Source organism: Malus sylvestris, chromosome 7 (genome assembly GCF_916048215.2).
Source record: "Malus sylvestris chromosome 7, drMalSylv7.2, whole genome shotgun sequence".
NCBI classification, from domain to species: Eukaryota; Viridiplantae; Streptophyta; class Magnoliopsida; order Rosales; family Rosaceae; genus Malus; species Malus sylvestris.
This window is the reverse complement of record NC_062266.1, coordinates 20,559,464-20,631,552: the sequence shown is the minus strand read 5'-3', so window position 1 is coordinate 20,631,552 and position 72,089 is coordinate 20,559,464. Positions and strand designations below refer to the sequence as shown.

General features: G+C 39.4%; 4 protein-coding genes and 1 pseudogene across 4 annotated transcripts; 2 read left to right on the top strand and 3 right to left on the bottom strand.

Moving 5' to 3' along the window:
- Positions 1 to 4,451: 4,451 nt before the first annotated feature.
- On the bottom strand, positions 4,452 to 5,836 carry LOC126630168 (uncharacterized). The gene is made up of 3 exons (XM_050300293.1): positions 5,762 to 5,836; positions 4,649 to 5,099; positions 4,452 to 4,585 (listed from the first exon to the last, which is right to left on the bottom strand). Exons 1-3 carry the CDS (start codon positions 5,834 to 5,836, stop codon positions 4,452 to 4,454), a joined length of 660 nt encoding a protein of 219 aa, XP_050156250.1.
- A 1,533-nt stretch (positions 5,837 to 7,369) lies between these two features.
- LOC126630167 (uncharacterized) lies at positions 7,370 to 8,301 on the bottom strand. Its single transcript, XM_050300292.1, has 2 exons — positions 8,073 to 8,301; positions 7,370 to 7,923 (listed from the first exon to the last, which is right to left on the bottom strand). The coding sequence occupies exons 1-2, from the start codon at positions 8,299 to 8,301 to the stop codon at positions 7,370 to 7,372; spliced, it is 783 nt and encodes a 260-aa protein (XP_050156249.1).
- Positions 8,302 to 37,522: 29,221 nt separating this feature from the next.
- LOC126630165 (uncharacterized) lies at positions 37,523 to 38,218 on the bottom strand. Its single transcript, XM_050300291.1, has 2 exons — positions 37,955 to 38,218; positions 37,523 to 37,750 (listed from the first exon to the last, which is right to left on the bottom strand). The coding sequence occupies exons 1-2, from the start codon at positions 38,216 to 38,218 to the stop codon at positions 37,523 to 37,525; spliced, it is 492 nt and encodes a 163-aa protein (XP_050156248.1).
- A 1,428-nt stretch (positions 38,219 to 39,646) lies between these two features.
- LOC126630164 (uncharacterized) lies at positions 39,647 to 40,213 on the top strand. The gene has a single exon (XM_050300290.1). The coding sequence runs from the start codon at positions 39,647 to 39,649 to the stop codon at positions 40,211 to 40,213; it is 567 nt and encodes a 188-aa protein (XP_050156247.1).
- Positions 40,214 to 53,531: 13,318 nt separating this feature from the next.
- On the top strand, positions 53,532 to 62,862 carry LOC126630163 ((+)-neomenthol dehydrogenase-like; annotated as a pseudogene).
- The last annotated feature ends 9,227 nt before the right edge of the window (positions 62,863 to 72,089 follow it).

The window sequence follows — 72,089 nt, the reverse complement described above, 5'->3', positions numbered from 1 at the left end:
AAAAAAGTATTTAATTATAAAATATATGAAAATGTATATACAAGATGTCCGAACATAAAAGAAAAAACTACAACAAGTAGTCATCTAGGTTTGATGCATCGGGCTACTGAGTATCGACTGGGTGATATGGCTGTGAGGTCGAAGGTGGAGCAAGATCAGGTGCTGGCATTGGGATTTCAAGGCCGGACATCTGTAAGTCCCATAAGATCATACTCATCTTCTCGTCCTAGACGATAACTGAGCTACAATCTGGGCTTCTTGGGCCACAATCTGATAGGAAAGTAAATGCTAATATCGTAGCTATTAGGGATGTGATATCCACACACTCCATTTTACTTCTCACACACCTTTGTAATTTTTGACCGTCGGATTGGAGGAATTGAAAATCAACGGACATAAATTATTAAGGGAGTGTGAGAAGTAAAATGGGGTGTGTGGATAGCACACCCTAGACACACCCCAGATATTATTGTACATCATCTGAGACCAGAGAAAAAAAGATAGTATTGGATATTTACACAAGGATTCATCCTGAATGGCAAGCATACCAGTTTTACACTAATGCTGTGTGAATACAGTTCAAAAGATAAGCTCTTATTAACCACCGAAATCCTACTAAACAACAAGCACGTGTGCATGAGCTTCCTTGTATAAATATTCTCACAAGGAACAAAATGGGTTCCAACCATTCCAAAATACCAAAACAAAGATGAACAAATTCAGCCTCTAGACTTGAGCAGCTTAATAAAGAAATAGCTAGCGCCCATTTTGCAACAAGTTAGACAGCACTGGTAACAATCTAAACGAACTGTACAGACACAACCAACTCTCTTATGAGAACAGAACAAGGATCAAATCGAATGCCCACACCCTATCAATTGCACCACTGAATAGTCCTGGATCTATGCTTGGATGGACTGAGACTTGCCCAAGTCAAATATATTTATAAGGGCCAGCTCAGCCCATCTGAATCTTAGCCTGACCTGACAACAGTCAGTAACACCAAAAGAAAACCTCATCTCAATCAGCTTTAGGCTAAACCAACAAGGTCGTTTGAGCTACCATCCAACTAATAGTCCTAAAACCTACAAATCATCACAGCCATATATGTCCGAACCTTTAGGAATAATGAGCAACCACCTTGACTATAAAGTGTAAATGAATATCAGATAATATGGGCATACATACACTGATAGTAAGGTCGTATGTAAATAACAACTCTTTCATACACAATAAATAAAGGATCGATGATTCTCCAAAACAATGTCAGGGTAGATTTCTAAAGGGAAATTAAAAAAAAAAAAAAAAAAAAAAAAAAAAGCATAACATGCGAAGAAAACGAACTTTAGGAGCCCCTCATTCTCACCTCTCTGTTGGCACTTTCCAGGAGGTAATAAACTATTTAATCTGTAAACATAAAATTTACTGAAAATGTTACTTTACTTCTTTCAAATTTAATTTTTTATTTTTTTACATAAAACCCACAATATTCTATTTTTCTAATAAAAAGTTGATATGAACTACAATAATAAATTTAAAACTACCTAATAAATATACATACCATTCAATTTCTACAAAATAAAGAAATTTAAAGCTACTTAATAAATATATATACCATTCAACTTGATGGGATACGCATTCTACGAAATTAGTTTCAATAATCCAACCGTCAAACTTGTTTGCATATACTTGGAGATCGCATAGGCCGAAAATTGCAAAAAAATAAACATTCAGAGAGTAAGTAATGGGACAGAACTTTTCAACGGTTATAAACGAGCCACACTCCTTGAACCCATATGAATACAATGAACAAATTCAATCTTCAATTTAAAATATTTACACTAGTAGATACCACAAAATCTTATGTTGTACTTAATGAAAGTATAAATAAACTCCAAGTGTTAGTGAATCTGTTGTTTTGATGGGATACACATTCTATGAAAACTACTTTAAATGATCTGATGCGAAAATAAAGTAACACACAAATTAAACCCTCTTGTTGACAATTGCAGTATGGATAAGTAGGGATCGTTCTGGACCGGGGATTAGGAAGGATTGCTAATCTACTCTAAAGTGACTCAAAAACTCAAAAACAAACTTAAAAACACTTAACTAGACTCTAATGACTCAAAACAAACTCAAAAGACTCAAAACAGCTTAAAACAACTAAATAGACTCAAAGTAGACACCAGGAATGACTTTGGACGAAAATTGATTTTAACTTGACTCAAAACACTTAAAAACACAAACTAAGACAGATTCTAACTAATTTGACACACTAAAGTAAAGGGGATTGGGTTTTGGATGAATTTAAAGTAAAACTAGTAACTAAAGACTTAAGACAGATTTTGGACGAATTTGGGAAAAAGTATGGGTGATTGGCTAGCTAGAGGGTCATTCTCCACACATGACACACTTGCATACATAATGATTTCTAGCTGCTTTTCAATAAACCATGAACCTCAAAACCCCAGATTAATTAGGTACGCTTAAATTAACCCTCAGATTATCCTTAAATCATTGAATTGGACGGATAACGCATCGGCAATCCAAATTATTCTTCAAAAGTTCCCTACATGAACAGCATAATAGAGATACAATTAAAGATCATGAAGATTTATGAAAATCATAAGCATTGACAAAGCATTCGTAACTATGATGAGCATGATACTCCTACTAGGAATCCACTTAACACGATTGTGACTAGCAACCTTCACTACTTATGAATATAAGTTCATAACGATTAGGTGAAACTCCCTTATATTCTAGCATCAAATTCATGCATGCAAACTAAGTATCCATCCTTAATCCACAAACAAGAATAAGTTTTGAATCAAATGGTTAAGTAAATTGCATTCACAATTTATAGAATCACAACTGGAAGTAATCAATTCATATTGCAAGTATATTCATGGCTTTGAATTTCCCCCTAGCTAAAACGAGTTTAGCTCCTCATGTTCGCAAAACAAAGATACATAAATTTAATCATTGAAAACAAAAGATTGAAAACACCTAGAAACGTTCCAGCAATCCAACTTGAATGGCAAGCACGTCCAAAGGTCCTCCTTCTTCTCTTTGTTGCGGCATAAGGGTTGGGTGAAGGTTTGAGTGGTGGTTTGTATGGGAGAATAGCTGAAAGTATGTATGGTGGTGAATGGGTGTGTTGATGGCTGTGGCAAAGGTGTTTCTGAGTGTATTTGTGATGTTGAATGGTAGATAGTATCCCCCTCCCCCAAAGCTACAACAAGGACTTAAATCTCTCCAATGTATGTCAAAACCCTAGGTAATTAAGGCTAGGGTGCGGCAGACATAAGGAAGAAAGGGAAAGAAAGTTTTTATTAATGTTTTAGGATTTATTACTCTAAATCTATTAGGAAAGGCTAAGTCAAAGTCAAAATCCAAAGGGAAATAGAAATAGGGTGCGGCAAAGGACTTAGGAAAAGGGAAAGAAACCTAAAAAGAAAGGGAAAGTGGTTTATGGCAGAAAATAGGAAAGGGGATGGACTCCTTTGTGCGGCAAGGAAGAGGAATGGTCTAGGGTGGTGTGGCAAGGACTCAAGGGTTTCTAGGAGTCTTTGTTGAGTGTCCTAATGTAACTTGGAGCCTTCTTTGTTGCCGGAACTTAGGGATTTTTAAGGATTAGGATAGTCAAAACCAAAGTAGGAAACCTTGGCTAACATTCCTTCTTTTAGTAGGAATCCTCATTCTTCTAGGAATCCTTCTTTAACCAGGAATCCTTGCATCTTTAGGTCTTCAATTTCGTCCTTCCCTTTTGCTCCAAGCATATGCTATTCATTCCATGCCCAAAACTGCTCCAAAAGGCTCCAAAATGCACTTCTTTGCCTCATTAACCCTTTGTACCTACAAACACACGAAAATGGCTTGAAATACTAAATTAACTAAGAAATAACAACATAAATGCACAAGAACAAGCTAACTAAGTCGCATAAATATGCTCCTATCAAATTCCCCCACACTTAGCTTTTGCTAGCCCTCGAGCAAAACAAAACAAACAAAACAAACAAAACATAACCCAGACCTTCCAACACTTGCCTCAGGGATTTCCAATGAAACATGACATGCCAAAGATCACTACTCCCACAGATTTTAGTCATCCTTACCCTTGAGCACACACTTAATGATAGTCACCACTTACTAGCTCGCATTTAATCAATTAAAACACATTTTGAATGTAGTGACATGCCTTAGAGAATTCCCTCAATTCCTCACCGGATATACTCTCTATTTTCACACAGACTTTCTAACTACACTCCCTATACTAGGTATATGTGAGAAGATTGATGTAAACATGAAAACTAGTACTCACATATGCTTTTAAACAAAGAAGGCAATTTCTGGAATTATTAATGCATGTATATAAATATGATCTCATGAATGAAATGCTACTACTTAGAAGTGAGAACCAGGGATTCCATATGCTTATACCAACTTCAAACTTCATTGGAGCCCATGGCATGGAGGGGGATGTCCTCCACAACATGCTCCTCAAACAGGTCGTAATAAGGCTTCAAACGGTGCCCATTCACTTTGAATTCTTGGCTGGTCTTGAAAATTTGGATTTGGACTGCACCATAGGGAAAGAAATTAGTAATAACAAACCGTCCAATCCATTTAGAACGTAACTTACCGGGAAACAACCGAAGGCGGGAATTAAAAAGTAACACTTTCTGCCCTATGGAGAATGTCTTGCTACGAATCATCTTGTCATGTAATGCTTTGGTATTTTCTTTATAAATTCGAGCATTCTCATAAGCCTCGTGTCTAATCTCTTCAAGTTCATTCAATTGAAGCGTCCTATGAATTCCAGCCACATCTATGTCCATGTTGAATGTTTTGACAGCCCAATGCCTCTTGTGCTCTAATTCTACGAGAAGATGGCATGGTTTGCCATAGATGAGCCGAAATGGGGACATGACAATGGATGTCTTGTAGGCCGTACGATACGCCCACAGTGCATCATCCAAATGCAAGCTCCGATCTTTCCTCGTTGGTCCCACAGTCTTATCCAAAATCTGCTTGATTTCCCTATTCGAAACCTCGGCTTGGCCACTTATTTGGGGATGATAAGGTGTTGCAACCTTAGGTGTGACATTATATTTCTTAAGTAGCGCCTCGATGGTTCAATTGCAAAAATGAGACCCTCTATCACTTATGAGAACTCTTGGCATTCCAAACCTTGCAAATATGTTAGTTTTAATGAAATGTGCAACCACCTCAGAATCATTAGTACGGGTGGCTTTTGCTTCCACCCATTTTGACACATAATCCACAACAAGCAAAATATAAAGGAAACCATGTGAGGAAGGAAAATGACCCATAAAATCAATGCCCCAAACATAAAAAATTTCAACAACAAGAATGGAGGTTTGCGTCATTTGGTCTCTTTAACCTATACTTCCTGTTCTTTGGCAACGATCACAGGACATACAAAAAGTCTAGCATCCTTAAAGATATTAGGCCAATAAAATCCACATTCTAAAACCTTGTGTGATGTGCGTTGTGTGCCAAAATGACCACCGCATGCATATGTGTGACAAAAGGTTAAGATTGAATGAAATTCGGACTCATGCACGCACCTACGCACAATCTGATTAGGGTAAAATTTCCACAAATATGGGTCATCCCAAACATAAAACCGTGCATCATGTGTAAGTTTATCACGTTGGTGCTTGTTTAGGTTGCTTGGAACTTGTTTAGACACCAAATAATTCACCAAATCAGCATACCAAGGTTCACTTACCTCAATGGACAGCAATTGCTCATCAGGGAATGTGTCTTGGATAGGCACGACATTGGCATCCTCTTCATGTACCATTTAGCTCAAATGGTCAGCCACCACGCTTTCACTTCCTTTCTTGTCCCTAATTTCAATATTGAACTCTTGGAGAAGAAGCATCCAACGAATGAGCCTTGGTTTAGCTTTTTTCTTTGTAAGCAAATACTTCAAAGCTACATGACTAGTGAAAACAACAACTTTAGTGCCAATTAAATAAGAAGGAAACTTATCTAATGCAAACACAACAGCAAAAAGTTCTTTTTCAGTGGTGGAGTAATTCAATTGGGCATCATTCAAGGTTCGGGATGCATAATAGATGACATGTGGCTGCTTGTTATTCTTTTGGCCTAAAACAGCTCCAATTGCATAATCTGATGCATCACACATTAGCTCAAAAAGAAGGCTCCAATCTAGTGGAATGATGATGGGGGCCGAAGTAAGCATGTTCTTGAGGTGTTTTAAGGCCTTTTCACATTCCTCATTGAACTCAAATGCCACTTTTTTTTGGAAGAGACGGCATAGGGACTGTGCAATCTTTGAAAAATCCTTGATAAATCACCTATAGAATCCTGCATGACTAAGAAAAGAACGAACCTCTCTCACCGAAGTAGAAGAGGGTAAGTAGTGTACAATATCTATTTTTGACTTATCAACCTCAATTCCTTTTTCAAAGATTATGTGACCTAAAACTATGCCTTGTTTCACCATAAAGTGACATTTCTCTCAATTTTAATCAAGGTTAGTTTCAATGCATCTTTTCAATATTAAGGTCAGATTATCCAAGCAATCATCAAATGACTTACCAAACACACTAAAATCATCCATAAAGACCTCAATGATCTTTTCAACATAATCTAAAAATATACTTACCATTCATCTTTGGAATGTGGCTGGTGCATTACATAAACCAAATGGCATGCGATGTTAAGCAAAGGTACCAAAGGGACACGTGAAAGTGGTATTTTCTTGATCCTCCGGGGCCATTACAATCTAATTATAACTAGAATAACCATCAAGAAAACAATAAAATGCATAACCAGCTAACCTTTCAAGCATTTGGTCAATGAACGACGAAGGGAAGTGATCCTTTCTTGTGGTGGCGTTGAGCTTCCTATAATCAATGCAAACTTGCCAATCGGTTTGAATACGTGTAGGCACAAGCTCATTCTCTTCATTCTTCACCACAGTGACTCCAGACTTCTTTAGAACCACTTGGACCGGCGAAACCCATTGACTATCAGAGATTGGATAGATTACTCCACAATCAAGTAGCTTGATTATCTCATTTTTCACAACTTCCATCATTAGAGGGTTGAGTCGGCGTTGAGCTTCCTGTGATGGTTTAGCTCCTTCCTCCAAGAGTATACGATGCATGCAAGTTGTAGGACTTATACCCTTGATGTCGGCCAAGGTTCACCCAATGGCTGTTTTGTATTCATTCAACACTCTCACCAACTTTTCTTCCTCTTGTGCCGTGAGTGTGGAAGACACTATGACATGCAAAGTCTCTTGTTCTCCTAAGAAGACATACTTCAAATGGCTTGGTAATGGTTTAAGTTCAAAGGAAGGTGGCTACAGAACTGAGGGTAACATCTTATTAGTAGAAACTGAACTTGAAATTGGGAGCAAAAGCTTATCATTTTGTAGTGGCAATGACTCTAGGGTAGCCACCATCTCAATCACATCTTCACTAGGGTGCACGACATGGGAGTTGTCATGCATGTCGTGGGTAGGCATTGCTGCATTACCTTGGTTTTTAAATCCCATCCCCTTTGTAATGACCATTTCAAGTGCATCTTCATTCAATTGTTCAAGATATCCCTGGGCCAATGAATCAATTACATCAATAGAAAAACAAGAATGATCATCACTAGGATACTTTATAGTTTCAGAAAGATTGAAATCAATAACTTCCCCATAAAATTCCATGGATAACATCATTTTGAACACATCTATCTTGGTACAGGCTGTTTTCATGAATGGCCTTCTAAGTAGAATCGGCAATGAAGAAGCATGGGCTGAATCTTCCATCTCGAGCACATAAAAATCAGCCAGAAAGATTACGTGATTAACCTGCACTAAAACATCCTTTAAAACTCTTTTTGGATAAGCATTAGATTGATCGGCTAATTGAATAATCACACCATCATTTTTTAGCTCACCTAAGTTCATAAAGCATAAATTGAATAGGGCATGACATTTATTGATGCACCTAAGTCTAACATGGCATGTTCAAAGCGAGTATTACCAATAGCACAAGGAATTGTAAAACTACCTGGATCTTTGCATTTCGGGGGCAGTTTACGTTGCAAGATGGCTGAAACATTCTCACCTACCTTTACCACCTCTTTGTTCGAAATCTTCTTTCTTGTTGTGCAAAGTTCTTTCAAGAATTTGGCATACTTAGGGACTTGTTTGATTGCATCCAAGAGTGGGATATTGACTTGAACCCTTCTAAATGTCTCAAGAATGTCTTTGTAACCTTCTTCCTTCTTTGTTTGCATGAATCTATGAGGGAAGGGTACATTGGGTGGAATAGGGTTAGAATTAATTGAAATTGGACCTGCCTTACCTGTGGTGGATGGATTGGATGGATTAGGGAGTATATGAGGCTGCGGTAAGGGTGCTTCCTTCCTTGCCGTGGGCTTGTCTTGCTCATCCTCCTCGAATTGCAACCTCTCATCCTATTTTTGTGCTGATTTGGATGTTTGTGGATCAGTTCTTACCTCTTTTCCACTTCTTAACATGATTGCTTTGGCAGATTCAAAGCCTCATTTTGGATTAAGAATAGTGGAGCTAGGTAGTTTTCATTCTTCTCTAAACTGCCCCATAAACTCTGAAATATGCCTAATTTGCTTCTTGACTTCATTAATCTCTTTGGCTTGATTTTGTTGGCCCTGCGTTAATGAAGTTAGTAACTTAAGAAGTGTATCATTATCCAAAGACGTACCTGAGTTGGTTTAGGCAGATTGTGATGAAGGTTGTGGTGGTGTGTATGGCCTTGGAAACATCCCAGGGGGTGGTTGTCGAAATCCTCCTTGTTGGGCAGGTTGTTGTGGTTCTTTCCACTTGAAATTTGGATGATCTCTCCACCCTGGATTGTAAGTGTTGGAGTAGGGGTCATTGCGTGGCTGGTTTGGTCCTTGATACCCTACGACATTGAGGGTTTCCCATCCTCCATTTTCAATCAATTGCGGGCATTCGTCATTGAGATGTCCTTGCATCGAACATACTCCATATATGGTTGCATTTTGCATTTTAGATCCATCTACAACCTGTGACACAAGGGTAGTGAGGTTAGCTAATTGAGATTGAATTTCAGAAATTGCACTTACCTCATTAACTTGGGGTTGTTGCCGTGGGGGCTCCCTTTGTCCAACACCTTCATATTGTTGTGCATTCAAGGCTCGGTTGGTAATTAGGGTCTTGGCAGCCACGGGTGTTTTTTCCACCACAGCACCACCCGCTGAGGCATCTAGCATTTTTCATTTAATGGGAAGAAGTCCTTCGTAGAAGTATTGAAGGAAAAGCTCTTCTTTCATTTAATGTTGAGGACATGATGCAACAAGAGCCTTGAAACGTTCGTAGTATGCCGGAAAGGATTCTCCTTGATTTTGTTGAATGCCACTAATCTGTTTCCTCAAAAGAATGATTCTTGATGTGGGAAAAAACTGATCTAAGAACGCTCTTTTCATGCTCTCCCAAGATGTAACGACATTGACTGGGGTCATGCTTGAACAAACCACTTCAAATTCTTTCAAGTGCTTGTTTGGATCCTCCATAGACAGCCCATGGTACTTGGGAATGTGGTGCAATAAACTGGACTTCAACTCGAACTCTTTAGCTTTCCCTGGAGTTGCCGTGGGGTATTGGATGCATAGGGGCATGGCATTGTCCAATCCCGAAGCGGAAAGCTCTTTGATTATTCGATTGTCGGCTGCCATGACTTGTTCTTCTTCTAAAGCCCTTACCGTGACCTCTTCCTCCTCTTCTACTTCTTGTTCTTCAAGCTCAGGTTTAGGGCTAGATGGATTAGGATCTTGCTAGTTTCTCTTCCTTCTCAAAGTCCGCTCAAAATTGTCGTCAAAGTCAAAGATGTGCTCACGAACCGATTGAGAACTCTGAGTCATAAACTAGTACCTAAAAACAAGTAACCAAAACAAGGTCAGAAACCAGAAACAAAAACACACGAAAATAAAAAGAAATAACGAGGGATTAGCAAAGTTGCTAATCCCCGGCAATGGCGCCAAACTTTGATGCGAAAATAAAGTAACACACAAATTAAACCCTCTTGTTGACAATTGTAGTATAGATAAGTATGGATCATTCTGGACCGGGGATTAGGAGGGATTGCTAATCTACTCTAAAGTGACTCTAAAACTCAAAAACAAACTTAAAAACACTTAACTAGACTCTAATGACTCAAAACAAACTCAAAAGACTCAAAACAGCTTAAAACAACTAAATAGACTCAAAGTAGACACCAAGAATGACTTTGGACGAAAATTGATTTTAACTTGACTCAAAACACTTAAAAACACAAACTAAGACAGATTCTAACTAATTTGACACACTAAAGTAAAGGGGATTGGGTTTTGGATGAATTTAAATTAAAACTAGTAACTAAAGACTTAAGACAGATTTTGGACGAATTTGGGAAAAAGTATGGGTGATTGGCTAGCTAGAGGGTCATTCTCCACACATGACACACTTGCATACATAATGATTTCTAGCTGCTTTTCAATAAACCATGAACCTCAAAACCCCAGATTAATTAGGTACGCTTAAATTAACCCTCAGATTATCCTTAAATCATTGAATTGGATGGATAACGCATCGGCAATCCAAATTATTCTTCAAAAGTTCCCTACATGAACAACATAATATAGATACAATTAAAGATCATGAAGCTTTATGAAAATCATAAGCATTGACAAAGCATTCGTAACTATGATGAGCATGATACTCCTACTAGGAATCCACTTAACACGATTGTGACTAGCAACCTTCACTACTTATGAATATAAGTTCATAATGATTAGGTGAAACTCCCTTATATTCTAGCATCAAATTCATGCATGCAAACTAAGTATCCATCCTTAATCCACAAACAAGAATAAGTTTTAAATCAAATGGTTAAGTAAATTGCATTCACAATTTATAGAATCACAACTGGAAGTAATCAATTCATATTGCAAATATATTCATGGCTTTGAATTTCCCCCTAGCTAAAACGAGTTTAGCTCCTCATGTTCGCAAAACAAAGATACATAAACTTAATCATTGAAAACAAAAGATTGAAAACACCTAGAAACATTCCAGCAATCCAACTTGAATAGCAAGCACGTCCAAGGGTCCTCCTTCATCTCTTTGTTGCTGCACAAGGGTTGGGTGAAGGTTTGAATGGTGGTTTGTATGGGAGAATGGCTGAAAGTATGTATGGTGGTGAATGGGTGTGTTGATGGCTGCGGCAAAGGTTTTTCTGAGTGTATTTGTGATGCTGAATGGTAGATAGTATCCCCCTCCCCCAAAGCTGCGACAATGACTTAAATATCTCTCCAAAGTTTGTCAAAACCCTAGGTAATTAAGGCTAGGTGTGGCAGACACAAAGAAGAAAGGGAAAGAAATTTTTTATTAATGTTTTAGGATTTATTACTCTAAATCTATTAGGAAAGGCTAAGTCAAAGTCAAAATCCAGAGGGAAATAGAAATAAGGTGCGGCAAAGGACTTAGGAAAAAGGAATGAAACCTAAACAGAAGGGAAAGTGGTTTATGGTAGAAAATAGGAAAAGGGATGGACTCCCTTGTGCGGCAAGGAAGAGGAATGGTCCAAGGTGGTGCGTCAAGGACTCAAGGGTTTCTAGGAGTCTTTGTTGAGTGTCTTAATGTAACTTGGAGCCTTCTTTGTTGCCGGAACTTAGGGATTTTTAAGGATTAGGAAATGTTAAAACCAAAGTAAGAAACCTTGGCTAACATTCCTTCTTTGAGTAGGAATCCTCATTCTTCTAGGAATCCTTCTTTAACTAGGAATCCTTGCATCTTTAGGTCTTCAATTTCATCCTTACCCTTTGCTCCAAGCATATGCTATTCATTCCATGCCCAAAACTGCTCCAAAAGGCTCCAAAATGCACTTCTTTGCCTCATTAACCTTTTGTACCTACAAACACACGAAAATGGCTTGAAATACTAAATTAACTAAGAAATAACAACATAAATGCACAAGAACAAGCTAACTAAGTCGCAGAAATATGCTCCTATCACGATCCAACTGTCAAATGTGGATGCAAATTTCTTCCTCCTTGATCTTGGTCAAAATTGCACCTACAAAACAAATAACACCTTAGATCAAGTCCAAGAGCCTCATGTGCCCAGGATGAATGGAGGGGCTTTGGCTGAAGAACCTCCGATGCCAAAGTTAGAATTTAGAGAGAAAAATGTTTGAGAGTTTTTGAGAATTTTAGCACGAGTGAAGACCTCCATTTTTAGAGAAAATGAGGTTGAATCTGTAGTGCATGGCCGGTCCTCTTGGTAGAGAGGGTGGCCGGCCTTTTGTGTATTTTTTGGGTGCAATTGGTGATTTAATTGGCAATTAATGGATTAATTAGGTAATAAATCAATTAATTAGCCAATTAACATAATTTAAAAGGAATGTTTTGGAGGTTATGGAATAATTACCTTGTGGAGAATATAGGGTGAGGATGGATGAAATAATTTTGAATTTGTTACCTATTTTGGGCATTCTTGACTTGGTTGAGGGATGATTGCCTGCTGCTCGTGGGTAGGAATCCCAATATGCCTAAATCTTGATATGCCTCAAGAGTATTTTTGTCCTCTTTTATCCAAAATCCATGTGTCGCCTCTCGATTATTTTTGGTTCCACAAATGCCTTCACACCTGTAGGGTTGCTTGCAAAAAAGGGCAACAAGTGTAGAGATTTTCTTGCTTTAGGAAACTTTGGATTGTTTCCTACTTTGATGTAGATTCTCTCTTTAATAGGAAATTAGATCATTCTAAGAAAGGGAAATAAGTTTCTCTCAAAGCCTATTTAAGTCCACCTTAAGTGGGTTATTAAATCAACTTTAGAGATCGATTTATTCTACCCTACAAAAGAGAAAGCTTAGAGGATATTTGTTCCCCTTCCTCTAGCAATCTTTTACATCTTGCTCGTGCAAATGATTGTCTTTCTTTGCTTTCTTCGTCTTCTCCGTGCCTCACCGAGGTAAGAAAAAATTAATTTTCCTTGTCTTCTTCTTGGATAGTGTTGTTGCAGGGTAGCTGTTGGGGTGGTACGGCATGTCAGTTGGCAGGGGCCAGAAATCGACTCGGTATGGGCCAAGAAGGTGTTGTGGCAGGGACCACTGCTTGGGCTACTGGGCTTGGCTAGAGCCAAGGGCAGCTTGCTGATAGGAGCATATTTATGCGACTTAGTTGGCTTGTTCTTGTGCATTTATGTCATGTCTCTTTAGTTATTTTAGTGTTTAAAGTCATTTTCGTGTGTTTTCAGATTTTAAGGACAAAGTAGGCAAGAAGATGCATTTTGGAGCATTTTGGAGCAAAATGGAGCTTGGAATGCATGTCACATATTTGGAACCAAGGTTTGGACGAAATTGAAGAATTAAAGAGGCTAAGAATGTGAAGAATTAATGTACAAAGGATCAAGAATTCAGCCACAAAAGAACACCCACTCCTTGCCGTGTAACCACATAGCATTCCCTTTGGATTCCCATGCATGCTTAATCATCCTTGTCCCCTAAAATATTTCTGATTTCATGCCTCAATTCACTCAATTATCACACTCAATTGCTGCATACCTCTTATTCTCTTCACCCATCAGATTTCACACAACTTTCACAACCATTCCATGCACCAATTGATGCTCCATCATCCACATTTGGGATCCAATTCTGTGTGCAACACATGTTGCTGCACCTTTGACTAATTTCTGAAACATTTCACCTCCCCTTTTCATTTCCATGCAATGAACACAATCATTCATGCTCCCTAGCTGAAATACCACTCCATTTTACCCTCCATACTTTGCATCATTGCTCCATTTTCATCCTTGGACCATTGCACACCACAAATTCACCCTCCTTGCTGTGCATTTTCCCCACTGCCCAATCTGATTCTCTAGGGTTTTTAGGGCCTATATATACATGTTTACACCCCTTGGCAAAGGGTTCACACTCTCATATTCACCATTCATCACAGAAATTCGTCCATACTTACCCTAGGTAGCAAAACACCCCAAAAACACCATTCTAGTGCCCATAAAATATCACAGCCACTCCACCTTCTTCCACCCTCTTTGCCGAAGTTCTCCACCACCCTTCCACCATCAAACACTCCTCTACACTCACCATAAACCTTTCTGCACCATAGAACTACCCAAAACCTGTCCACAAACCAATCTGCCACAAGCAAGGGAAAGGAGGAATCTTGGATGCACTTGCTGCCAAGTTGGAGCATTCTAGGTGTTTTCTTTCTTTGGATTTTAATGTCTAATTCATGTAATCTTTGTTTTGCTTTAAGTATGATTGGCTAATTTCGTTTTGGCTAAGGGTGGATTCAAAACCATGATTATATATGTGAAATAAGTTGATTACTTTCAGTTATCGTTGTATAAGTCGTGAATACAATTTGCTTAACCGTTTGATTTAGAACTTATTCTTGTATGTTGGTTGAGAGTGCACGCTTAATTTGCATGCTTGAATTTGATGCTAGGATATAAGTTTGTTTCACCTAATCGTTATGAATTTATATTCGTAAGTAGTGAAGGTCGCTAGTCACGATCGTGTTAAGTAGATTCCTGGCAAGAGTATCATGCTTTTCATAGTTACGAATGCCTTGTCGATGCTTATGATTTCCAAAGAACGTAATGATTCTAACTTGTGTCTTTATCACGCTGTTCATATAAAGAACTTGTTGGGAATAATTTGTTTGCGATGCATATTCATCCAATTCAATGATTCTAGGGAAATCTGAAGGTTAATTTAAAATTTAAGCGGACCTAATTAACTTGGAGTGTCGAGATTCATAACTTATTAAATTGATAACTGAAAATTGATTTAGGTTGCATATATTTCATGTGTGGAGAAGAACCCCTTAGCCATTCCATCATCCATTGATTATTCATAACTTTGTGTTACAATCTGTTTCTATTACAATCTGTTTTCCTTGCAATCTGTCCATTTAGTTCATTTTCGTCCAAATCAATTCCCCATTTATTTTGAAGTCCTAGATTAGTTAGAAAGTGTGTTGGTTTATGTTTTAAGTGTTTTGGTACAAGTTAAAACCCAAATTCGTCCAAATTGGTGCTTTGTGTTCAAAACTGCCCAGAAAGTGTTTTTTAAGGCAGTTTTGAGTCTTTTAGTTGCTGTTTTGAGTTATTGGTTTATTTTAGTATTTTAAACGTGAGTTTTGCATTCTTTGAGTCTAATCTAGTGTTTTAAACTTTGTTTTTACATTTCTAAGTCAGTTTTCAAGTGTTTAGCAATCCCTCATAATCCCCGGTTTAGAACGATCCCTACTTACATACTTTGCTACAATTGATAAAAAGAGGGTTTAATTTTGTGTGTTAACTTATTTTTCACATCAAATTTTTGGCGCCGTTGCTGGGGATTTGCAACTTTGCTAATCTCTTGGATTGTTTTCTTTCGAATTATTGTATTTTGTTTTAGTTTCTGTTTAAGTTGCTGATTTGTTTTGTTTTCTTTGTTTTTAGGTACTAGTGCATGACTCGAAGTTCCCGACCTGTTCATGAGCATATCTTAGACTTTGACGACGACTTCGAGAGAACTTTGAGAAGAAGGAGGAAACAACAGCACAATGAGGATCCCACGGCACAAGTGGGTGGAGAAGAGCAAGGTGTAGCCATGGACAACCGTACACTCAAGGAGCTTGCCGCCTCGGGTTTGGATAATGCCGCACCATTGTGTATCCAATATCCCATGGCTGCTCAAGGTAAAACCGAAGAGTTCGAGTTAAAGTCAAGTTTGCTCCACCACATTCCAAAGTTCCATGGGCTGTCCATGGAGGATCCGAACAAACATTTGAAAGAATTTGAAGTGGTGTGCTCAAGTATGACTCCGGTTACTGTTGACGGAAGTATTTTAAAGATGAAGGCTTTTCCATTCTCTTTAATGGACAAAGCCAAGGATTGGTTATACGAGTTGGCTCCCGGTACAGTTACATCTTAGGAGAGTATGAAGAGGGCGTTTCTGGAGAAGTTTTTCCCAACTTCTCGCATCATTCTTCTTCGTAAAAAAATAAGTGGAATTCAACAAGATGAAGGTGAGTCTTTTTCTACATATTATGAACGATTTAAATCACTTGTTGCTTCTTGTCCACAGCACCAGATGAAGGAGGAATTACTTTTGCAATACTTCTACGAAGGGCTCTTACCACTAGAACGTCAAATGCTCGATGCCTCGGCGGGTGGAGCATTGGTAGACAAAACGCCCATGGCTGCAAAAATCTTGATTGCTAATCAACCATTGAACGCTCAACAATACGAGGGTGTAGGCCAAAGAGGACCCCCACGGCAACAAGTGCATGAGGTAAGTTCCATTTCCAATATTCAATCTTAGTTAGCTAATCTTACTTCTCTTGTTTCACAGATGGCCGAGGGAATGAAGATTCAAGGACCCATGGTGTGTGGCGTATGTTCTATCCAAGGACATGCATCCGAAAAGTGTCCTCAACTCATTGAGAATGGTGGATGGGAGAGCGCTAATTCCATTGGGTTTCAAAGCCAAAATCAGCCAAGACATGATCCATATTCCAACACGTATAATCCGGGGTGGAGAGACCGTTCAAACTTCAAATGGAGAGAGCCACAACAAGCCCAACCACAAGGAGGCTTTAGGCAATAACCCCCGGGCTTCTACAACAAACCATACGCACCCCCTCAAGTCCAACCACAATCTGCCCCAAATAATTCAGGTAATGCTTTGGATAATGATACACTTGTTAAGTTACTAACCACTTTGACTAATGGGTAGGAAAATCAAAACAAAAGAGTGGACCAACTAGAGAAACAAATGGGGCAGATTGCCGAGGTTGTTGGGCAGATTAGAGACCAAGGAAGGCTTCCTAGTTCTACCATTCCAAACCCGAAGGGAGGCTTTGAAAGTGCAAAGGCCATACTCTTGAGAAGTGGAAAAGAGATTGGGGCAGGTTCTTCATAAAAAACAGGTCACAAAGAGGATGAAAAACTTCAATTTGAGGAGGAGGAAGCATGCCCACCCACGGCAAAGGTGGACACACCTATGCCGCAAGCCCCCATGGCTCCAAATCTGTCCAATTCATCCAATAAAGGTAAGAATGTGTCAAATTCGGTTTCTACTAATGTTGTGCCTTCGAATGCTCCTTTTCCTAGCAGGTTTGTGCAAACAAAGAAGGAAGAAGCTGAAAAGGACATCCTTGAGACACTTAGGAAAGTTCAAGTCAACATACCCTTGTTGGATGCCATTAAGCAAGTCCCGAGATACGCTAAATTTTTAAAGGAGCTATGCACCACTAGGAAGAGGATTTCAACCAAGGAGGTTGTGAAGGTAGGTGAAAATGTCTCCGCCATCTTGCAACGTAAACTACCCCCCAAATGCAAAGATCTGGGTAGCTTTACAATTCCGTGCGTCATTGGTAACACTCGTTTCAAATCTGCTATGCTAGATTTAGGAGCCTCTATAAATGTTATGCCATACTCCATTTATGTATCTATGAACTTAGGTGAGTTGAAACATGATGGTGTAATCATACAATTGGCCGATAGATCTAACGCTTATCCAAAGGGAGTGTTGGAAGATGTTTTGGTGCAGGTTGATCATTTAGTCTTCCCAGCAGATTTTTATGTGCTCGAAATGGATGAATCAGATCATGCTTCTTCATTGCCCATCCTCCTTGGAAGGCCATTCATGAAGACGGCCCGAACGAAGATTGACGTGTATAGTGGAACGTTGTCCATGGAATTTGATGGGGAAGTTGTTAATTTTAATCTTTCTGATTCCATTAAGTACCTTAGTGAGGACCATTCATGTTTCTCTATTGATATAATTGACTCTTTGGCGCAGGGATATCTTGAAGATTTGAATAACGATGCGCTTGAAAAAGTCATTACACGAGGAATGGAACTCACAACCAAGGGGGCAGATTCTAGTGTAACCCACGGCATACATGGACTAGGCCATGTCGTGCCTCCTAGTGATGAAATTTTTGAGTTGGTTGCTGCCCTTGAGTCATTACCTAAGCATGGTGGTAAGTCTCCTAACTTTAATTCCATTCCAATTTCGACTAACAAGTTGCTTCCATCCATCGTTCAGGCACCCATACTTGATCTCAAACCCCTACCAAGCCATTTGAAGTACATCTTTTTGGGGGAAAATGAGACACTACCTGCCATCATCTCCTCATCCCTCACGGCACAAGAGGAGGAGAAGCTAGTGCGTGTGTTGAAGGAATTCAAATCTGCCCTAGGATGGACATTGGCCGATATTAAAGGTATAAGCCCTACGACTTGTATGCATCACATATTTCTTGAGGAGGGGGCCAAACCAACTAGAGAGGCTCAACGCCGTCTTAACCCTCCGATGATGGAAGTTGTGAAAAAGGAGATAATCAAACTTCTAGATTGTGGGGTGATTTATCCCATCTCCGATAGCCGTTGGGTTTCACCTATCCAATGTGTGCCCAAGAAATCTGGAGTGACGGTTGTCGAGAATGCGGAGAATGAGCTTGTGCCCACCCGAATTCAAACCGGTTGGCGAGTGTGCATTGATTATAGGAAGCTAAATGCAACCACAAGGAAAGATCACTTCCCATTGCCGTTCCTAGATCAAATGCTAGAAAGGTTAGCAGGTCATTCCTTTTATTGCTTTCTTGATGGATACTCCGGTTATAATCAAATTGTTATTGCCCCGGATGATCAAGAAAATACCACTTTTACTTGTCCCTTTGGAACGTTTGCATATCGACGCATGCCATTCGGTTTGTGCAATGCTCCTGCCACATTTCAAAGGTGTATGGTTAGCATCTTTTCTGATTATGTTGAGAGAATTATTGAGATATTCATGGATGATTTTAGTGTATTTGGTAATTCATTTGATAATTGCTTGGATAATCTCACTTTAATCTTGAAACGTTGTGTTGAAACAAACCTTGTGTTAAATTGGGAGAAATGCCATTTTATGGTTAAACAAGGTATTGTTTTGGGTCATATTATCTCTGAACGTGGAATTGAAGTTGATAAGTCTAAAATAGATCTTGTACGCTACTTACCCTCTCCCACTTCGGTGAGAGAGGTTCGTTCTTTCCTTGGTCATGCAGGATTCTACCGACGATTTATCAAGGACTTTGCCAAGATTGCACAACCCCTATGCCGTCTCCTACAAAAGGAAGTGCCTTTCGAGTTCAACGAGGCATGCGAGCAAGCATTCAAGCATCTCAAGGACCTCCTCACCACGGCACCCATCATAACTCCCCCGGATTGGTCCATTCCCTTTGAATTGATGTGTGATGCATCAGATTATGCACTTGGCGCTATTTTGGGTCAAAGAAAAAATAAACAGCCACATGTTATTTATTATGCTTCACGCACTTTGAATGATGCTCAGTTGAATTATTCTACAACCGAAAAAGAACTCTTGGCGGTTGTATTTGCTTTAGATAAATTTAGATCATATCTAATTGGTACTAAAGTTATTGTTTTCACTGACCATGCAGCCTTGAAGTACTTGTTCACCAAGAAAGAAGCTAAACCTAGACTCATTTGTTGGATGCTTCTACTTCAAGAGTTTGACATCGAAATCAAGGACAAGAAGGGGAGTGATAATGTTGTTGCCGACCACCTAAGCAGGTTGGTGCGTGAAGAAGAGGATCTTCCCATCTCTGAAACATTTCCGGATGAACAACTCTTGTCCGTTCAGGTAAGTGCTCCTTGGTACGCAGATTTGGTGAATTATTTGGTGACTAAACAAGTTCCTAGCACCCTAAACAAATTCCAACGTGATAAACTTAAAAAGGATGCTAGATTTTATGTTTGCGATGACCCATACTTGTGGAAATATTGTTCAGATCAGGTTATAAGAAGATGTGTGCATGAATCAGATTTTCACTCAATTTTAAGTTTTTGTCACACATATGCATGTGGGGGTCACTTTGGCACCCAAAGGACAGCTTTTAAGGTTCTTGAATGTGGTTTTTATTGGCCTACTTTGTTTAAAGATGCTAGAACCTTTTGTTTAACATGTGATCGATGCCAAAGGACAGGTAATATTGGCCAAAAAGATCAAATGCCGCAGGTACCCATCTTTGTTGTTGAAATCTTTGATGTTTGGGGTATCGATTTTATGGGTCCTTTTCCTTCATCTTTTGGTTTCACTTACATATTACTTGCCGTTGATTATGTTTCCAAGTGGGTGGAAGCGAAAGCCACTCGAACTAACGATTCTAAAGTTGTGGCAGATTTTGTCAAAACTAATATCTTTTCTAGGTTTGGGATGCCTAGGGTGCTAATCAGTGATGGCGGGTCTCATTTTTGCAATCGTACCATTGAGGCATTACTCAAGAAGTACCATGTGACGCATAAGGTCTCCACACCTTACCACCCCCAAACCAATGGCCAAGCTGAGGTGTCGAATCGTGAGATCAAACAGATTTTGGAGAAGACCGTTGAGCCTAATAGAAAAGATTGGAGCTTACGGTTGGATGATGCATTATGGGCGTATCGAACGGCTTACAAAACCCCTATTGGTATGTCTCCTTTTCGGCTTGTGTATGGCAAGCCATGTCATCTTCCCGTGGAATTAGAACATAGAGCACATTGGGCCATCAAGACCTTCAATTTGAATGTGGACCAAGCCGGAATTCATCGAAAGCTTCAATTGAGTGAACTTGATGAGATAAGGCATGAAGCTTATGAGAATGCTAGAATTTACAAAGAGAAGACCACGGCATTCCATGATAAGATGCTCCAAGGCAAGACTTTCGAAATTGGGCAGAAAGTGTTGTTGTTCAACTCCCGCCTTCGTCTATTCCCTGGTAAGTTACGTTCCAAGTGGGTTGGCCCGTTTGTTGTTACTAATCTTTTTGTGCATGGTGCAGTCCAAATTAAGAGCTTGAGAACCGGGCAAGAATTCAAGGTGAATGGACATCGCTTGAAGCCATACTACGAGCACTTTGTGGAGCATGTTGTGGAGGAGATCCCATTGCATGCCGTGGGTTCCAAGGAGAAGTGAAGGTGTTCATCGTCCGGCTGGAAGACGTTAAAGCAAGCGCTTTAAGGGAGGCAACCCATTTATTCTGCTTGATTGTCAATTTTATTACTTGTTTAATTATTTTTGGTTGTGACTTTCTATTTTGAAACATTAACAAATATGCAAAGGATTTTAACATTAAACTTCATGGAAATGAACAGGAAACTGGGAAATAAAGAAACATAGCATAATACAAGAGGGAGCCTTCACAAAGGCTGCTTGGGAGAGGTCGCAGTAGTCGGCGGAGTTGCAGTAGTCGGCGGAGTCTCAGCAGTCGGTGGGGCCACGGAAGGAAGAGGTATCGGAGGTTGATCAGTTGGAGCTTCACTACGCGGTGCCGCCCCAGAAGACGAAGGCAGATGCTGTTGGAACAAACCCACAAACCTCCGGTGATCAAGTAAAATCTGACCATCATTTTCCTGCAGCTGGTCAATTTTCCTCTTCATGTTTGTGGCATAATTGTGTGCAAGCTTGTGCAATTGTTTATTTTCATGCTTGAGTCCTCTAATCTCCTATTTGAGACTCTGTATTTCAGCCGCCAACGATTCAACGTGACGGGTTCAAGCAAATAGGCGTTGGGCCATGTTGGACACAGAACCCGCACACTGCACGCTAAGAGCCAGAGACTCCTTAACCGCCAATTCATCAGACCGTCTAGCGAGCAGTCTGTTATCTCTGGAGGTGACAAGGTTTCGGGCCACCACCGCAGCGGTCATGTCATTTTTCATCACCGAATCCCCAACGGTGAGAGGACTAGTAGGGGATATGAAGGACGGACGCCATATGTTGTCTGGAGAATGAGGGGCTGCTCCTTCACCAAGGTTCAAGTCAAAACGACGGTCGGAAGGGCCAGACATTTTTCAGAGGTGTTAAAGAAAGAGGAGATCGGACAAGTCAAGATCGTAAAAGTGCAAAACGGGAGTTTTTAAAGACAGAAATTCAAGAGTGCTTTGAACGTCCTGCATACCTCTATAAGAATCAGCATGCGATGGGATTTCAGAGATTGAAGAAGTGAGCTCAGAAATCGAAGAAGCCATTCAGAGATCGAAGAGGCGCCAGCTTTCTTAAAAGTTGGGCTTGCTCACAAACCACCAATTCCAGATACCGAAGAGTGTCAACTGTCTCAACCTCGTCAGCACCCATCACACGCAACTCAGCTTTGCAAAAATCACGGGCAGTCTGTCGAAGCACCGATTCCAACCATCTGTCTCTCTCAGCCTCGTCAGCACTTGTCACATGCAATCTCTGCCCTCAACGAAGCTCAGAACTCGAAGCGTAAATTCCGGATATTAAAGAGGCATCTGCTTTATCGAGACGTGTCAGCATCTGTCAATTTGCACATCTGCGTTGCGTAAATCACGCGCAATCTGTCAAAATTTTTTAGAGAAGCGGAATGCACGTGAAAACTACTGTTAAATTATCCCAGGCTTGCCGACACGAGTAATGGAACAATGCATTCCCAGCCATTAAGAAAATTCTATAAATGTTGAACTTCAAAGTGAAGCAGTCTCACCCAACTTTCAGCCTCACTTAACCCTTCATCCTCTCTGAAATGGCTTTCCAACAAACCCTCTCGAGTCACTCTGTATTTTTCATCCCCTGGGATACCTCTGCAAACAACCCATCTAGAGCACAAGTATTTCATATCATAAGGGTTGAGAGCAAGAGTATCTCATATCATGCTTTCTCTCTGTCATTTCTCCAGCCAGCTCTTGCTCTCGAGTACTCATCATCTTATGCTTCGCTTTGTCTCTCACTTATAAGGGAAGTGAAGATGATACCTCGAAGCATGTGGAGACAACGTGCTGATTCATCCTCAACTAAGGACAAGGAGAAAGAGAGCAAGAGGTGGGCACTTGGAAAGATTGAAGAAAGAAACAGACCAACACATTTACCTCGTGCCTGCCCGCCGTGCAGAAGAAACAAGCAGAGAAGAATGCAGACTGCACTCTGATATTCCCTGCTCAGAATTCCAAACCAGTTCAAGATCAAAGCTGTGGAAAGTCACCAAGATCATCTATCTCAAAAACCAGATTTGCGTTCTTAACCTCTACTCTGTCTAATTTTTTTTGTTTACTTTGCTCTATTTGTTCTGTTATTCGTTGCTTGTTTTTGTGTGAGTATATGCTTGAAACATTGAGAACAATGTTTGATTTAAGTGTGGGGGGGGGTAACTAGTGTTTTGCATAAAATTCGTAGAAAATTATCACCCATTATTTCTAGTGTTGTTCCTTGCTGTTTTAAGTATTTTTAAGCTGTTTTGGAGTGTTTCAGTGTGTTTTGACATAAAAATCCGAAAATTCATAAAAATTTGAAAAATTGTTTTGAAAATCCCAAAAAGAGTTGTTTTTGTGTGCTTATTTGTGTCTTAGGGTACCTTCCAACACAATGATGAGGATTCGGTTTGTAATTGCATGACTGTTAAAGAGAGTTATAAACATGGATGAAAGTTTGATTTACTCTTTATTTATGCTTGGTTGTGGTTATAACTTATGAAATCACATGTAATCATAAAAGAAGAAAAAAAATTAGATTTTGTAACATGCTTGAAGGAAGGAAATCAAACTAACGCTACAACCTTGTGAGACTTGAGCCTAAATGTTTATTTGGAGAGTTAAAATCTGTGCATTATTGTTTTCTAAAGTCGTTGCATGATCTCATTATTCTTTGCTTGGTTATTACTTAGAAGGCGTTTCATCATTTAGTTCCAAATGCTAGAACTCATGCCTATTTCATTCAAAGCATGCTATTGATTTGCATAACACATATTCAAGATGAAGTTGTGTAGTTACCACCACCAAAGCCAAACTGCCATGTATCCCATATCGTTATATGTTTAAGTTAACCCCATTGAGCCTTGATAGCCTACATTCTTTGTTAAACCACATTATCCTTACCTAGCCTAGTTTAGGACCATCCATACCCTTGTTCTTGAAGCATAGTAAAGCATGATTCAAATTGAATTTCTTTTGATTAATGTATGGCAGAAAACAAGTGTGGGGGAAGTGTGAGTTATTATGCTTGTTGAAAAGAAAAGAAGAGTTGAAAAAAAAAAAAAAGGGAGTTGAAAAATATGTGAAAAAGAGTTTTAAAGTGCTGCTTGTTGAAGAAAGGGTCCAAAACATAGAATTCGGCCCTAAATATTGCTTGAATTTTCCCTTCGTGTCTAAAAGCTGATTTCTACAATCTAAGTGAATTCTAAGTTTCAATTTCATTACTTTGCTTGCTATTGCTTTAAGAACGATTGTTATCCTTATCCTTCATTTGTTAGCCATCACCCCAAGCCCCGTTACAACCCTTAACTTCATCTTGAGTGTCATGCGGTTCAATATGTGGAGTTTGAAATTGATATGAGCATATGGTGTCACTGGTTCTCGCATCTAAGTAGTAGCATTCCATTCATGAGATCATATCTAAACATGCTCCAGAAATCGCTTTCTTTGTAATACATATATGTGAGCGTTCGTTTTCATGTTTACATCAATCTTCTCACATATGACTAGTATAGTGTGTGTAGTTAGAACATCTGAGTGAAAATTGAGCGCATACTTTGTAAGGACTTGAGTAAATTCTCTAAGGCATGTTACTACATCAAAAACATTGTTTTAATCGATTAATTGCGAACAAGTAAGTGGTGACTATGATTAAGTATGTGCTTAAGTGTGAAGACAACTAAAATCTGTGGGGATGACAATTTTTAACATGACATGTGCATTGGAAATCCATGAGGCAAACGTTGGAAGGCTTAGGTTGGATTTTGTTCATTTTGTTGGTTTGGTTTTGTTTAGTTATTTTGTTTTGCTCGAGGACTAGCAAAAGCTAAGTGTGGGGGAATTTGATAGGAGCATATTTATGCGACTTAGTTAGCTTGTTCTTGTGCATTTATGTCGTGTCTTTTTAGTTATTTTAGTGTTTAAAGTCATTTTCGTGTGTTTTCAGATTTTAAGGACAAAGTAGGCAAGAAGATGCATTTTGGAGCATTTTGGAGCAAAATGGAGCTTGGAATGCATGTCACATATTTGGAACCAAGGTTTGGACGAAATTGAAGAATTAAAGAGGCTAAGAATGTGAAGAATTAATGTACAAAGGATCAAGAATTCAACCACAAAAGAACACCCACTCCTTGCCGTGTAACCACATAACATTCCCTTTGGATTCCCATGCATGCTTAATCATCCTTGTCCCCTAAAATATTTCTGATTTCATGCCTCAATTCACTCAATTATCACACTCAATTGCTGCATACCTCTTATTCTCTTCACCCATCAGATTTCACACAACTTTCACAACCATTCCATGCACCAATTGATGCTCCATCATCCACATTTGGGATCCAATGCTGTGTGCAACACATGTTGCTGCACCTTTGACTAATTTCTGAAACATTTCACCTCCCCTTTTCATTTCCATGCAATGAACACAATCATTCATGCTCCCTAGCTGAAATACCACTCCATTTTACCCTCCATACTTTGCATCATTGCTCCATTTTCATCCTTGGACCATTGCACACCACAAATTCACCCTCCTTGCTGTGCATTTTCCCCACTGCCCAATCTGATTCTCTAGGGTTTTTAGGGCCTATATATACATGTTTACACCCCTTGGCAAAGGGTTCACACTCTCATATTCACCATTCATCACAGAAATTCGTCCATACTCACCCTAGGTAGCAAAACACCCCAAAAACACCATTCTAGTGCCCATAAAATATCACAGCCACTCCACCTTCTTCCACCCTCTTTGCCGAAGTTCTCCACCACCCTTCCACCATCAAACACTCCTCTACACTCACCATAAACCTTTCTGCACCATAGAACTACCCAAAACCTGTCCACAAACCAATCTGCCACAAGCAAGGGAAAGGAGGAATCTTGGATGCACTTGCTGCCAAGTTGGAGCATTCTAGGTGTTTTCTTTCTTTGGATTTTAATGTCTAATTCATGTAATCTTTGTTTTGCTTTAAGTATGATTGGCTAATTTCGTTTTGGCTAAGGGTGGATTCAAAACCATGATTATATATGTGAAATAAGTGGATTACTTTCAGTTATCGTTGTATAAGTCGTGAATACAATTTGCTTAACCGTTTGATTTAGAACTTATTCTTGTATGTTGGTTGAGAGTGCACGCTTAATTTGCATGCTTGAATTTGATGCTAGGATATCAGTTTGTTTCACCTAATCGTTATGAATTTATATTCGTAAGTAGTGAAGGTCGCTAGTCACGATCTTGTTAAGTAGATTCCTGGCAAGAGTATCATGCTTTTCATAGTTACGAATGCCTTGTCGATGCTTATGATTTCCAAAGAACGTAATGATTCTAACTTGTGTCTTTATCACGCTGTTCATATAAAGAACTTGTTGGGAATAATTTGTTTGCGATGCATATTCATCCAATTCAATGATTCTAGGGAAATCTGAAGGTTAATTTAAGCGGACCTAATTAACTTGGAGTGTCGAGATTCATAACTTATTAAATTGATAACTGAAAATTGATTTAGGTTGCATATATTTCATGTGTGGAGAAGAACCCCTTAGCCATTCCATCATCCATTGATTATTCATAACTTTGTGTTACAATCTGTTTCTATTACAATCTGTTTTCCTTGCAATCTGTCCATTTAGTTCATTTTCGTCCAAATCAATTCCCCATTTATTTTGAAGTCCTAGATTAGTTAGAAAGTGTGTTGGTTTATGTTTTAAGTGTTTTGGTACAAGTTAAAACCCAAATTCGTCCAAATTGGTGCTTTGTGTTCAAAACTGCCCAGAAAGTGTTTTTAAGGCAGTTTTGAGTCTTTTAGTTGTTGTTTTGAGTTATTGGTTTATTTTAGTATTTTAAACGTGAGTTTTGCATTCTTTGAGTCTAATCTAGTGTTTTAAACTTTGCTTTTACATTTCTAAGTCAGTTTTCAAGTGTTTAGCAATCCCTCATAATCCCCGGTTTAGAACGATCCCTACTTACATACTTTGCTACAATTGATAAAAAGAGGGTTTAATTTTGTGTGTTAACTTATTTTTCACATCACTTGCGCTGCTGGGGCCGCAGATTGAGACGCTGGGAAGCAGTGTCAGGTGAGCCATATGGCTTATGTCTTTTGAGTTCTTGAACCTGACGGGGGCCAGGCCAGTGATTGAGAAAGATGTGGAGGTCACGGGCCTCATGAGTTGCTGGAATGCTGGGCATGCAAGCCTTCTGCCTGCTGGTCTTAGAGAAAAAATGAGGAAAAACCCAACATGGGTTGAGTTCCTTTGCTAAGTATCGTGAATAGCATTGGCTGCTTAGTTCTTTTCGCCAGGAGAAATATGGGTTACTCCCGAGAGAGAAAGTAAAGAGGATCAAGGAAGATACTTTGGCTTGTCTGATCGCTATCATGGAGCCTACTGTGAATGAAGTTGGAAAGAAGAAATATTCCCTGTCTACTCAAGAGATGTTGGTTAAGAAAAAACTGAAGACTGCATCCGCTGTTTATGAGGGTCTGCTTGCTGCCGAGAGGCCTATGATTGACATGACTTCTTTTAATGGGAAGAAAAATAAGGCTGCTAGATTTGAGCCTGTGGTGCTTACCATGTGGAGAATAGCTAGTGTGATTGTTGATAGGATTGCTCAGCGTAGAGGTCATGTCATGTCCCCAATGACGAAGTTTGTACCAAGATGTTCATTGGGAGCTAAGTCTAGTTCACCTTTGGAGAGACTTGCTATTATGAAGAGCGATAAGGTGGACTCTGCTGCTAAAGTGGTGCTAAAGCCCACTCTTTCTGCTGTTGAGATTGATTTGCTTACTGGGAAGGAGGAGACTGCTCACGTGAGCAGTTGTGAGAAATCCACTAAGCCTGCTTCTAGGAAGGCTGTTGAGATCTGTGTGCTTTTGAAACTAGATCTGCTTGAAGACATGGACACTTGTACCAAGTTTGTTGATGGCGTTTAGAAATGTTTGTTTGCCAAAGTTCCTTTGCAAAGCATATGACCCAACATAGAATGACTGCTCTGCTTGCTATGCTGTAGATATAGCAAGGTTGCCAAAGAGGTGGCAAGGACTATGGTAGCTGAAGCTTATTCCTTGGCTGATGAGATCAAGAGGTTGAGGTTGGATTCTGAGCTCGTTTCTTTGAAAGGGTCTAATATTTCTGCCCCCACTTCTCTACAGCTTAAGACCGCTCACCAAGATATTGTTGACTTGAAGACTAAGCTGGACGCGATCCAAGTTTAGTATGAAAGTGTAGAGAAGGAGATTGGATGTTACATACCTTAGATTCAAGATCTTGAGTTTGCAGTTTCTAAGCTTCGTTTCACTGTTTATGCAAATGATGAAGAGTTGATTGTTCTTATAATCAAGTGATCCACTTCAAGAGAATCGTCAATAGGCTTGAAGCCCAAGTGTTGGAACTTCAAGGTGTACTAAAGATCAACGAAAGTCTAAAGAATGAAGTGGATGAGTTGCAGCGCGTATGTGTTAGTCTGCTCGAGGAAGATGAGTAGCTGAAGGGTGAAAAGGATGGGCTCGAGGTTTCGAGACCTTATCTATTTCTTCGGAATACTTGCTTACTTTTACTTTTGAGGCTTCCATTGGTGAAGTAGTTGGAGAAGTTGGTGCCCAAGTTGAGGCAGTCGGGGGTGAAGCACTGGATGATGCCACTGCTAAGAGCGTCACAGCTGCTGAAGGTGTGGCAACCGAGTAGTCGTGGGATGGCCAAGCTGCTGAAGTGTAGTTTTCTAGGTAGCCTTTAGAATTTTCTTTGTTTTTCCTTGTAGCTCTTATTTTGCTTGAACTCCTTCGACCTTTGCTAGTTATTTATAAACATGCTTCCTTCGTTTTTCTTTATCTTCACTTCTTTTGTTCATGCTTTAACCTTTAGACTTTATAGACCAATGGTAGGCGTTCTACTTTTTTATAAGCAGACCGGCCCGGTTAGCCTATGCAGTCATAGGTGTTGGTGTAGAACTTTGCAAAGTTGTTAGCCATATAGTTGGCAGCCGGATGCCTTACTTACAGAAGTAGACAAGTTTGTGTAACCACTAGGCTGTTAACCTTGGCTTTCTCCAATTCTGTAGGTTGCATAGCAAGTATCACAACACTTTAGGCCTTGGTGTAGGTTGCGTTTGGCAAAGATGAAGCTTATCGACTATGTAGCATGTTGATAGCGGATAAAGCTTCGTATATTCACGTTAGCTTGTTTAACCTTTCATAAGAATGTGTGGTTGTATAAGTCTAGCGTGGTTTTACTGCTTGAAGGGCAAGCCGTAGGCAGTTTTTCGAAAACCGTAGGCTACCTTAGTGCATTCGGTAGCAGCTTTAGGGTTCCAGGGAAGCCATCTGTAGGGCGTACTGTGTAATGTACCCTTTCTGTCTCTACGGCCCGGTTCCTTGCGGATTAGGCCAAGAGACCCAAAATCCTTCAGTTAGCTAAGACTTGAAAAAGACCATTGTGGATACTTCTAGGAATCCCGACACAAGCCATCGTGCATCTAGTTATACTAGGGCAGCCAGGCTCATCCATGTCTGGATATTCGGAGTGTAGAGTGTGGATGCAAATTTCCGCCTTCTTCTTGACAAAATTGCACCTACAAAACAATTAACACCTTAGGTCAAGGCTAAGAGCCTCACGCGCCCACGATGAATGAGAGGGCTTTGGCCGAAGAACCTCCGATGCCAAAGTTAGAATTTAGAGAGAAAAGTATTTAGAGAGTTTTTTGGAGTTTTGCAAGAGTGTGGACCTAGCTTTTTAGAAGAAATAGGGTCATATATAGGGAATGGGGTGTGGCCGGCCTTTAAGTGTGATTTGGGGATTCAATTAACAATTAATATATTAATTAGGTATAAATATATTAATTGGCTAATTATCATAATAAAATAAACGTTTTAGGAGGTTTTTGGAGGTTATGGAATGAGGATGGATGAGACAAATTTGAACTTGTTACCTATTTTGGGTACTCCTGATTTGGTTGATGGATGATTCTCCACTGCTCGCGTGTAGGAGACCCGGTATGCCTCGCGGTAAATTTGTCATCTTCACCCAAAAATCCTTGTGTCGCTTTGTGATTATTTTTGGCTCCACAAATGCCCCCACACCTGCTGGGCTGCTCGTAGGAAAGTGCAGCAGGTGTAGAGATCTTCTTGCTCTAGGAAACTTAGGACTGCTTCTTGTTTTGATGTAGATTCCCTCTTTAATATGAAATTAGATCCTTTTAGGAAAAGGAAATAAATTTCTCTCAAAGCCTATTTATGTCCACCTTAAGTGGGTTTTTAAATCAAGTTTGGAGAGTGATTTATTCTACCCTATAAGAGAGATAGAGCTTAGCGGATATTTGTTCCCCCTCATCTAGCAATCTTCTACATCTTGCCCGTGCAAAGGACTGTCTTTCGTAGCTTTCTTCATCTTCTCCGTGCCGCACCAATGTAATAAAAATTTAATTTCTTCTTGTCTTCTTCTTAGGTGGTACTGCCATGGGGCAGTCATCAGGGTGGTGCGGCACGTCAGCTAGTAGGGGCCAGTAGTCGGCTTGGCATGGGCCAATGAGGTGATGTGGCAGTACCATTGCTTGAGCAGCTCGGCTTGATTGTAGCAAAGGATTGGTTCGGCATAGGGCGAGGAAGTGGCGTGGGATAGGCAATTGTTTGGGCTGCCACGTCTGGGCTGCCTGCTGAAAATGAGGAAACTGCTTGAGTTTGATTTTCAACATTTGTTGCTTAGTTGATCTTCAAGCATTCAATCTTTTCAACTATGTGGCATTCTTACACTGGAGAGCTTACACAGATGGGTGTCAGGGATTTAGTTTACCCTATCGCACTGGAGAGCAATTAGTTTACCTTCTCGCACTGGAGAGTAAACCCATATGGGTGTTGGGGAATTGGTTTACCCTCTCGCACTGGAGAGCAATTAGTTTACCCTCTCCCACTGCAGAGCAATTAGTTTATCCTCTCGCATTAGAGAGCAAACCCTTTTGGGTTTCAGGGAATTGGTTTACCCTCTCGCACTGGAGAGCAATTAGTTTATCCTTTTACACTGGAGAGCAAACCCATATGGGTGTCGGGGAATTGGTTTACCCTATTGTACCAGAGAGCAATTAGTTTATCCTCTCACATTGCAGAGCAAACCCATCTGGGTGTCGGCAATTGGTTCACCCTCTCGCACTGGAGAACAATTAGTTTATCCTCTTGCACAGGAGAATAGACCCTTTTGAGGCTTAGTTGGCGCGAGAAATTACGCAATCGCTTGGTCAGAAGCCTTTCTACTTCTTCCTGAATTTTCCTTTGTTAGGGTGGCAAAGCTCTTGACTGCCCCCAATCGTGATGTGCTGGTCTAAGCTGTTCTTCCATATGTTCGGCTCGTCTATGCCGTGGCTGCGGTGGGTGTGGTATGTTCCTAATAGGCGAGCGTGTAACTCACAAGCTTCTGGTTGAACTTAAACTGGATTGAGTGACTGCTTCTTTCCGTCTGTTGTACTACCTACTCCGATGTAATGTGGAGGATACTCCTTGCGGACTTAGCCGTGAATGAATACTTTGCTTGGAAGGCTGCTCATGTTGATTATCAGAGTGCGTCCTCAACCAAGTGTGTATGCTCATCGGTGGGCCTAGTCGATAGTGCACGCTCCTCCGTGCTCTAAGATGAAAGTATATGCTATCTCGGGGGCCCGATCAGGAGTGTACTCTACCCAAACACTCGGTTCGTGGATGGTCGAGTGGCTACTTGCTAGGATGCTGCTGGAGAGGTTCTTCATCTGCCCTTGTCCTACTTTGGGACACCTCGTTTGGGGTACGTCGCAAGAGCTCGTTCACCACGGTTGTTTGCTGCGTTAGGGCACTTGTCAACTCTATGACTTGTTGACAAGTGTTGTCCACCATTTGGATTGGAAGAGCTTGGAAGGAATGTGCCTCCTTAAGCAGTGGAAAGGTGGTAGACTCCGGGCGTGAGATTTGAGTTGGGAAATGTCAAATTAGCGGAGAAATGTGGTGAGAATGCCCCCGGTTTGATCGTAAGCCCAAAAGTTTGAAACCGAGATGGTTGAACTAATCTTGGACCGATTTGGGCTACGAGAGTGGGCTGCTCGTCGGGAGCAGGTTGGGTTACGGGAGTGGGCTGCTCGGTAGGAGCAGGCTGGGTCACGGGAGTGGGCTGCTCATCGGAAGCAGGCTGGGTCACGGGAGTGGGCTGCTCATCAGGAGCAGGCTAGGCCACGAGAGTGGGCTGATCGTCGGGAGCAGGCTAGGCCACGAAAGTGGGCTGTTCGGTGGGAGCAGGCTAGGCCATGAGAGCCAGCTGCTCGTCGGGAATAGGCTGGGAGCAGGCAAGGTTGCGGAAGTAGGCTGTTCGGCATGTGATGCTCGCGAATGCGAGGCTTGAGCTCGGCTTGGCAACGCACAAGGCTCACGTTAGGCATGGAGTGACATGGCTCGAGCCGTGGTGGCGGTGCCGCTCCTGTGGATCGCCGCGGTCCCATTTCTTAAATATTAGAATTTTAACTTGTGAAATTTTCTAAATTTCTAGCCATTGTATTTCTCTTTCACGTTTTATCAAAGAATCTTTGCAAATAAAAATTTCTAATAATAAGAACGTACAAAAAATACAAACAGACTAGTAAATAGAGAAAATAGAGAAAAAACCTTTTTGTGCGATAGTTTTCTACGAGTGTGAATCTCAACTCTCAATGAAAGCACCAATTTGTGGATGCAAATTTCTGCGTTCTTCGTCTTGGACAAAATTGCACCTACAAAACAATTAACACCTTAGGTCAAGGCCAAGAGCCTCATGCGCCCATGATGAATTGGGGGGGGCTTTGGCTGAAGAATCTCCGATGCCAAAGTTATAATCTAGAGAGAAAAGTATTTGGAGAGTTTTTGGGAGTTTTGCAACAGTGTGGACCTAGCTTTTTAGAAGAAATAGGGTCATATATATAGGGAATGGGGTGTGGCTGGCCTTTAAGTGTGTTTTGGGGTGTTATTTGGTGATTCAATTAGCAATTAATATATTAATTAGGTATAAATATATTAATTGGCTAATTATCATAATAAAAGAAATGTTTTGGGAGGTTTTTGGAGGTTATGAAATGAGGATGGACGAGACAAATTTGAACTTGTTACCTATTTTGAGTACTCCTGATTTGGTTGATGGATGATTCTCCACTGCTCGCGTGTAGGAGACCCGGTATGCCTCGAGGGTAAATTTGTCATCTTCACCCAAAAATCCACGTGTCGCTTTGTGATTATTTTTGGCTCCATATAAAGTTTATCCTCTCGTCTTGGAGAGCTGACCCATGTGGGTGTCGGGGAATTGGTTTACCCTCTTGCATTGGAGAGCATGGTTGGTCCCTTGAGGGGCGCAATTCCTGCAATGAGTCCCTAAGAAGGGCGCGATCTTCTTTTGAAGTGCATGAGTGATCAATTGTTGTAAGCATGCAGTCGAGCCAAGTTGTGATTACTTCTAAATTCCTCATTGAAAAACGAGTGAAACCAACGAGAACTTAGTTGTAAGGTAGGAACTGTATAACAACTAGATAGTCATCGGCTTGTGAAGTGGTGCCTGTCGGGCTGCTTGAGTCTTCAAGCTTTGATGTAGCCAGAGGTCACACATGGTACTTTCTCAGATTGTAGGCGCTCCACTGCTTTTTGATCTTTTTATCGTTTAATGGTGGCAAGGGTGTAATTACTCTTGCTGCCTACTCTGCTGATCTTGTACTGACCTTTCCAGATGGGATCCATCTTTTTGGATCCTTTTCTGCAAGCAGTGATGAAGGCTTATCTTAGGACTAGATCTTCGGGCTGGAACTGCTAGATCTTGGCTCTTTTGTTGTAGTTGGAAATGAGTTGTTGCTGGTAGACTGCGATGTAAGTGATGGTCTGCTTTTGCTTCTCATCTACCAGATCTAAGCTTGTGGCCATCTCCTTACTGTTCTGCTCAATGCTTGGTAGTAGAGCGGTGGTACTTGGCTTGATGACATTGGGATGAATAATTCCTTCTGAGCCAAACACCAAAGAGAAATGAGTCTCACCAATTGCTCGTCTTTTGGTGATGTGATATGCCCATAGACATCCGGGGGAGCTCATGTGGCCATTTTCCCTTCTTGTTGGTGAGGGATTTCTTGAGGCAGTTGAGGATCATCTTGTTGGATGCTTCGGCCCAGCTACTGCCTTGAGGATATCTTGGCATGGACATGTGCTGCTTGATGCCATACTTTTGGAAGAACTTTGCCACATCATGGCCCACGAATTGTGGGCCGTTGTTAGTGAAGATGGACTAAAGGATGCCAAATCGGTAAATGATGTTTCTCCATATGAAGCGTTCTATGTCCGTCTGAGTTGTGGTGGTCATGGGCTCTGCTTTTACCCATTTGGTGAAGTAGTCGGTTGCCACGATCATAATGCATGTGCCTCCAGTAGCAGGCGGCATAGGTCCTACCAGGTCGATTGCCCATTGCATGAATGGCCAAGGGCTCGTTTGCAGATGTAGCTCATTAGCAGATAGTACTGGTACTGGATTGTAACGTTGGCAGTGGTCGCACTTTTGTACTAATTCCTTAGTATCTTGGTGCGTGCTGGGTAAATAGTAGCCAGCGTTAAGAGCTTTATGTGTTAAGGATCGACCTCCGGAGTGATTTCCACAAACGCCTTCTTGGATTGAACATAGAACATTCAAGTTATCGGGAAGTGCTAGGTAGTGGAGATGTGGTCCAGTATAAGATCTTCGGATGAGAATGCTATTCCACATATAGTAACGTGCTTCCTTGATTTGTAACGTTTTATGATAAAAAAAAGAGTAAAGTACAAAAAACTACCTCAACTATTGGTGTTACGACACTTTCATAACTCATCTTTTAAAATTGACAATGTCATACCTCATCTTACGAATTTGTGCCAATGTCAGACCTCTGTCAGTTTTTCTATTAAATGCTGACGTGGCTAGAGACGGACCCATTTTTTATAAAAAAAAAATTAAATATTAAAAATTAAAAAAAAAAAAAACAAAAAAAAACAAAAAACCAAAACAAACCCATCAACTCGTGTCCCCCTCCCTTAAAACCCAGATCCCCTTATCTGAGTTCTCTCCCACCCAACCCTCTCTCTATCCGCTCTCTCTCTTGCCTCTCTCTTCTCTCTCCCTACAACCTGCATCCCTAAAATCCCAAGACCCAGAAATCCTTCCCACCTGTCCCCCCAACCTTCCTCTCCGATCCCACTGACGACAACCTTACCTCTGTTGTTGACTCCAGCAATGACAGCCACGAGCCCCAATCGCCCCAAAACCCTAACTCTAGCCATAATCTCCACAACAACATTCCCTTGTCCTCCTCGCCCCCGGAGTCTGCCCCTCTAGCGATTTGCGAGAGAAAAACAAAACAATAACAACAACAATCCCAATAGAAAAACTCTCTGTTTTTCCCAGAAAATTTCGAGATTTTCCAAGAAAATCAGAGGAGAAGTGAAAAACAGAGAGAGAGAGAGAGAAAGTTGTGATATGAGAATGGCTCTCTTTGGTCTAAGTTTTCGATAAATGGTGTATATAGCCGGGTTAGATGAGGAGAGAGACTGGAGGTGAAGTCCATGGCGATGGGTTCTGAGAGGGTGAAGCCTCTGCACAATTTCAACTTGCCGTGGTATTTGAAGTGGGGGAACCATAAGCACCTGTGGTGCCAGAAAGAGAGCTCCGACGCCAGCAGGAGTGGCGGGGAAGGGTCTGGGGTTAATCGGTGATCGTCGGCTTAGAGGATTGAGAGCTCACCGACAGTGATGACACAGGTGGGAATGGTTTTTGGGATTTTAGGGATGCAGGTTGCAGGGAGAGAGAAGAGAGAGAAGAGAGAGAGAGAGAGATGAGAAAGAGGGTTGGGTGGGGGAGAACTCAGAGAAAGGGATCTGGGTTTTTGGGGAAGGGGAACACGGGTTGATGGGTTTTTTTTGGTTTTTTGTTTGGTTTTTTTTAATTTTTTAATATTTAATTATTTTTTTAATAAAAATGGGTCCTGTTTCTGGCCACATCAGCATTTAACAGAAAAACTGATGGAGGTCTGACATTGGCACAAATTCGTAAGATGAGGTATGACATTATCAATTTTAAAAGATGAGGTATGAAAGTTTCGTGACACCAATAGTTGAGGTAGTTTTTTGTACTTTACCCAAAAAAATATCTTGACACTTTTCCTTAGCTTAAGAAAAGTGGAGCATATGATGCCATTTGGGCGCTAACTTATTCTGATACCATGAAGAAAGTTGGAGTTCAACTATAAAACCAATTGACTATATAGGAAGTGCCTAACTTACTTATAAGTCCTTACAAGGTTTCTTCCTTATTTAATGTAGGACTCTCACAATATTAATCTAAATTGTCTTAGCTTCGAAAATGGTCATGATTTGGCTTATGATTCATTCGAATCTAAATGACGGCAAATAATGCAGATTTTAGCTCAAACACAAATAATACTTTAAACTATATTAGGTAGAGCAAGATACAAATTCAAGTACAAAAGAGCACTAATTAATATAAGGGTTTTTATAATAAATAGTCATTGAAATTGACCTATCTGATTACTTTGGTCCCTCAATTTGAAAATCAATCAACATCATCCCTGAATTTGATTACCGCACATCAATGTAGTCCTTGCCATTCAAATCCGTCAAATTTTCCGTTAGTTTGCTGATGTGGCAGCACACATAAAACTCACACAACCAATATTTGGATGCCACGTAGACGATACCTAAAAGAAATCACTTTTTTGTAGTTAAAAAAAAAAAACAATTAGAAACCAAATAAATAAAAACAAAAAAAAAACCCCAACAACATCTACCCCGCCTCCAACCATCTGCCAGACCCATCCACCCCAAGCTAGTCATACCCCGTCGGCGAAATTGGCGAGGAGGGAGCTGGGAGCAAGTGTAAAGAAACGTATAAAGAGTGTTTTTTTTTTGTCAAAGAGTAGAATTTATTGAATACGAATATTAATGTTTTCATCCTCCGCAACAGTATTGAAAAAAAATTCCGGTCTAATAGCATCCCATAGCATCCCATAAAAAGGTGCCACCATGCGCAGTGGCATACGAAGCAACCTTATGAGTAACTTGGTTGCCATTCCGCTGGACATAAAGAAACTTCACCTCCCCTATTTGAGACACTAGAAGCTTGATATCTGCATCAATAGTGGCTTCGCCGTTGAGCATCTGAACAAGAACAAGGGCGTCCGTCTCGATCTTGATCTTAAAACACTCCATAACCCTGCATTGAAACAACGCAGCCCGCACTGCTGCTGCTTCCGTCATCACAACATTGTTGTAAAAAGCACCTCCCACTCATCCAGCCATCTGCAACACCCCTGCAAAATCACGCATAACCCACCCGTAACCCCCCTTCATCGTCTTCCCACTCCAAGCCCCATCACAATTAACCTTAATTGTACCAAACGGGGGCCTCTTCCATCTCACTTTCTTACCAGCAAATTCATCCTCCCACACGGGCAGCCCAAGTCGATCTTTCTCAGGTTTTTTTGGCTAGACATCTTTATACTCCTGAAGGTGCTTACGCAAAAGCATGAGAGCCTTCTGTGGGTCACGCATAATCCCATTAAAGACAAAATCATTTCTACATTTCCAAATTCTCCATAGAACAAAGGCCATTTCCTGAAAAAGCTCCTCACTTTGTTCCTCATCCTTGTACCTTTCAAATAACTTCTTCCAACAATCTCGAAAGTCAGACCCTCTAAAGCCTGTAGAGTCAAGCTGGAGAGGACAACGACTAAATTCACACCTTAAAAATAGATGCTCCTACGTCTCATCTTCCAAACCACACATCGCACACGTCGTTGCAATGCACATATGCCGGCGGGCGAGGTTTCGTCATACCGCCAAAGATTTATTACAACATCTCCATATGAAAAACTTAATTTTGTTTGGCACTTTTAAACCCCATAAATGCTTCCATACTTGGTCTTCACCCCTGCCATTACCACTCATCCCCGTACCTTTCCTCCCCAACTCCCCATTCTCATGAAGCTCAATGGCAACCCCATACCCGGTCCTAACCGTATACTGACCATGTCGAAAATAGTGCCAAATTAATTGATCGGTTCCCCCAGTAACGCTCGTTGGCATCCCCAGAATTATTCTTGCCTCCTCATCATCGAAGAGGTTATTTACCAACCCCACATCCCACGTACTTGACTCTGCGTCAATCAAGTCATTCACCATATGCGGCATAAGAACATGTTTTGATCTCACCTTGAAAGTGTTAGGCGTAGGCAGCCATGGATGCTCCAATATCGTAATATTCCTCCCATCCTCAACCCTCCATCTCAATCCCCGCTTCAGAACTTGCCTTCCTTGCAAAATACCCTTCCAACCCCACGAAGTCTTCTTACCATTTTTTCTCATCCATAAAAGATAGGTCCGGGAAATATTTTTCCGTGAGTACCTGAGCCAATAGTGAGTGAGGATTCTTTAACAATCTCCATCCAAGCTTAGCCAAGAAGGCAAGGTCATTTAAGGTCTCGGAAACCCAGTCCTCCCGTCTTCTTCATTTTTTTTCAACTTGTCCCATGCAATCCAATGCACTCCACTCACTCATCCGTTGATATCCTCGCCACCAAAATTTTGCAATTAGACTCTCCATCTCCTTACATAAACTCACTGGTAGCTTGAAACAGGACATCGCATAATTCGGTAAAGCCATTGCAATGGTTTTGATTAAAACCTCTTTTCCGGCGAATGAAAGGAACTGCTCAGCCCAACCTTGTATTCGTGCCTCCAATACTCTCCTAACTTCTTCAAAGATCGCCTTTTTAGATGTCAAAAATCAGAAAAAGACCTAATTACTTACCAAATGCATCCCGTCCTTGAATATTCATACATCGAACAATTTTCCTCCACCTTCGTTTCGGACAATTCGCACCAAAGTAAATGGGATCATCCGCAAAAAGCAAATGGGATATTGATATACCTCCCTCAACTACACGCATTCCGTATAGAGAACCCACCTCTTCTAGCCGTCTCAGTAATTCCAAAAACCCTTCCGCACATATTAAAAATAAAAACGGAGATATGGGATCCCCTTGCCGTAAACCCCGTTATGGCTGAATAAATCCAGTGGAGGATGTTAAAAGAGCCCAGCCCCAGCCCATTCCACACAAATCCAAGCACCAAAGTCGGTGCAGCATGCTGACATGTCAACATGCTAGATAATTCTAGCATTATCTTATTAAGTCGGTGGATGTGTGTGTATAATCATGTGCTAGAAAGCTCTAGCAGCTTGTACAATTGTGTGGCTGCCATGCAAAGCCCAAAGGCAATGGAGAATTGTAGTCGGCAAACACCACCTATAAATAGGTGTGTGATGTTGTGAAAGCAATCAACCAACAAGAAAGAAGCCATCAAGAAAGTGAGTGAGTGTCATTGCTTCTAAAGTGTGTCTTTGTGTCCTTTTGAGTGTTGTAATATTTTGTGTGTGTAATACAAGTAATTTGTTTACTTGTGTACTCTAAGTTTTTCCTCAACAATTGGCATCAGAGCGGGACGGTCAGGGATCGTTCTTGGTGGAGCTATCTTGAGTCGTGAGGAGTTTGGTACTCTGCAAGTTTGTTAGTCAAGCTTGATCGGTATAGTCGAAGTCTTGCCGGCACGATGGGTGACCTTCAAGTAGTTGGAGGAGTCAAGAAGCTCAACAACAAAAACTACAATACGTGGGCAACATGTATGGAGTCTTACTTACAAGGTCAGGACCTTTGGGAGGTTGTCGGTGGTGGTGAGGTTACACAACCGGCGGCAGAAGACGCCAATGGCATCTTGCAAAAGTGGAAAATTAAAGCAGGCAAATCGATGTTTGCTTTAAAGACCACAATTGAAGAAGAAATGTTGGAGCACATCCGGGATGCCAAAACGCCAAAGGAAGCATGGGACACTTTTGTTACACTTTTTTCAAAGAAGAATGATACAAGACTGCAACTTCTCGAGAACGAGCTGCTATCGATGGTGCAACGCGACATGACGATTGCCCAGTACTTTCACAAGGTGAAGTCGATATGCCGCGAAATTTCAGAGTTAGATCGAACAGCTCCTATTGGGGAAACCAGGATGAAAAGAATAATTATCTATGGTTTGAGACCCGAATATCGAGGGTTCGTTGCCGCTATACAGGGATGGCCAACACAACCATCGCTTGTTGAGTTTGAAAATTTGCTTGCAGGTTAAGAAGCTATGGCCAAGCAAGTGGGAGGAGCCTTGCTAAAGGGTGAAGAGGAAGCGCTCTACACTAGCAAAAGCAAAGGCACTTTCAAGCGGTACACTGGTAGTGGATCTAAAAAGGATGGAGACAAGGTGAAAAGTCACCAAGGAAAGGGAGGCTCTAGTCCAGGGGGAGCTTCGAAGAATCGCGGTAATAGTAGAAAGTTTGATGGTGAGTGTTACAACTGCAGGAAGATGGGCCACATGGCGAAAGATTGTTGGACCAAAAAAAAGCATGTTGAAAGTAATACTGTTACTTTTAGTCCGAAGGAGAATAGTGAAGATGGTTGGGATGCTGAAGCATTATTCGCTACGGCGGAAGAAGAATTAGCCCTCACGGTAACAACACAAGAACGTACCGGAAAGGTTTTGGGCTGAAACAATGAGGACTGCAGCCTTTGTGATCAACAGACTTCCTCAATCAAGGTTAGAATTTGTCTCACCCTTTGAAAAACTATGGGATATGAAACCTACAGTTAGTTACTTTCGAGTATTTGGCTGTGTATGTTATGTATTTGTTCCTGATCATTTACGGAGCAAGTTTGACAAGAAAGCTGTTAGATGTATCTTTGTGGGACACAGCCAAAGAAAGGGGTGGAAATGTTGCGATCCAACAAGTGGAAGATGTTACACTTCACGAGATGTGGTGTTTGATGAAGCGTCTTCTTGGTGGTCCTTAGAGAATGAGGTGCTACCAGACTTCAGAGAATTTGGAGAAAAGCTGCAACAGAAGATGGGGGAGCATACTATCCAACTCCAACCAAGTTCAAATGAATCAGGAGATCCAAATGGTGATGATGTCGAACAAAGAGTGGCTAAGAATCATTGGCAAACTGGCGTGTATCAACAACAAAACAAAGAAGGTGGGCCTAGTGAAATGGAAGAATCAACTCCACAATCTCAACTCCGAAGGTCAACAAGAACACGAAAGCCAAATCCTAAATACGCCAATGCAGCCATAATTGAAGAAGCAACAGAACCTAAAACGTTCGAAGAAGCATCACAGAGTTCTGAGTGGATGATAGCTATGAAAGAAGAGATCGATGCACTTCAATAAAATCAGACCTGGGATATCGTGCCAAAGCCAAGAAATGTGAAACCCATATCCTGTAGGTGGGTTTACAAGATAAAGCGCTGTCCAGATAGGTCAATCGAGAGGTACAAGGCACGATTGGTAGCTCATGGTTTCTCTCAACAGTACGGACTAGACTATGATGAAACGTTTAGTCCAGTGGTGAAACTTACAACAGTACAAGTCCTACTTGCACTTGCAGCCAACAAAGACTGAAATATGTGGCAGATGGATGTGAATAATGCTTTTCTTCATGGAGAGCTGGATCGGGAGATCTACATGATCCAACCAATGGGATTTCAGAGCCAAGATCATCCTGAATATGTGTGTAAGCTGCGGAAAGCACTGTACGGATTGAAACAAGCACCCAGGGCGTGGTATGGTAAGATTGCTGAATTTCTAACACAAAGTGGTTATTCAGTAACACCTGCAGATTCCAGCTTGTTTGTCAAAGCCAATGAAGGAAAGCTAGCTATCGTGCTACTATATGTGGAAGACTTAATCATAACCGGTGATAATGAGGCAGAAATTCTTCGGACGAAGGAAAATTTATTAGTCCGTTTCTAGATGAAGGAACTTGGTCAACTTAAGCACTTCCTTAGTCTAGAGGTTGATCGCACACAAGAAAGAATATTTCTCTGTCAACAAATGTATGCCAAAGATTTGTTGAAGAGGTTTGGAATGCTCGAATGGAAGCTGATTTCGACGCTGATGGAGCCAAATGCCAAAATGTGTGCATATGAAGGAAAAGATTTGGAAGATGCGACAATGTATCGACAATTGGTAGGTAGTCTGATCTACTTAACCTTGACTCGACCTAACATTTCTTATACAGTTTGTGTGATGAGTCGGTACATGCAAAATCCAAAGAAGCCTCACTTGGAAGCAGTTCGACGAATACTGAGATATGTGAAGAGTACAATTGACTATGGTCTTTTGTACAAGAAAGGTGAAGACTGCAAGTTAGTTGGTTACTATTATGCTGACTATGCAGGAGATCACGACACCAGGAGATCAACAAGTGGGTATGTGTTTAAGCTTGGTTCCGGAACAATTTCTTGGTGTAGCAGGAGACAGCCGACGGTATCATTATCAACCACTGAAGCTGAGTATAGAGCAGCAGCAATGGCAGCTCAAGAGAATGCATGGCTGGTACAGTTGATGAATGATCTACATTAACCAGTAGATTATCCAGTACCATTGTACTGTGATAACCAATCGGCAATTCGCTTGGCGGAAAATCCAGTTTTTCATGCAAGAACTAAACATGGGGAGGTACATTATCATTTCATTAGAGAGAAGGTCTTGTAAGAAGAGATTGAGATGAGACAAATCAATACAGATGAACAAGTTGCGGACTTGTTCATTAAAGGTTTGAGTACTGGCAAGTTTGAAAAGTTTCGTCGTCAACTCAGCATGGAGAAAAGAATGAGCTGGTGTTGAGGGGGAGTGTTAAAAGAGCCCAACCCCAGCCCATTCCACACAAATCCAAGCACCAAAGTTGGTGCAGCATGCTGACATGTCAATATGCTAGATAATTCTAGCATTATCTTATTAAGTCGGTGGATGTGTGTGTATAATCATGTGCTAGAAAGCTCTAGCAGCTTGTACAATTGTGTGGCTGCCATGCAAAGCCCAAAGGCAATGGGGAATTGTAGTCGGCAAACACCACCTATAAATAGGTGTGTGATGTTGTGAAAGCAATCAACCAACAAGAAAGAAGTAATCAAGCAAGCAAGCAACCAAGTGAGAGTGAGAAGTAAGAGTAGTCTTGTGAGGAGGAGTGTGAGTGATCTAGAGTTTGTCTCTAGAAATTGAGTAAGTGTCATTGCTTCTAAAGTGTGTCTTTGTGTCCTTTTGAGTGTTGTAATATTTTGTGTGTGTAATACAAGTAATTTGTTTACTTGTGTACTCTAAGTTTTTCCTCAACTACACGTATTCCGTGTAGAGAACCCACCTCTTCTAGCCATCTCAGTAATTCCAAAAACCCTTCCGCACATATTAAAAATAAAAACAGAGATATGGGATCCCCTTGCCGTAAACCCCGTTATGGCTGAATAAATCCCGTGGAGGATCCATTAATCAGGAAATTATAGAAATACATACCTCAATTCTTTGACAGAAAGATTCCGTAAACCCAAGTTTCCACATCATAGAAATAAGAAAGCTCCACTCCTCTCCGTCGTATGTCTTTGCCATATCCAACTTCATTGCTAATTAAAGTCGTCACCCTCATTCTGATGGTTTAAAGTATGAAGGATCTCATGTACCACCAAAATAGTCTTGAATTTGTCTCCCTGCTACAAACGTCGATTGGTTCGAACTAATTATCCGAGGCAATACTCTCATCAACCAGCTTGTGATCAACTTTGTAATCACCTTGTAGATTACATTGCATAGAGATATCAGCCGCAGTTGGGTCATCTTTCTGAGGCTCGCAACTTTTGGAATAAGAACAATAAGGGTGTGATTAACTTTCTTCAAGAGCTTCCCTGAATGCCAAAAAGCCTTTACCATTTCGTCCACATCTGCCCAAACGGACTGAGAACCCACCTTTGGTTTTTGTAGCTTTTTTAAAATGATGTCTTTTATGATATCCGTACCCAAAACCTCCCAATATTCATGAAAAAAGCTTCCTGTAAAACCATCCGGACCTAGGGATTTGTGCCCTGGAATTTGGAAAACCGTTCGTCGGATTTCCTCATCCGAAATCCACCTCATCAATTCAGTATTATCCTCCTCAGATACCCTAGCCTCCACACAAGCAGTAATCTCGGTAATTCTTTACGAGGCACAAGTTGCAAACAAACCCTCAGAATAATTGACGGCAATAACATCCACCGTACCGGCTTCTTCACTCCAAACTCCCTCATCATCCTCCAACCCTCTTATTTTATTACATCGCCTTTGTTTCGTAGTCTGTGCATGGAAGTATTTTGTATGTATTTTTATCTTCCTCAAGCAACCACTGCGTATGTGATTTCAATTTCCAATAAACCTTCTCATCTCACACTGCCTGTTTAAGCTCTCACTCCTTCATTCTCACATCTTCCCCTACAAAACATTGGGAATTTATAGGCTGCCCTTAATTCTGATTTCAAAGAGTCAATTTTAACCTTTAAATTCCCACCATTTTTTCGTCTCCACTCTTGTAGCCCATGACGTACCACATTTAGTTTTTCCACAACCTGATATGCATGGAAACCAATGAAGCCCCTTCGCCAACACTCAAGACACCAAATTTCAACACCCATCTTCCTTATTCCATCTCATATAGTACATAAATTCCTCCATAGTGGTGCCCCATCCGTATCTAGGATAAGCATGGCATGATCTGAGCCCTCCAAAACTTCATGTTCGATCCAAGCGTTGTTGGATTGGGCCTTTATCCCGGCAGTCCCTCCACATATATGGGTAACCAATAAAACCCAAATCAAGTAGCCCAAAATTTGTAACAAACTCATAAAAATCCTGACGACTTGTCACATAACTATAATTCCCACCTCCATTTTCCAAATCTTCCAATATATCATTAAAATCCCCAATAATAAGGCACTGCTCACCGGATGCCTCAATACGTTGTGTCAAGATCCTCCATTGTTCTTTTCGAGTTTTATTGTCTGTACTTGCATACACTCCAAACAATCTGCAGTTTTTGTTCTTGAACTCATCATAAAAACTCACTTCAATAAAATAAAACTTGCGTATTTAACTAACATGACCTGCGTATAATTCCTCCAAAAATTGCATAATCCTCTCCCTATACCCTTGGGCTCAACAACATTCATTGCGCCCTTAGAGACCCCTTAAGGCTGGTCTCCTCTAGCTCAATCAATAGTGGTGCGTTCTTCGAATAAATATGTCTACACTCTGCCTCCAACTCCTTAAGATCAGTCTCAACCTCATGAATCATGCATTTTTGTTGGAAATTTTGAGTAGAATTTCATTGTCCCACATTGCTTACCACCACAAGGTCCCCTCACTTTATAAAGCTTTATCCGTTATAGAAAGTGATTGGAGTGATGGACCTTGAAGAATAAAATTGGGCTCGTCCTTGGGGTTAGGTTTTGGGGTGTGCTAATTAATTGATAATTAATATATAATTAGTTATCAAAAGATGGGCCTTGGGGCTTTAATAATTAAATACTTTAATTAATTATTTTAGGATTTAATTAATAATTTTTAATTAATTTTGAATTTAATTTATTTATTTATTTATTATTAATTTATCAACAGACTCATCCCTTCAGATGAAGTCTGAAGTGTGAAAGAACGCAGAAAGAAACAGACCCATCTGAGAAGATGTCTTTGAACAGATGCATTCCTTCACTATACCTGTTGCGAACAGGCATAATCATATTATATATATCCATTTGCATGGCATTTAGAACACAGAAAATCTACATTCTTCTTCTACAATAACAAATATCCTTTCTGAGAGAACCACATAGAAATTTAACAGAAGTCAAGTTTTTCGGTGCTAGAATTATGACTTGATCATTGAATCCTAGTGAAGCAGACGTCCGTAGAACTACAAGCATTGAGTAGGGGCGAAATTTCTGTTTCAAGGACATTGCGGTATTTCATTGTTCATACACATTTTGCATTTTATTATTTAGGGGTGTGATATCCACACACCCCATTTTACTTCTCACACACCCTTCTAATTTTTGGCCGTCGGATCTGATGAATTGAAGAAGATCAACGAATAGAAATTAACAAGGGTGTGTGAGAAGTAATTTGGGGTGTGTGGATAGCACACCCCATTATTTATTAGCATATATAAATTCATCACAGATTATTGACATATCTCCAACAATCTTGAAACAGAAATTTATGGATCAACTATATGTGAATGTGAATGGTGCTGTGTCAAAATACTCTGAAAAGCCTAAGAAGTTCAAAGGGCTGGACTTCAAGAGATGGCAACATAAGATATTGTTTTTCCTGACAACAATGAATCTCGCTCATGTTGTCAAGGAAGAAGCTCCGAAGTTTAATGAGAATCCAATGACGAAAGAGACTGTCATGGCAACTGAAGCTTGGAATCATTCCGAGTTTTGTTGCAGGAATTATATTATGAATAGTTTGGATGAAAATCTCTACGACATTTATTCTCTGTGCAAGACAGGAAAGGAGTTGTAGGAATCCCTGGAGAAAAAGTATAAGATTGATGATGTCGGTTCAAAGAAATTTGTTATTGGTAAGTTTCTCAAATATACAATGGTGGATTCAAAATATGTTGTCTCTCAAGTCGAAGAAATCCAGAAATTGATCTATAAACTGCACTCCGGGAATGCAAGATCAATGAGCATTTCCAAGTTGGGGTGATAATCGAGAAGTTGCCAACTTCCTGGAATGACTTCAAAATTTATCTTAAGCACAAGCGTCAAGAGATAAATATGGAGGATTTGATTCTGAGGCTACGAGTGGAAGAAGACCAAAGAAAGGCAGACCGTTCTGGTAGGTTTTCTGCCATTGAAGCCAATGCAAATTATGTTAAGGGAGGAAACTCCAAGGCCAAGCCGAAGAAGAATAAGTCTCCGAAAACCAAGCAGTTTGTACAATCTGCCCTTGCTCCCAAAGGCAAGAATTTGAAGAAGATTAAGGGCGTATGCTATATGTGTGGCAAATCTGGTCACAAGGCACAAGATTGTTATCATCGCAAGGATGGACATCATGCTAACGGAAACAACAACAACCATGCTAACATGGCAACCACCAATGAAGAATTGGATGTTATTGTGTCCGAGGTCAACATGGTCTCAAATGTGAGTGAATGGCTATTGGATACTGGTGCTACTAAGCACATCTGCGCTAACAGAAATCTATTCACTGAATACCATCCTGATGCCCATGGAGAAAAGTTGTATATGGGCAATTCTACCTCATCTGTGATGGAGGGCAAAGGCAAAGTGCTACTCAAATTCACATCTGCAAAGAGTCTCACCTTGCTGAATGTGTTGCATGTTCCTGAAATAAGGAGGAACTTGGTTTCTGGACCTATTCTGATAGTTAAGGGCTTTAAACTTGTAATGGAATCCAACAAATTTGTACTTACCAAAGGTGGGATGTTTGTTAGAAAGGGTTATGTGGCTGATGGCCTTGTGAAACTCAATGTAATTGCCATTGATGATGCTAATAAAATAAATGCTTCTACTTATATTGTTGAGTCTTCTAATACTTTGCATGCTAGATTAGGACATGTTAATTTTCGTTATATGCAAAGAATGGTTAAATTATAATTATTAACTAAATTCGAAATTGATGTTAATCGTACATGTGAAACATGTAATGAATCAAAATTTGCTAGGCAAACAGAAAGTCAATTCTGGAAAGGTCAAATGAATTACTTGGATTAATTCATAGTGATCTTTGTGACTTTAAATCCACACCAACTCATGGAGGAAAGAATTATTATGTCACTTGTATTGATGATTGCAGTAAGTATTACCATGTTTATTTGATTCATATAAAGGACGAAGCTTTGAATATGTTTAAGACATATAAAGCCGAAGTTGAAAATCAACTTGAGAGAAAAATCAAAGCACTTAGATCCAATAGAGGAGGAGAGTATAAGTCTACTGCCTTCTCAGATTTTTGTGCACAACATGAAATTATACATCAAACAACGGCTCCATACACACCACAATAAAATGGTGTTGCCGAAAGAAAAAAATAGAACATTCAAAGATATGATTAATTCCATGTTAAATAGTTCAGGGCTTCCACACAGTTTGTGGGGTGAAGCTTTACTTATTGCAAATACCATATTGAATAAGATCTAAAGAAGATTGACGAGTCACCTTATGAACTATGGAAATGACATAAACCCACTTATAAAACCCTTAAAGTGTGGGGTTGCTTAGCAAAGGTGCAAGTTCCGTTACCAAAACGAACAAAAATAGGACCTAAAACTATTGATTGTGTATTCGTTCGATATGCAAACAATAGTGCTGCCTATAGGTTTCTTGTTGTAAAATCTTCAATTTTTGACATACATGTTAATACTATATTAGAATTGGCGGATGCAGAATTCTTTGAGGATATTTTTCCTTATAAAGAAAAGGAATTTGGTTCTAATACAAAAATGGTTCATATTCATAATCATGAAGCCTCTTCTTCTAGTGTCCAAGAAAATGATGTGGAACCAAGAAGAGGAAAAAGAACCAAAGTTTCTAAAAACTTTGGACCAGATTTCATTGCTTACTTGTCTGAGAATGAACCTAGAACTTTTAAACAAGCAATGTCTTCTTCTAAGGCTCCTTTATGGAAGGTAGCAATTAAAAGTGAAATGGAATCCATTATGGAAAATAACACATGGGAATTGGTTGATTCCTCCGGTAGTAAACCAATTGGCCATAAATGGATTTTCAAGAAGAAACTAAAGGCAGATGGAACAATTGATAAGTTCAAGGCACGTTTAGTAGCCAAAGGTTATCACCAAAATGAAGGGTTGGATTATTTCGACACCTATTCTCCAGTTTCTCGCGTAACGCCAATTAGGACGTTAATAGCGATTGTGGTTGTATACAACTTTGATATACATCAAATGGATGTAAAAACAACATTTTCAAATGGAGAACTAGATGAAGAAATATACATGGAACAACCTGAAGGGTTCGTGTTTAAAGGACAAGAAAGCAAAGTGTGCAAATTAGTTAAGTCATTATATGGACTTAAACAAGCACCAAAACAATGGCACGAGAAATTTGATCATACTTTGTTGACACATGGGTTCAAAATAAATGAATCTGATAAATGTGTCTACATTAAGAGTAATGATAAAACTTGCGTTATTGTCTGCTTGTATGTGGATGATATGCTCATAATGGGAAGTGATAAAGATGTAATAAACAAAACAAAGAAAATGTTGAATTCTAGTTTTGACATGAAATACTTAGGTCAAGCCGATGTCATTTTAGGAATTCAAATTAAGAGAAATAGTGAAGGGTATGTCCTTACACAATCTCATTATACTGCAAACCTGCTACAATTCCTTTTGATACTGGATGCAAGTTGGAGAAAAATAAAGGCAATGCCATATCTCAACTTGAATATTCTCAAGTAATTGGAAGTTTAATGTACTTGATGAATTCAACTAGGCCCGACTTAGCTTATGCAGTAAGTAGGCTTAGTAGATATACAAGTAATCCGGCACAAGAGCATTGAGATGCTTTAGTACGAGTGTTACGGTATTTGAAAAATACACTTGACTACATATTACACTACACAAAATATTCACTTGTTGTAAAAGGCTTCAGTGATGCCAATTGGATTTTTGACACTACTGAATCCAAGTCGATAAGTGGATATGTTTTTACCTTAGGAGGTGGAGCAATATCTTGGCAATCCTCTAAACAAAAATGTATAGCTCGTTCCACCATGGAGTCAGAGTTTACAACTTTAGACTTGGCTGGAGACAAAGCCGAGTGGCTCAAACATTTTCTGGAGGATATTCCAGTGTGGCCAAAACCTGTAACTACTATATGTATACATTGTGACAATATGGCCGCACAATCAAGGGCCAAAAGTCATGTATACAATGGAAAGTCGTGACACATTAGGCGTCGGCATAATACTCTTAAGAAGTTGCTTTCCAATGGAACAATATCTATTGATTATGTAAAGTCAAAGGAAAATATAGCTGATCCTTTGACAAAAGGCCTACCAAGAGAGCAAATATTATTTACATCTAGGGGAATGGGTCTCAAGCCAATTCAATGAATCAGACTGGGCGAAAACCTAACCTAGCTGATTAGAGATCCCATGGTCTAGGTTCAATAGGCAAATTGGTTGAGTTTGATTCACAAGTTGAACACACGACTTACCCATTCTTATGATAAAATGTGTGTTGTCTGTTGAGTTTGAGGGGTTATGTTTTATACATTTAATGACATTAATATCTTGCTATCAAGAGGAATATGGTAGACTATTCTTAATTAATGTCACCTATGTAGGAGTAAATAGAGCCGCATTTATGAGAATTGAAATGGCTAAATTCTCTAAAGCTCATACGAAATCCGAGATCTGTTCAGGGCCAAAATGAACACACCCATATGAATTGATGTGTGGCAGACATGATATGTGTGTAGCATATTGTCTTGGTTTACTATTGTGGTGAACAGTTCAAGATCTTTCACATCCATTGCGTCACCAAGTAAACCCGATATGTTTTCACTAGGGTAACTTCAAGTCCAAAAGACACTTCACCCGATGCTTATCATGTCTATTCTCTCTCAGTTTTAGGCAGACTAGTGATACATTTACATTCAAATGTGAGGTGTTATAAGTACATTGGTGGTGTTTGAATGAAACTTCAACTTAAATGTGGGGTATTGCTGGAAATTTTGAGTAGAATTTCATTGTCCCATATTGCTCACCACCACAAAGTCCTCTCACCTTATAAGGCTTTGTCCCTTATAGAAAGTGATTGGAGTGATGAACCTTGGAGAATAAAATTGGGCTCATCCTTAGGGTTAGGTTTTGGGGTGTGCTAATTGATTGATAATTAATATATAATTAATTATCAAAAAATGGGTCTTGGGCCTTGGGGCTCTAATAATTAAATACTTTAATTAATTATTTTAATTAATTTCAAATTTAATTAATTAATTATTTTATTATTATTTTATCAACAGACTCATCCTTTCAGATGAAGTCTGAAGTATGAAAGAAGGCAGAAAGAAAACACCCATCTAAGAAGATGTCTCCGAACAGATGCATCCCTTCACTATACCTATTGCGAATAGGCATAATCATATTATATATACATCCATCTGCATGGCATTTAGAACACATAAAATCTACATTCTTCTTCTACAATCACAAATATCTTTTCTGAGAAAACCACACAGAACCACATAGAAATTCACCAGAAGTCAAGTTTTCCTTAGCCTTTCTTGCCACTTCTTCTTCCTCCCGCTGTCTTCGTATCATTGCCTCAAGCGATTCCATAGCTTCAGTAAGTCCACAGACATTCCTTCATGGTTTATTAGGAGAGACCGCAATATCCATCAGTTCATCTTTTGGATTTTTCTCCCCTCCACTCTACTTACGAGACAATTTTCCCCAAATTCAATTGGTTGAGATCTCCAGTTACAACCTAAAGAACGTCTGTCTCTTCATTGGTCCTTTTTTCCATTGCCCACCCTCCATGAGTCTTAGGTGAATTCGCTCTTCCTCCTGAATAGCCAATTTACGTTGACTTCCCCCTTGTCGAGTTCAAAAAATGTCCTCTCAAATATGTTTCTGCATTAAGGCTCTTATACGCAAACAGCTCCCTATCCATATGGCTCTCTTGCCCCTCTTCGCTGCCTTCTAGGAGCTTTTCCTTACACACCTCGGCGCGTGCCCCAGCAGACCACATATTAAATAGTATCGAGGGAGAAACTCATACTTAAAATCCACCCACACTTGTCCTTCATCCAAAAAGTTAACAAAGGTTCCCTACATTAATGGTTCACGCACATTGAAACGAATTTTCACCCTCAGGAATCATCCAATGGGTAGTCTATTCTAACATAGTTATAAATCTTCCACATCGTCCCCATAATGCCACCAATGGATTGCGCTACCGCCACCGTTATGCTCAATGGAGGAACGTTGTGCATTTGAACCCAGAATATGCCCAACAAGAGTGGGTCACAAGGGTGATTCCCTTTCTTAGAATGATCTGCCACCATATCAAAGTCTTCCTTGTACTTCCATGGTTGTTTAGCCTCCACGACCCGTTGCAAATCCCCTTGCCCAACAAATTGTGCCAAAAACCGTTTATTCCCCAAGTCCTAGATCAATACTCCTTCCCTTCCTCTCCAAAGTGACGTAAATTGGTCAATGAAGGCATCTCGATTTACATCCACATGCATTAGAACCTTTGCTACAAGGCTATTGTGAAACCCTAGCAAAGCGCCTTCAACTTCATTCCTTCCAATTGTGATGCGCCCCCCTTATCTTTGTCTGATAACGTTAGCCTTATGCCAAATCTGCTCCTCAGTTCATCCATGTTAAAGGTTTCCTTTCGCCCTCCCATGAAAGCCCCCCAACCCTAAAACTCTGTGTACTGCCTTGTGTACCAAGCCAACCCTTTGTCGTTCTAGACGTACCCAACTTCCCTTCAGTGTGATGCCCACTAAATCCTAATCAAGGAAGTAATCTAGTCTACATTCTAGGATTGCAAATAATCACAAATAAATTACAAATAAATTACAAATAAATTATAAAATAGTTTCCTATACTAAGTCAAGATATCAGGGATGATATCGTTGACTTCTCAACACCCCCCTGAAGTTGGAGAGTGGATGTTGAGAACTCCCAACTTGTGAATAATCCTTGAGAAAGTTTCCTTCCCCAATGCCTTCGTGAGTACGTCTGCAAGTTAATGTGAAGAAGGGACAATTCTTGTGACAACTGAACCATCTTGTATTTTTTTTCCCAGATGAAATGACAGTCCAGTTCTATATGTTTGGTTTGCTCATGAAAAACCACATTAGCAGAGACATGAAGAGACACTTTATTGTCACAATGAAGCAAGGCCGATCTTTCACAACAAGTTTCAGCCATGGCTCGTTATTCTGTCTTTAAAGATTGTAACCTGTTTTTGCAATATTGTAAACAAATTCAAAAAACTAATATTAGAATTGTAGTCGTTCGATTATATCATTGTACAAAAAATTGCTGACTTGGCTTCAAACGCTCTACTTGGTTATTATTTCAGGGTAATTATATTCCCGACAAGTCGACGCCCAATTTCCGTCGACTTATTGACCACAGTATGCGCAATCACACTTATGATTATGTTCCTGAAATCCCATGAATCAATCCAGAAACATTGATTCTGGCTTTGCTCCATTATACACATTTGATTCCCATATTAGTTTTTTGAATTTGTCCTTCACACATACATAAACAATTGCAGTACTTCTGTAGAAGAACAGAAGGGAGAAAGACGACACGACAACCTGTATGAATATTAGGGGTTACCCAATCAAATCGATCTTGGTGGAGATGCTGATAGAAGTGTAGTTTTTTAATTCTCAAATTATAATATTAGTTTGTTTCATCCTTGACCTTTTCCTAATATTCTAAAATTTTGCACCATATACTAAAATTATGTGTGATTTTTTTTAGCATCATTTTCTTCTACAAATGAAGTGTTTCTGATATTTAAATTCTTACAGAAACATTATCACGGTCGATATAGAATCATCATCAATGACAGAAGCAACAAAGAAGTGGCCACTTCTTTCCACAACAATCACTTTTGCTTTTGCTTCCATTTCTTATTTTGTGTGTGTGTGTGTGTGTGTGTGAAATCTTCAGGTATGCAATTGTTACAGGCGCAAACAAAGGTATAGGATTAGGAGTTGTCAAGCAGTTGGCCTCAAATGGGTTCACTATGGTTTTAACTGCCAGAGATGAGAAAAGGGATCTTGAAGCTGTTGAAAAACCCAAAGACTATGCAGGCGTAGCAGCTGCTCAAGTGATTTTTCATCAACTTGAAGTGGCTAAACCCTGCTACCAATACTCCTTAAAATGCATTTCGGGAAACTCAATGTTTTGGTATGATCAAAGCCCTCATCTGCATAAAAATTTGAATCCCCCACCCACGGTTTAGGTCAAATTAATTAGAACTTTAAAATTGGAGCAATGGTCTCTAGACTTTGATCTAGTTAGAAGTTTGGTCCTTGAATCTAAAGTTTGTAGTTGTTGATTACAAAACTTGTTACAATGTAAAGTAATGATCATTACTCCACATTGTGTCAAGTTCAGGGGATCAATACTCATTACTCATATATTTTTATTTATAAGGACCAATTCTCTAATTTTCTCTAATCAGAATATCGTTAAAACGCAAAAGCGTTCATGTCTTCTGAACCTAACACATTGATTTGAATCTGATTTCGTTTGAAGAGAGAATATATGAACCAAACAAAAGATGAGATTTGAGAGTGAAAAAAAGGAAAAGAACTGATATTTAGACTGAAGAGGTAGAGTAATTGGAATAACTTTCATTTATTTATTTAATTAACCAATTTCTTATTTTTATTTTCAAGAACGTAACAATTTCAATACAAGAATAGTCTCACAAGTACCCAAGATTACTTGAGAAAACTTAGTTGCTCGAATTTGGAGTCAGGTAAAGTGGCATACCTATTGGCCTCAAAGTGAGGTTGTTTTAGGTACATCATGTTAGACCTATAATTGGTTAGTCTTCACCAAGGATCACAAACAACATACACATATATATCTTTAAGGAGTCTGAGTAAAGAACGATGATCATACCTGAGGATACCATGGTATAAGCAGCAAACACAACAACACCAAAAGAGTCTTCTAATCACTGAGGAACCTGATATCAAAACCCTAGTGATAGTTCTAGTAATTGTTTTGACGTAATCTTCCTGTGAGCAAGGACACCTTCTATATAGACTTAAAACCCAATTGCATCCCAACTATTGTGGGATCGTCAAAGCCTAAAAAACCTCCACACTTGTTAGTTGTTAAACCACAACTAATGCACGTATATAGTGTCCTATACAAACAAGGGATTTTATCCTTTAAATGGTTTTGTCATTAATTAATTAATTCCACGTTTGATCGTCCTTATTATGTTTAGTGACAATTCAATAGTGTCCTATCATTCTCCCACTTGAATTATCACTGACCATATCCTTCATCAACATACTGATTCAAATTAATCCCTTAGTGATCACTTTTAGGCAATACAACCATTAATCCCTTTGCATATATGCCATAAATTATTTCAAAGAAATGAACCTTAGAAAATCTTGTACATCAACTCATACAAGCACCCTAAGACCACATTTCCCAAAATAATTTATGCATGATACAAATACCAAAACAAATTTAAATTTTTGTTTCCAAGCTCCCACTAATCAGAGCAGTCCACCATTGTCAAGCTCTTGTTTAGCTTCAATGGAATTCTTATAATACCAAGCTCATTTAGTCTGAATCTTTCATCAATCCACAACATTTCAATATATTGCATACATATATTTGTACATATACACAATAGCTAAAATAAAACCTCAACCATTAACATGGTAAAATTCAAGAGTACATGAGTTCAAGCTTTATTTTTAACAAAAGATGAAATCAAATGAAAGATAGCTCTTACTTCCACACAGTAGCTAAATCAAATGATTCAACCACACCCATGTTTGCAACATGATTCTTGAAAACTCCCACGGCTAGAGGTTTTGTAAAAGGGTCATCTAACATTAGAGTGGTGTCAATGTGTTCTATAGACACCGTTCCTACCTTCACCTTCTCCTTGACTGATTGATACTTGACATCCATTAAATGAGCTGCATAAGATTTCTTGTTATTCTTAAAGAAGAACACATTAGCTTTGTTGTCGCAGTATATTACAAGTGGCTTCACAATTGTGTCAACTATCCTAATTTTTGAAATAAGATTCTTCAACATCATGGTTTGTTGGGTTGCTTCAAAACATGAAATATACTTTGCTTACATTGTGGAAGTAGCCAAAGTCTTCTACTTTGCACTTCTCCAAGATATAGCAGCTCCAACCATTAGAAAAACATACCCACTCGTTGATCTTCGATCATCCTCACATCCCGCAAAGTCTGAGTCATAGTGACCAATCACCTCTAACCTTTCAGTCCTACCATATACTAACATGTAGGATTTGGTCCTTTGCAGGTATTGAATAACCTACTTGGCAGCAGTCCAATGATATTCACCTGGGTTTGCTTGGAATCTCCCAAGCACACTAACTACAAAAGTTAAATCCAACCTCGTACAAACTTGGGCATACATTAAACTTCCAACAAGTGAAGCATAGGGTCTGTGAGACATGCTTTGCTTTTCAACATCATTTTGAGGACATTGAGACTTGTTAAACTTGTTTCCTTTGCTCACTGGGGCTTTACCTTTTGCATAACTCTCCATATTATATCTTTTCAGGACCTTTTCTATATAAGATTTATGCGAGAGCCCTAGTAAACACCTTTTCATGTCCCTGATTATTTCTATTCCAAGCACGAAAGCAGCATCACCCATGTCCTTTATTTCGAAAGTATTTGACAACAGCCTTTTGGTTTCTATCAAGAAGTTTAGGTCATTACTTGTAATAAAATATCATCGATGTACAAGACAAGGAAAATAAACTTGGAAGCACACACCTTGAGATACAAACAGTCTAGGGTTTAGGGTGTAGAGCTTGCCCTCTTCAACGAAACCAGGTGGATGTACCATGTGAATATTTTCATCGAGAACTCCATTAAGGAACCCTGTTTTAATGTCCATTTGGTGAAGCTCAAGATCAAAATGTGCAACTAGGGCAAGAATGACTCGGAGTGAGTTTTTTTTATGAAACTTGGGAGAATGTGTCCGAGTAATCCAAACCCTCATTTTGTGTGTAACCCTTTGCAATAAGCCTCGCTTTATACCTTTCAACTGCCCCAATAGAGTTCCTTTTTGTCTTGAAACCCCATTTGCATCCTGTGGGTTTTATAGATTCGTCTATTTCCACCCATTCCCAAACTTCATCGAATCCATTTCGTCCTTCATTCCAGCCTTCCAGTCATTAGATTTATCACAATTAATTGCTTGGTTGTACGTGATTGCATCATTGTCAATTCCTTCCTCATGCTCAACCTCTCCCACATATACTAAATAGTCATTCGAGAATGGAGACCTCATATGTCTTTGTGACTGCCTCATTTGCATTGGAACTTGTTGCGTGGTGGTTTGTTGAGTATTTTCTTGCATTTCTAATATTTGTGGTTGCACGTCTTCCAATTCATGTTGATCCATACAATCAGTTTGACTTAGAATTCCCACATCTCCAAAATTAATTGTGTCAGCATGCATTGGAATTTCTTTGAAGGATGACAAACCAATTAAATCCTCTTCTTCAAAAACCACTTCCTTCAAACCTTCATTGCTAGATTGTTGATCTTCAATGAACCTAGCATTATTAGTTTCAAAAATCCTTGTGGATAAACTTAGTGAGAAGAATATGTACCCCTTTGATTTTTATGGAAACCTAATGAAATGGCAAGCCACCGTTTTTGGGACAAGCATTCTTTCTGTTGGATTGTACATCTTTGTCTTTGCCTTTGCAAAACAGCCCCACACGTAAAGATGGTTGAGGCTTGGCTTCCTTGATATCCACAACTCAAAAGGAGTTTTATTCACTAATTTGCTCGGTACACGGTTTGAAATATAGTTTGACATTTTAAGTGCTTCTCCCCACAAGAACATTGGAATATTGGTCTTGCTCATCATGCATCTTACCATTTCCTTCAAAGTTCTGTTTCTTCTATCGACCACACGGTTTTGTTGTGGTGTGCTGGGAGTAGTGTACTGAGGTTGAATGCCATTTTCCTCCAAGTATCTTGCCATTGGACCCTTTTGTTGCCCTTTCCCAGTGTACCTACCATAATACTCTCCCCCCCCCCCCCATCTGACCTCAAAATTTTAATTGATGTTTCTAGTTGTTTTTCTATCTCATTTTGATAAGTTTTAAAACAACTAGCCACTTCATTTTTCTCGGATATTAAGTAAACATAAGCATGCCAAGAAAAATCATCAATAAAAGTTACAAAATAGACATTTTTGCAAATAGTTTTAGTGGTGAAAGGACCACAAACATCTGAATGAATTATTTCCAAGAGTTTTTTACTCCTTGTTGATCCAATTTTCTTTGTGTTTGTTAATTTCCCCTTCCAACAATCAACATAGTTTTGTAGGTCATCAAAGTTCTAATCTCATTTTACTTATGTGTCCGAGCCTCCTATGCCAAAGCATAGAGGACTTTTCATTAACCAATGATCTTTTACTTTAAGAATTGACGACATTTGTAGGCAATTTGCAATTGAAACAACATCACAATGTAATCTCCATAAATCATTTTCCAATAAACAAATACCAAGTAAAAGGTTGAGATTACATTTCTTGAAAATCCTTATACTTTTATTGTGGCCAATAAAAGCGTAACCAGTTTGTACAAGCTTGGAAGTTGAAATTAAACTTCTAGTTAAACTAGGAACATAAACAACATCTAACAATTCTAATTCGAAACTAGTTGACAACTTGAGCTTTAGAGTGCCTATCACCTCCACAGCCACCTTATTTCCATTTCCTATGTGGACTTCAAAGACTTCATTTCTTGCAAATTCCCTTCTTGTGAATCTCTGCAATGAATTGGTAACATGCATCGAACGACATGTCAAACCATGAAGAATTTGGAGGGACTTCAACAAGATTGATATTAACACAAACAAAAACGTTTTCAGTTTTATTACCTGTTTGATTTCCCCACTTCTTATGTTTTGGATAGTCCCTTTTTCCATATTCACCCTAAAACCTTGAGCTCCTTCGGAAAAGAGAGTATCATTTCCAGCACAGTGAGAAAAGTTAAAAGGTTTGTTTGGCTTACCAAAAATCACATTATGCTTATTTCCTTTGTTTGTGCTCACCACATTAACAGCCTCTTGTTTTCCTCATTTCATCCTTGCCTCCTCTTGGACACAGATTGAAATTAAATCATTCAAACTCTAGTTTTCTTTTTTAGCATTGTAGGATATCTTCAACTGCTCATAACTCTCATGAAGAGAGTTAAGAGCCATATGAACCACAAAAGAGTCATCAATAGGCACTTCATGATCAATGCGCTTTGCCGCTGCCTCCACCATTTTTAGTATGTGCTCCTTAACTGTGTGACTTTCATCAAATTTCATAGTTAGGGTTGTCATGTGGTTACCTATCTCTCCTTTCTTAGAGACCTTGAACTTTGCCTAAATGCCTTCAAGGAAATTATTTGCTTTGTCACTCGCAAGCAATCCCCCTCTCATAGTTTCCCCAATTGATCTTTTTATCACAAGTAACGCCATGTGATTAGCTATTTCCCATTTTTCAAATTTCAACCTTTGAGCAGCTGTGCTAGTTGCATCCAGTGGTGATGGTTTATCTTCTCTAAATGCCAAACCGTAGTTCATTAGTCCCAAAATAATCTCTACATCTTATCGCCATTTTTTGTAATTTCCTCCATTGACCAGCTCGATAGAGTAAAAATTTAGGGACATGGGATTCACTGAGGATGCCACTACAAATTGTTAGTGAAACAAATAATGAAAACAGCATGCAGTACAAGGTAGCACCCTTGGGCAAGATACACTTTACTGCAAGTTTCATTAACATAGCTACTTAATTTAATATTAAACACCTTCATAACTCAGGTCTTTGGACAAGAATTATATCAATTTAATATCAAAATAACCATTATTCCCTAAGTCACTAATCAAACCATTCATATTAGACCTGGCATTCATATCGTGTTTTCCGTGTTCGCGTCGTTTTCGTGTCATACTCAATATCTTAACGGGTCGTGTCGTGTAACACCCGTTAAAATAAATAGGTAAAATAACCCGACCTGAAATCGACCTGATAACATTAACAAGTAATATGACCTGACCCGTACCTGTTAAGGAAAATATATTTTAAACCAATAAATAATCAAATAAAAAACATAATACTAAACAAGTATATACATACCATATTATCACATCCAAAACATAAAAACGCATTTTGCTTTTAAGTATATTTTCACTTACTTAAAGTCTTTAATAGTTTTTTAATTAATGTAGAAGTGTAAAAAAATGTAGAAAAAATATAGAAAAAATAGATAAATGCTCATAATGACAAGCTTTACAACTTTCATGAAGAGCGTAACTTCGAAATTCGTCACTATAATCATATAAATCATAGATCAAAATTTAACCGTTGATTGTTGTTTCCCTCAAATGAAAAACATTATTCATGAAGGTTTGGAGGATTTTAAAAATCTAAACGATAATGTAAGTGTAACCATTATCTACTCTTGGAGGAATAATGATGAATCACGAGTGTTTATATATTCTTTCACATTTTTCATACTTATATGTATGTCTTCTTAGTTCTTGCCTATACAAATACTATATTAATTTATTTTAATTTTGGACAACATTGTGTTAAGTAAAATTTATCCTAGTAATGATAATAAGGAACTCTCATAATAAAAATAAATAATGACTAAAACTTTTTTTTAAAACTTATATAGAATAATAATACAAAACTATATATTTAATATAGAATATATTGTATATATTAATATGGCTATTGTATTTTATAATAAATCTTTTAGTAATTAAACTTTAAAATTATCAAAATAAATTTTTTCTTAACAGGTCGAAACGGGTTACCCACGTGTATACCCGTTAAGAACCCATTATTAACAGGTCACCCGATAATAACCCGATAAGTTATCGTGTTGGCCCGAAACCCGTTATTTTCGTGTCGTTTTCGTGTCGTGTCAGAAACTACCGGATCTAATTCATATACTCCCTTTTTGAAGAGGGCAATATGTATGTTATGATAAAGGGAGTTTTAACGAAACACTCACGGTATTGTTCACTTTTAACGAAAAATCACACTTTTACCTTTCCCTGGTACTATTCCCTACACCTTTATTTATTCTTTTTCATTAAAACTAAAGTTTTTTTGGACTTTTCGTTAGTTTTCCTTATGATTAAATGAATTACAATATCTTGCGACCTAATTCATGCAACAATACTTGACAAAATCCCATTTTGATGTGATCTTCTAAACAATTGTGCATTGGTGCAAAATCTTGTTTGCTTAAAATTCTTCAACTTTGTTCTGCAAGTACTGAGGGTTATATGTGATATGTTTAAACTAAAATAGTTCTGAATCCAAGTAGACTAACCTTACTCTGATACCAAATGTTAGACCATTCCAGATTGACCTATAATTGGTTAGTCTTCACCAAGGATCACAAACAACATACACACACACACACACACACACACACATATATATATATATATATATATATATCTTTGAGGAGTCTGAGTAAAGAACGATGATCCTACCTGAGGATGCCATGGTATAATCAGCAAAGACAGCAACACCAAGAGAGTCTTCTACTCACTGAGGAATTTGATATCAAGACCCTAGTGATAGTTCTAGTAATTGTTTCAACGTAATCTTCCTGTGAGCAGGGACACCTCCTATATAGACTTATAACCCAATTGCATCCTAACTATTGTGGGATCGTCAAAGCCTAAAAAACCTTCACACTTGTTAGTCGTTAAACCACAACTAATGCACGTATTTAGTGTCCTACAAACAAAGAATTTTATCCTTTAAATGATTTTGTCATTAATTAATTAATTCCACGTTTGATCGTCCTTATTATGCTCTGTGACAATTCAATAGAGTCCCAACACATCAAAGTATCCACCAACTTTGCTTTCATTTGCATTCTCCAATTTCTTTTTCTTTTTTTTTTTCTGTGTGGCTGAAACAAAACAAATATTAAAGTATATAGTTGGGCTCTGCACTCGTCAACAATGCTGGGATTCTTGGAGCCATGGTAGATGCTGGCTATTTTAAAGGTGCGGTAAGCCTTTCACATGACTTCTCACAGGGCGCAAATGATATTTTTAATGCCGTTCCAGAATTTATTCATTAGTGCTCGGATGCTTCCCGGATATAATCTAGAGTAACTTTGAAGCTTTCCTCCAAGCTGCTACCTTCCCGTTTCACTTTTTGCATCAAATAAATTTTCTGCACTGTTCTTAAATTTTGATGGCCTTTAAGTTCTATTTTCCCTCCTCTACCCTAAAAAGATTTTTCACTGTGGTAGTGCCATGACTGATGTGCATGTCAAACTGTAACATGTTCTTGTTTATGTGGCTGCGCTGCAGAAAGAAGGTAAAGCCAATTGTAATAAAACAATGACTCAAACTTATGAGTTAGCAGAAGAGTGCTTGCAAACAGACTATTATGGGGCTAAAAGAACAGCTGAAGCACTTATTCCTCTCCTCCAGTTATCTAATTCGCCAAGAATTGTTAATATTTCATCTTCCATGGGAAAGATAAGCTTAATACCAATTGATTGGGCGAAAGAAGTTTTCAGTGATGCCAAGAGCCTAACAGAAGAAAGAATAGACGAGGTATTGGAGAGTTCCGGAAAGACTTTAAGGAGGGCTCACTTGAAAGCAAAGGATGGCCTTGTCTTCACTCTGCCTATACAGTTTCAAAAGCGACAATGAATGCATATACAAGGGTTCTAGCGAACAAGTACCCCAATTTTCGTGTCAACTGTCTCTGCCCTGGATTTGTCAAAACAGATATAAACTTCAAACTCGGCATCTTTTCTGTCGAAGATGTTGCTGCAAGGGTTATGAAGTTTGTATTGCTGCCCAAGGATGGCCTTTCGGGCCTTTTTTTTTTTCAGTCTAAAGTGACAGATTTTTTATTTAAGATTACCTTTTTTTTTTTTTTTAATAAGAATGACAACTTTCATTCCAAAAAAAAAAAAAAAAAAAAAAAAACCTATACGCCCCAAAAAGGACCGGGTAACAACAACAGGAAAGTAAAAGGCTCAAGTAAAATGAGAGCAGCAACCCAAGATACAATGGAAGGCCCACACAAGCTTAGGCTTGAAGGCAACAGAAAACAGGCAATAAAAAACCCTAATTTCCAGTAGCAAAGACCACATTGCTGCTGTCGTCACATCCTCGGAGGAAGCCAAACTTCAAACTGAGAAAGTAGACACCAGATCCAAGTTTCCTTCACAAACTCCTGCAAAAATATACAAACAAAGTAACATATGAGAAGAAGGTGAGGCTAGGGGTATGTAACATACCCAACACTCAGCCTCGATGGAGATCCGACATGTTGGTTGGGGGAGGGGAAGTGAGGGGGGAAGTGGATCTGATATCCAATTTTTTATCAGAGCCAACCGATCCAAGCACATGGTGGGATGGGGATGAAGTATCACAACTAGGCAGGAGGGAGGAAAGGAAATAAAAGACAGAAAAGCAGTAAAAACAGGCGAAAAAACATCGGATAAGAGGCAAGAAGCCCCGGATAGTTGAGACTCGTCTCAAGGAAAACTGAGATTAAACTCAGGGGAGAATCGATAATTAAAAGGGAAAGGAGAAAACTGGAAAAGATGAAGAAAAAGAAGGAGGGACGTAGGAAGAGGGAGGAGCAGAGGAGATGAGGGGGAAGGAAAATAGGGAAAGTGCAAAGAAATGAGAACCTGAGAAAACTCAGGAGGAAATAGAGAAGAGGGAGGAAAAGAAGAAAAGAATGAAGAATGGAGGGAACAAATGAGGATGCCTCTGGCACCCAAGCCAAAGGCTAGGGCCGACGGCGAAATTGCTGAGTCTTTCACAAAGAGAAGTTTAGAGAGAGGAGATGAGATACTTTTTTTTTTCTAAGTTAAAATTATTGAAGATTATCTATATATGCAAATGTATGTGATTTAGGAGTTGTCTTCAAATATGAACGCCTATCTAACTTTTGTTTTAGGTGTGAAAAGTTAGGGCATCTGGATCAGTACTATGCTTACAAGGTCAGGAACCTCAACAATGAATTCCCTTACACTACTAATAAGATTAGCCAATAAGTTAAAGTGCATAAATTCTAGGCCTTCAATCCTTATGCAAGCAGCAGCAGTGGCCGCCCCTCTAAGAGGTGGAATGGATCGAACTCCAGCGCGGTTTACCCAATGTCGTGGATACCAACCTCGATTAGGCCTCAAAGTTCCCATGCAGTTGCGACGTCAATGACCTCTACCATGCATACTGGTGGGCCATCCTTGAAGCTCCAACTTTCCACTAATGTTAACACCCCCTCTGTTACACCACAAAATATCTTTGCCTTTGATTACCTTCAGAGAAATTTCCCCACCATTAATTCTAGGACTTATTCCTTTTGACCTTATGACCCCACCTCCTATCAAACACCTCAATAGTCTTCAAATATCCCAGCCTTGTCGGCTACTGACCCATCACCATCACATATCATACCTCACCATATCACTCTTTCAACAAACTTCCCTCATCCTCTCACCCAAAAGGTGGAAACAAACCTGCTATCTCAACTACCTTTTTCTCCAATGAGGCTATGGAAACCCTTACTGATATCTTGGGAATTTCCAAAAATAATTCCAACACCTAAGTTATCTGAACACCAACTACCCATTCAGCCTCATCTAGTACTTTGTCGCCTCATTCTTCGGCTTCCCAAGTGATGTCATTTGCAGCATACATCCAGTATAGTACGGGAGGCATTCTGTTGTCCTCCCCCCTAGCAAAAACTCTACTAAAAAGACCTTTGGATTTCTCTATCCCCAACATTATCACACAAAAAAAAAGAACCCAAACTCCAACTGTTTTGGTTATGATGGTTAGTTTAGAATCCTGTAAGGCAACTACTCAAAAGAATTGCCCCGTGACTCATGCTACCCATCAGAACATTCGTCTTACCCGTAGGCCTTATGTTAGTCATCAAGTTAGCCTCTCTCCTTTGGCGGCTATCTGGGTTGCACAGCCGAAAGATGTGGCGGTGGACTCAACTTACCTAGTTCTGATTCTACCCTAGCAAAAAATGATAAAGGTAAAGCTCCGGTGGTTGTGGAGGACCTTGATAACCTTTAGGGTGGTGGTGGCTGGCCCGACGTAGCCACGGGTCCAAAATAATCTACCTTGCTTGGAACTGTTAAAGGATTGGAAAAGACTTGACAGTTGATACTCTTAGAGAGCAATTAAAAATAAATAAGCCATTGGTTGTATTTTTATCTGAAACTAAATGTAAAGATGGGGGTATTGTGCGCATTGGTCGCTCCCTAGGTTTCAACAATTGCTATTTTGTGTCATCTTCTAGAAGATCAAGTGGTTTATGTCTTTGGTGGAAAGACCATATTTCCTTTCAAATCATGTTTGCCTCTGTTTTTATTTTGGATACCATCGTGTAGGATTCTGTTGTTGACTCTACCATCCATGTTTATTGGTTTTACGGTCCCCTTCATAACCACCAAAAATGGCAATTTTGGGAGACTAACTGCTTGTCTCTTTCTGTGAGGGGTTGGCCTTGGATATGCATTAAGGACTTCAATGAACTCTTATGACCACATGAAAAATCCGGTGGTAAGGAGTGGGAGCCAAATCGTCAATGTTATCTCAAGAATTTCATTCAAACAAAAGCTTTGGTGTATATTGGCTGTTTGGGCCCTAAGTTCACTTGGGAAAATGACTGGGAGGAGTTGGGTAGAATTGAAGAAAGATTGGACTGTGTTCTTGTTAAGACTCTTGGCTGGAGACTTGGTAGGCAGCGACTCACTATCACGACCCTTTTATCGGGTCCAACCATCGTCCTTTGATTCTTCATTTTCCTCATGCTTTAAGTACTAACCCTAGGCCATTTTGTTTGGAATTATCATAGGATCAGGATCCCGAGTTCCCATCTGTGGATGGTTCATACTTTTCATCTTGGTTATCTAATATTGCTAATTGTAAGGAAAAAATTGGAGCTTGGAGTAAAAAAATTCATAAATAATCGCTGAACAATTTACCGATTGCTGTCTAAGCTTAAGGCTAATGAACACCAAGTTATTCCGTCAATAAGAAAAGAAGTGGTTTAGTCTATTACTTGCTTGCTGGCAAATGCCTGGATGAGGGAAGGACTATATTGGCTCCAACACTCGAGAATCTCTTGGCTTAAGGATGGAGATAGAAATACATCTTTTTTTCACGGAACTACCATTCAAACGTGAACAACAGAATAGGATATTGAACCTCAAAGCTGAGGAGGAAATTTGGCTTATTGGGATATAGAGATTTGGAACCATATTGATGGTTTCATCAAAAATTTGTTCACATTAGTGGGCCTTCGAGCCTTTGACGCGATTTTTGCTGATCTTACCTCTATTGTCTCCGACGTTATCAACTGTGAGTTGCTCCAACCCTTCACTCTGGAAGATATTAAAGTTGCGGTTCATAAGTTAGGTGGTTTGAAAGTTTTTGTCCCGAATGGCTTTCATTGTATGTTCTACTAATGCTGTTGGGTTACTATCAATTGTCTCATGGCGAGCGTGGTTTCTAAATTTTCTAGCCAAGGCAAGTTCCCACATATGTTGAATTCCACCAATCTGGTTATGATTCCAAAAGTTCCCAATCCGGAACATAACTCTCAATTCTGGACGATTAGTTTGTGCAATTTCTCCTATAAAGTGCTTTCCAAGCTTTTGGCAATTTTTTTAAAAGTGCATATTCCTAGCCTTATCTCTCATCACCAGTGTTCTTTCATTCCAAGTCGTCAAATTCAAGATAATATTTTTGTGGCCTTTGAGGCTTTCCACTATCATAAAAATAAGAAAACAAAGCATGTGTTTGAACTGGGAATGAAAGTGGATATGAAGAAAGCCTATGACCGAGTGGAATGGGACTTTCTTGAGGCAGTACTTATCCGTCTTGGTTTCCATCCTCAGTGGATTTCCTTGGTTATGAATTGTGTTAAGACAATCTCTTTTTCTGTCTCCTTTAATGGGAAAGCGAGTGACTCATTTTTTCCCTTCTCGAGATCTTTGGCTGGGAGATCCACTGTCTTCATATCTATTTTTGTTTGTTACAAAAGCTCTATATGCTTTAATTGCCAATCATTGTATGAACAAATTGTTCCCAGGTATTCTTCTGGGCTCTTCCTATCCTACACTGTCACATTTATTTTTTGGCGACGACTCCCTTTTCTTTATTAACGCGGATCCTGATAACTGTCGGGCTTTGAGGGACATTCTTGACATTTACTGCATCGCCTTGGGACAAGCCATCAACCAACAGAAGTCTTCGATTGTCTTCTCTGCCAACTCCATTTGCATATCATTGATGAGGCATGCAGTTTCTTCAACATGCCACCTTCTCTAGATCCTGGTAAATATCTTGGTCTCCCAACTATCTAGGGTTGGTCTAAGAATGAGGCTCTAGGGTTTGTAAAGGACAGGATAATTCAAACAATTCAAAGCTGGAAACACGCATCCATTTCTCTATCGGGCCGTGAGGTATTGATCAAAGCGGTGGTAATGGCTATTCTCAATTACCCGATGAACTGCTTCATTTTTTCAGTCACTTTCTACCAGGAAATTGACTCTGATTGCTCGATTTTAGTGTGATCAGAAAGACAAGGAGAATAAAATCCATTGGCGTAATTGGACAGCGGTCTCCACTTCTAAATCTTCGGGGGGTCTTGGTTTCAGAAGTTTGCATGATTTCAATGTTGCTCTGCTGTCCAAGCAATACTGGCAGATCATTAACAACCCCACTGCTTTCTGGGCCCGCATCCTTTGTGGTCGATATTTTCCTCGTGGGCTTGGAGTAGTTTGTTTCACGGTAGAGATTTAATTATTCGAGGTGGCCGCTGGCAAGTTGGTAATGGGATGGTTGTTAATATTTGGCAAGATAAATGGCTCACTTCTGTGGGAGATGGTCTTCTTCATCCTCCATACCTGATTCCCTCCACTGCCCCTTCTATTGTTCAAGACATTATTAATCTCACCACGAGAGACTGGAATTTAGCTCATATTCGTTCATTTATTTTGACTGAGGAGTGCTGCGATTGAATGTACATTGTTGGGAGATCTTTCTTCATCTGATCGCCTTATTTGGCCTTGGTTGGAATCTAAGGAGTATTCGATTAAGTATGGATATGCCTTTGGACATTCTAAGTGCACCAGTTTTCTAGGTTTGCAGGATAAGGCTCATCAATCACACTACATTCAACCTACTTTTGGAAGCTTATTTAGGGCCTCTGTGTCCTGCCTAAGATCAAATTCTTTTTATGGAGAATTGCTAACAATTGCCTTCCAACGATGTCGAAATTGTTCCAACACTGTGCCCAAGATAACCCTTTGTGTCCGTTTTGTTTGGATACGTTGGAGACTGCGGAGCATTGTATCCTTATTTGTCCTTAGACCAAGGTGGTCTGGTTCGGGTCCCCTCTTGGCTTCATGGTCAATGTTTAAGTTATTTCCTCTTTTGATCGCTAGTTCATGAAGTTATCTTATCTCTTCCATGATGCCAATATTGATCGAGATCGATTCTATTCCTTGGTTGCTTTCTTTTGTTGGGAAATTTGGAAGGCTAGATGTCAGGCTAGCTTTAATGGAATCATCTCATCCTCGGCTATTACTATACACAAGGCATGTTCGGGGATGGAGGAATTTTGGTCTGCTGATCCTATTATGCCTTCCCGGGCTTCTCCGGCCATGGCCGCTTCTACCACCTAGACTCCTCCCCTCATCTCTATGTTGAAAATCAATTGTGATGCCTCCTGGACCAAGCAGTCAGGTTCGATAGGTTTTGGAGTTGTTATTAGGGATACTTTTAGTTCGTTGGTGACTGGGAATTGTAAGACTGGCACATCTTCTTCTACTCTTCAAGCGGAGGCTAAAGTTACTGTCATGTCTATTTAGAAGGCTATCCAAAATAATATCACTAATGTTCTTTTTGAATTTGATTATGCCTCTCTGGTAGCTAGCATTAACGGGGATAAAAAGAAAGCCAATTGGTATGTTTTCCCCCTTCTCCACCAAATTTGTAATCTTTATCACCGTTTTTCATCCTTTAAGTGGTGCTGGGTTCCTTGCCAAGCAAATTATGCAGCCGATTGGGTTGCCTCGCATTGTAAAAGAGAGATGTATCTGGAAATCTGGGTTACCAGGCCCCCATTCGCTCTAGTCCATATCTTGTCCATTGATGGCTTACCTTGCCTTCACCAACGTTTTCTTTGGTTCCTGGCCTTTGGGTGGTGACCCGAGCCGTGCTCTTGGTCCTCCTTATCCACCTTTGGGTTCACTACCCCTTTAGGTCTTTACTTGCCAAGGGCAGAGCCACCCACAAGGCTATGGTGGGCTGTAGCCCAGGGAGGTTTTTTTGTAAGTGTAGTGTTATCTATACACTTATTTTATTTCTCACACATCCCTTTCAGTTTTCGACCTTCGGATTGAATGAATTGACGAAGATCAATGACAAAAAATTAATAAAGGTGTGTGAATAGCACTATCCTTTTTCAAACTCATGCTTTAATGACTTGTGTTAATGCATGTAGCCTATATAGCACAATCAATTTGAATATAGGTTATTATTTCATGTATATTTAGCAGAGGATAGGTAATAAATAATACCTTTTATGCTAAAAATAATAAATTAGTTCTATCTTCCCTCCCCCTTCTATCCTATTTGTTAAAGTAAAGAAAAAGACCATTTATCATATGCGATTTAGCATCCATACTTCTTTCTCAAGAAAAGAAAAAGAACTTTCTTTTAGTTCACAATTAAATATCTATCTCTGCAATTCCTCGCTTTTCGTTGCGATTTTCCAATGAATGTAACCTTTGATACTTTCTTAATCGCTTTATTTACTTATTTTTTATTTATTTAGGTTAATTATTTATATGGTCCTTGAAGTTGTTGGTTAGGGTTATGATTTCAAGAATTGTTTATATTCTATTGTTGTTCTTCTATATTGATTATTTAAGATTTTATATATGAAAAAAATAAGCATATGATTTTATGGTACTAATTTTAGCTATCCCACCCAAGAAAAAAATCCTAACTCTGCTATTGTTACTTGCTGCTGCGATCCCCAAGTTTGTTGGGGTCCCGTATCTTATGTATCCGTTGCTCCTATTTTTATCAATGACATCTCTCATTAAAAATAAATAAATAAATAAATTTAAAAAAAAAAACTGGGTAGCCGTTTGAACCTTTATTAAATAAATTTGGAGCAGTAACCTCTTACGTTGTAGCGACCTTGGAAGGGGCTGGTGGTTTTGTTTTAGCACAATAATAGTTTGTTTGCAAGCATTCTTCTGCTAACTCTTAAGTTTGAGTCATTGCTTTATAGGTGCATTTTTGCGCACTAATATTAATTTGGTGTATGTTTACCATACATCTTGTTGACTGTCATATGACCATCTTCTAACCCTAGTAAACTTCCTAAACAAATGAGTGATGCTAGTGAGATTAAATTTGAAGGTAAAGTTTTAGAAACTAAGGAACATGGAAGTTGTTGATTGGTTTATTACCTAAGCATTGATAAACGTGTTCATTTCTATTGGTGACATATTATTTAGTTTGCAAACTTCTCCCTAACATTATCGTAATAAAATATATTATTTCAATTTTTAAAGCCACTGTGGCTCCCGCCACTAACACAACGAAAATTTTAATTAGCACACTTAAAAGTCAAGAAGCAACAGGTAGGGTAAATTTGCACACCTACCTCAACAAGCTTAGTAATTGTGAGTACCTTGACCATTCGCAGTATCCTCACTTCCATGCAGAGGCTGCAATAATTGTGGCAAAAAAGCTATGGTTTCTTCAGAGATTTGACTAACCTCATCTTGGTAATTTGATAGACCATCAATGTCTCCAGGATCTTCAAAAGCAAAGTCACTCATGCATGCACCCTCACCACCTTCTTCTCCTTCAATGAATCTCGCATTGTTGGTTTCAAAAACCCTAGTTTGCAAATTCGGAGCATAGAATTTGCAACCTTTTGATTTCTCAGGGAAACCAATAAAGTGGCAACTGACATTTCTAGGATCAAGCTTTTTCTCATGAGGATTAAACATTCTTGCTTCTGCCTTTCAACCCCATACGTGCATGTGATTCAAACTGAGCTTTCTCGACGTCCATAACTCATATGGAGTTTTGTTGACAGACTTGCTTGGGACACGGTTCAATATATAATTTGTCATTTTCATAGCTTCTCCCCAAAGGAAATGAGGAAGGATTGAACGAATCATCATGCTTCTCATCATCCCTTTCAACATCATATTCCACCTCTCCGCAACACTATTTTGTTCTAGAGTTCCAGGCATGGTATACTAAGCTTGAATCCCACACTCTTCAAGATACATAGCCTATGGTCCCTTTTGTTGCCCAGCCTCTGTGAACCTGCCAAAATATTCCCATCTCCTATCCGATCTCAAAACCTTAATTGTAGAGTCCAATTGGTTCTCAACTTGTTTTTTAAAGATTTTAAAACAATTTGGAACTTGTGATTTTTCTGAAATTAAGAAAATATATCCATATATCGAAAAGTCGTTGATGAAAGTAACAAAAAACATATTTCCACATATTGTTTTAGTTGGAAAGGGGCCACAGACATATGAATGGATTATTTCGAGTAGTTTTTTTACTCCTAGTGGCATTTTTCTTCTTGCTCTTTGTTAATTATCCTTTGTAGCAATCCACACAATCATGCAAATCGGTGAAATCAAAACTTGGTAAAATGTTTTCACTAATTAGTCGTTGCATTCTCCTTTTTGAAATGTGACCTAACCTCCTATGCCAAAGCTTGGAGGAAAGATCGTTGGATAAAGGCCCTTTAATTTGCAGTGAAGAGTCAAGGGAATAACAATTTAAATTATTCACAATAGTACAATTTAATTTCCAAAGATCATTGTCTAGAAGACATACACCAAGAAAATGACTTAAATTATTCTTCATAAAGATCCTAATGCTTTCATCATCACCAACAAAGGCAAAACCGTCTTTTACAAGTTTTGAAGCAGAAACTAAAGACCTAGTTAAGGAAGGAACACAAAGGACATTTGATACAAACTAATAAGAACCAATGAAAGCTTAGTTATACATTCAAACCAAAAGTCTGCCACTTCAATGAATCGTATTATGTGTAGAGTGTGAAAAATATTACTCCATGACTCTGACTTCAAAAACACCATACTCAAATGCCAAAGATAGAATTCACTTCAACTCTAATTCTATCAGATTGTCACTCAAATTTTCACTTAGATCCTAAGGTTTAGTCTCCCATCAAACATATGTGAGTAAAGTTACGTAAAGGGAATCAAAATTCTCACATATGAAATATGAAATAAAAGCACATTTTCTAAACAGATCTCAT

Bases quoted from the DNA above. Each gene is read 5' to 3' on its own strand.
- LOC126630168 (XM_050300293.1), bottom strand. From the start codon at position 5,836: ATGGTACATGAAGAGGATGCCAATGTCGTGCCTATCCAAGACACATTC. The intron at 5,100-5,761 runs GTAAGTGAACCT...GTCACACCTAAG, and splicing joins AGCAATTGCTGTCCATTGAG to GTTGCAACACCTTATCATCC. The intron at 4,586-4,648 runs GTAAGTTACGTT...CCTATGGTGCAG, and splicing joins CCGCCTTCGGTTGTTTCCCG to TCCAAATCCAAATTTTCAAG.
- LOC126630165 (XM_050300291.1), bottom strand. From the start codon at position 38,218: ATGGTGAATGACTTGATTGACGCAGAGTCAAGTACGTGGGATGTGGGG. The intron at 37,751-37,954 runs GTATGGAAGCAT...TGTCCTCTCCAG, and splicing joins ATGGCAGGGGTGAAGACCAA to CTTGACTCTACAGGCTTTAG.
- LOC126630167 (XM_050300292.1), bottom strand. From the start codon at position 8,301: ATGCAAACAAAGAAGGAAGAAGGTTACAAAGACATTCTTGAGACATTT. The intron at 7,924-8,072 runs GTAGTTTTACAA...TTATTCAATTAG, and splicing joins CCCGAAATGCAAAGATCCAG to CCGATCAATCTAATGCTTAT.
- LOC126630164 (XM_050300290.1), top strand. From the start codon at position 39,647: ATGGGTGACCTTCAAGTAGTTGGAGGAGTCAAGAAGCTCAACAACAAA.